Source organism: Bidens hawaiensis, unplaced genomic scaffold, assembly GCF_021521415.1.
Source record: "Bidens hawaiensis isolate Kalapana, Puna unplaced genomic scaffold, B.hawaiensis_p1.1 tig00012940_1, whole genome shotgun sequence".
NCBI lineage: Eukaryota > Viridiplantae > Streptophyta > Magnoliopsida > Asterales > Asteraceae > Bidens > Bidens hawaiensis.
This window is the reverse complement of record NW_027492078.1, coordinates 282,674-354,762: the sequence shown is the minus strand read 5'-3', so window position 1 is coordinate 354,762 and position 72,089 is coordinate 282,674. Positions and strand designations below refer to the sequence as shown.

Sequence of the window (72,089 nt, the reverse complement as noted above, 5' to 3'; positions counted from 1 at the left end):
ATTATTCGGGTATCAAGTATGTTTTTAACTTGGTTACTAATATTTCATACCATCATGGAATCCACTCCAAATGATTAAAGAGTCACAACACAAGTGGGCTAATTGACCCATGCATAATTCATCATTTCATTGAGCTTTAGGTTGAACATTAAAATGGGCTAGTAACTTGTGGGCCTTCACACAAAATCCACTTATATGAAAATGGTACTAAAGTTAAGTAGTTCATAGTTAAATCAATATACAAATAAAGTGCTTCCTTTTTAATATACATTTAACAGATTGATTTAGCGAACTAATAGTTGATTTGTTTGCTGGTGTGACTTTCGAAGTGTTGCTAGGATGCCTTTGAGTATTTTTCATGATATTACGTCTTTACTACATTTTCGGGGTAATTTGGATGAGTGATGCTTCCGTCCATAAGGGGTGTGCGAATTTGTTCCAGACCAACCAGCCAGTCCAAAATCCGACTCTTAGTCTTCGGCCTCCATTTGTCAAAAACTAGCCTGAAATAAATTAGGCCCCTCAATTCCATACCCCATACCACCTTTCTGCGAAATCTAAAATAAAAAACTAGAAACAAGGTCGAGATATGTTCAAGTATGTTGAAATATGGCAATTCGCATCCACCTAGTCGACCACCCCGGATCAAAATAGTAAACATATCTAAGTTGAAAACACAATTGCTCGATTGAAATCATGAATAACAAAAGTCGTTCTGTCGCGCCCTCATTCCCATTCCGTTTTCTATTGGTTGCTACTTTACTTTTTTTAATTGGCATCTAATTGATTTTATAGTAGGCATCAAGTTAAATCATGGGTCGTGGAACTTTTAACTTATTTAAGGTTTTATTTTTGTTTGCTATTGTATTTTGACAACAACTGTTCACTCAATTTAGATTGTTTTGTTTCTATTTGTCTTTGTTGGATTGTTAAGATAGTCTTATGTGTGTTTGGTATTTTGTTCAACTGTATTATATTCTATGCTTTGTTGGATTGCTAGATTACTTTAGCATGCTCGGCTGTTGATAATTTTTAACTATTTGAACAGAAACAGTCCCTTTCAATTTCTTGAATCATGATTTATTTCATGGCAAATTATTAAATTGCAGGTTGTGGAACTATGCATAATGTCAAGAAAAGAGGTCTATGCACAATTTATGTAATGGTTGGTGCAACAACGTCAATTTGCATCTACTAGTGCACCATAACTTATTAGGTGATGCACTTTGATAGCCTCAAACTTATGTGCCTTTAAAATAGTTATTAACGTTGTTTGGCTGTCAGTACTATCACTTACAATAGAGTCGTAATTTTGGGAGTTTGATATTCACGAAGATTTATTGTATCTTTTTTTATCCAATCCGTTATAACTTACCTTATTTGACTCGACAAGTTCTGACTTACACGTTTAAACATGATTTAGTTTTATCCCCCCATTGAAAAAAGTTTTTAATCCGAAACTAATGAGCAGCTAGAGTTACTTCTAACATATACCAATGAGTAATAACTTGGAATATTGTCTAAGCAGCATATTTAAAGATCCTCTTTTGATATCATTTACGTGTGGATCAATAAAATTCAGAAGAGGATACACTTATTTCTGTCTATTAAATACAAAATGGTTAAATTCGAAGATTATAATTATTTTATTTTTATTATTTGTAACTTATAGTACTCTATCCACTGCCTGCCTTGATGGATCCCAAGGATTTATTCATCTATTTTTGTTTTTCATTTACGATATTGTGGTCCAAATAAGTAAGAGTGTGGTCCATGAAGGAAAAGCCTATTTTTGTGGGTAAAGGAACATTGAATAGAGAGTCATGGGCTCTTGGTGACTTGGTGCCGCTTAAGTTATATCTTATCTTTATATTTTTTTTCCGGTTTAATATGTATTAAAGTTAAAAAAAAATGAAGTGAAATGAAGAAAAATATAAAACTAACTTATTCCTTGGTCTTTCATAACACGGATGGTCGGATGGAGTGTTACGGTGAGGGCATTGACAAGGCCGGCCCTAGGCTAGGGTGAATTGGGCGGTCACGCAACGCAGCCATTTTTTGAGGGTCAAATTTTTTTATATATATTTTAAAAGTTTTTTATAATATAGGTATGGATTTTAATAATCTTAAATTTGTTTGACCCAATTTATTTATTTTTATATATCCATAATCTATTTAAGTTATTGGGGTTAAACTAAGATTAATAACTAAAAAAATAACATTAGTCGTCGTTTAAAAAAATAGCTTATATATTTCATTACTCGTTAAAGCTTACAGGCCTTTTTATTTTTGCTCGGCCGAGTTACTTAAATTCTCATAGATGGCCCTGTGCATTGGCGCCCCTCACCCACCACATTGGCCAAAGTTGATTGAGTAGCATGCAATATGGGAGCTTTGCCGATGGTAATTGGCTGTTATTTGCTTGGCGAGAGGGAGAAAGAGGGTGGCGCCAAGGGGGTTTTGATTGAAGGTTGGTTGAGGTAGAGATGGATTGGTGTCCCCTACACCTCCATAACACTTACTACCCTTCATTATGACAAATAACATATATTAGACTAGTTATGTAACTATTATACCTAGATGGCATTTAAGTGTATAATTATTTTCTATATATAATACGTTTGTAACATACACACTCAACATATACTTATTAGGGATGAGCAAAACGGGTATTTGATAAAGATTCGTTGTTGTATCGAATCAATACCAAGTTTTGAGTAGCACTACCGGTATTTTAAGAATTTGCCTTCAAAACTGGTACTAGTACATTTACCAAGAATTTGAAAAAATTGGTACCGGTACCTACACATCTCTAATACTTACTCTTGATGATCTAAAATAAGACCCCATCGTCAATTTGGGACAATCAATGTATTATAAGTATTGATTGATTTATAAACTAAGGCCGTTCAGGGGAACAAAAAGCACACAAAGTAAGAGCCGTTCAAGGAAGAAAAGTAGCCATATAATAATAATAATAATAATAATAATAATAATAATAATAATAATAATAATAATAATAATAATAATAATAATAAAAGAAGATTGGAGTGTTGTAACTTTTTTTTTTTTTGGGTTTAATTATGTTTCACGGCATGTGCCGATAATTTTCTCTGTTCTCTTCTTTTTTTATATCTATAGTGCATAAACGGTTATTAAAGAAAAGAATATATGTCTAGTTACCTAAGATATTTGATAAGCCATTATCATTCACCCACAAACTTTTTCTTAAACATTCTTCCGTCTCAAAAATACCTTTACATGTTTCATATTATTACCACCTTTTACGCTTGCTTGTCATAACAAAATTATTTATTATGATAAACCATTTAGTTTTACATCGTGTAACAAATATATTAAATTCTGTTATAAATATTTTTAGATTCTATAAAGTCTTAAATTTTATTAAAATTCTTGTAAAATAATTATTTTTACAAAGTTTTCAATTAAAAGTTTACCAATATTAAACTTTATTAATCTCTTACTTTTATATAAAAAAAAAAGGAAAGAAGAATTAGAAAGGAGCCATTTGCTTGTTGATTAAACAAACTACAAATATTGTCTTTGTAAGGCCTAAGTGTTATGGTGGGCATGAAAGAGGGTGAACCCCAGCCAGGTAGGCTTAACGAGCGCGAAACACCGCCACATTCGGGGCACAAAAAGACGAGGTATAAGACGACTAGCAGGAATGAGGGCGATGTTTTTTTAGAGATTAATCGTAAATTAATAATATAAAAAATTATTTAACTCCACCGCATCTCACAATCATATTTCACATTTCATTCCACTATAAGACATTTTTTTGAATGCGAAATGAGAAATCTCACTACACATGTAGCGCGTACATGACGAACTTACATTTCACACTCTCCCATACACATAGCTTGGTGCAGGGATTATGAATTGCCCCTTTGTGAGGGCACCTGATCGTTTTTTTCACAAACATACATTGATGTTCTCTAACATAATAAATATAGGTATATTGGTTTTAAATAATCATAATATTTTCTTTTAGTCGCTATCGGTCTCAACTAACTAAATGGTTGGTGATAGTCCCACTTTTTAATATGTTTGCTTCTAATTATCTACGACTAACGTTAAGACCGGCAACGATTAAAAGATGATAGATGAGATTAAAACCAATATAACCTAAATATATCATCACAAGTTATATTTAAACTTTATTTCATATTTTATAACATATATTATATCAGTCTTAAATAATTAAAAATATGTATAATGCTTTTATCCAAATAAAATAACATACAGAATAATAAAAGTGGGCTGAGAAATAACATAATTTCAAATAAATATTCATTCCCACGTCATTTTGTCATGACTTAAATTGGTATCGTTTGAAATTTTATACAATTGTTGTAACTAATATGGTTTCTACCTTTTCTTAAATTGGCTTGGTTTGTCATAAAAATAATGCTCATATAATAATTATAGCAATTTTGAACGTAGCTGTCGTTACCTTAATTTGTTTTATCTTATACCTTTTACTATATATATATTATATACCTTTTAGTGTATATTTTACATAGGTGAGGCACAAGCTTGAGTATATTGAATTAACACGACGACTACCATTACTATGACTACGAGTACTATTACGAAATGCATCGCCATAAACCAACACCAACATTTCATAATCTATTTAATTATTAGTCGATTATACATAAACGACATTAACTTAATCATAAAGAGGAAGGTAACAAAATAATATTATCTTACTATGGTAATGATAATTAATCCTAACCATAACATTCTATCTAATATTGTTTTGTAATCGAAGAAGGAAATCGGACGCTCAAACTAGAGCGAAAACGAGTACGGTATATTTTAGGACCCCTATATTAATGTAATCAGTAAGAAACTTTGTGACAACAAAAACATTGGAAAGACATCTACAACCATAGCCGCAAAGCTATGGTGATGGTACGACTGCACAAGAGCGACAAAAAGAGATGAATAAATAAAATCTAATTCATATGCATGTACCGCATGTAAAATATTGAAGAGAATTTATTTGATTGATTGCTTTAGAATGACACAAAGGCCCTATATAAATACAATAGTTGCCTAACCAAACACCTCAAACTATGAAAACATAATATGCATACAATCAATTATGATCACGCGTGATCTCTTCTTTGCATGACATGATATCATCTGTTAATATCCCAGTCCCCAGCTAAGATGATAAGAATAAAAAAAGTTAAAAAGAAAGAGGAGAAAGAAAATCGTTATACAAAAGAACATATCATACCAAGTTTAGGTATAATGAAAAATGATTACAAAGGGAGAAAAGAAATAACAAATAATTTTTGTAACTTAGAGCATTCTTATCTCACTCCTTATTTATAAACCAAAAATTATATTAAAATTCATTATATTTTTTCTTTCTATTTCAATTAAATAATACTTTTTATAAATTTTATTATTACCTTTTCTCTTTCCTTAACTCACAACCACTTTCAAAATATATTAAAAAATTATAGAGGGTGAACAGTAACTTTTCAAATATACAGAAAAATCACTACTTTTTCTAAAATATAAAAACTCTTCACTCACAGCACCCTGGATCACTCTCTAAATTATAAAAAAACACCCCTCACATAAAATGAATGGTTGGATGAGAATGATCTTAGTAAATGAAAGATGTTATGAACTTGGTCAATTAAATAAAAAATCATTTTATTTGTACACGAGTGACCGAATATACAATCAAATGGTAAACTATTAACGTATATCCGTAAATGTTTTTAAGTTAGTCAATTTATAATTTACTCAGTAAATTCAGGAGTAAAATTCTGCGGACCAAGTCTAGGACAATGAAATAGTAACCTGGGCTAATTCGTACGATGATGTGGGACACATATAAAGTAACTCACTATAGATAGGTGGGGCCCCATGTTTAACCAGGTCTATTTTACAGGTACTGGCGGCGGACCACAACTCTACATCTAATTGTCCTACATATTCGCCACATGTCATTGGTCCCTCTCTCTGTTTAGGATTCTATTTTAGGCTGAGGGGTGTGGGGCGCAAACCTGGGCGCGAGAGCCCCTCCGCTCGCGCCTGGGGGCGCTAACCCCACACCACCGGGGCGCGAGCCGGGGCGCGAGCGCGGAAATCCAGGCAGGCGTGAGTGTGGTCGCGGGAGAAGAGAGAGAAAGAGCCGTTGGGCCCGCCCAAAAGAGCCGTTGGAGCTCCGATTTTTTTAAAAAAAAACCCTTAAAACCTATATATAATACCCCAAATTACTCCCATTTCAACCATATCAGAACACAATTTCACCTTACAAACCCTTATATAATATCCCAAACTCCTATATAATACCCAAAAATGTCTGGAAATTGGTACCCAAACCTAGATTCAGCTTATAGTTACGACGATTTATGGTCGTCACCAGACCAACCGATGTTTTATTCGGGGCCGCAAGAAACATCCGGCTTTCAACCATCCAACATACAACCGTCTCCTAACTTTGTTGTTCCAGAGACACAAGAATCACACGGTGATGCTACCGGAGCAAGAAGACGCGTCCACCGGAAAAAAAAACCTGCAACGGACGGGCCGGGACCGGCTTCGACTCCGAGGACGAAACGGAAAACCACTCCGTGGTCATCGGATGAGAAGGAAGCCTTGTGTCGGGCTTGGATAGTCATTTCTGAGGATCGGCGTTGCGGTAATTGTTTTAACGTTTTTAAAAATGATTTTTAATAAAAAAGTTAACTGGAAATCTAATTTAATTACTCATTTTGCAGCCGACTACCAAAAAAGCAAGGTTTTTTGGACGAAGGTTAGGGAGACGTTCTATACGCTCGTTGGGAGTACAGAGCGAACCGCCGATATGATTTCGGGTCGGTGGTCCGAAATCAGAAAATTTGTCGGCTTGTTTACTAATCTTTTCAACAGGAACGCCGGTCGTATGAGACCAAGTGGCAGTGATGATTTTGCGGTTTACAATTTCACTGTCGAAGAGTGGAGGCAGGAGTGTTTGCGGAGGTATGGGACGGTGAAGACGTGGGACGATTTAAAGTTGTGGGAGAGGTTGAAAAGGTGTTCCAAGTGGGTTGAGCTTGTGGCGCCGGACCATGATGCGGAAGTAGGGCCGAAACGGACTAAAACTAGTTCGTCTGGAGCGTATAGCACTTCCGCCGGGTCGGATTGCCGCGTTGGATTCGACCTAAACATTGCGGGGGAGGAAACGTCTTCACCGCCGAGGAGGCGGCCATTGGGACGGGACGCCAAGGGGAAAAAACCGGCTGAGGGGGGAGCCGTAAACATCGTCGATCTTGTTGAATCCCTCAATAAATTCAACAAAACCATGGAGGTGGTCTCTAATGACAAAAAGGAAAAAAGTCGAATGAGAGATTTGGACTTCCTTACAAGAGACTTCAGTAACCTAAATCCGGTCGATCAAATGCTGATGGAAAAGCAAAAGGAACGTATCCGAAAGAGGTTGATCGAAGAAGACCAAGCCGAAGAATAAGAATAATGTTTTTTTAGTACTTTAATTTTTATTTTATTTTTAGATATTAATGTGTTTTTTTTTTAATGTGTGTTTTTTTTAATAATTTATGAGTTTTTTTAATAATACGTTTTTTAAATATATTTATAAAAAAATAAAAAAAAAAATCCGCTGGAGCCCCTCCACACCAGGGCCAGGGGCTCCAGCGGGGGCTCCAACACCTACCTTATCCAGTTTCTCTCTCTGCCACACGTCACAATATTATTGGCTGGAGCCCCCACTCGCGCCCCCGTTAGAGCCCCCCACACCCCTCAGCCTTAGTGGTTGGATTCGTCTACAGGGTGGTCCCTTAGTAAATTTAAATTATTTTATAATAGAGAAAATTCTGAAAATAGTCCAAAATAAGATAGAGATTCTGAAAATAGTCCAAGAAATTTTCATATTCCATAAATAGTCGAAGTAATTCTATCGGCGCCGATAGGTTTGAAAAAAGTTGAAAAAATCCGATTGTTTTTAAAGATCCAATACAAAGCTGCCAAGTATCTTACTATCCACCTACGCAGATGGTTTTCCAATGAAATCCGTCTGGACCGATAATTTTGGAATGAAAATCATCTCCAAAAATCATGAAAATCCGTGTTTTATTGAAATTCATCTGAGCCGATGAATTTCAAATGAATTTCGTTTTCGAAGATAAATTTCAAAAAAACATGCATCACCATCACCACCATGATCTCAACTTTCTGGCCACCACCCCACCCACCGCCGCCATCACCACCACTCCCACTTTTCCGGCAAACATCACCTCCATTACCCGCCCGTCATCATTTCAACTTTCCGGCCACCACCCCACCCACCACCACCACCAGGTACAAAAATATGTATACATCACCTCCACTTTTCCGTGTAAATACGCCTAATTCTACACACAGTACACCTACAAAGAGTGTAGGTAAACCTCCAAATCTAGGATTTTTTAATGGAGGTAGTTCTAGGCCTCCTGTTAATGGAGGTGTTCGGACCGGGAACTTTGCTGCTTTATCTAAAGGAATTCCTGTAGCATTCAACACGTGTACAACTGTAAATACTGTTGAGATTCCTCATTATTTTCTTAGAGAAGATCCATCTTTCTGGATGGATCATAATGTTCAAGTAAGTTTCATTCTTATAACTGTATACATATTTTTGTACCTGGTGGTGGTGGGTGGGTGGGGTGGTGGCCGGAAAGTTGTAATGATGACGGGCGGGTAATGGAGGTGATATTTGCCGGAAAAGTGGGAGTGGTGGTGGTGGCGGCGGTGGGTGGGGTGGTGGCCGGAAAGTGGAGATCATGGTGGTGATGGTGGTGCATGTTTTTTTGAAAATAATCTTCGAAGACGGAATTCATTTGAAATTCATCGGCTCAGATGAATTTCAAAAAAGATTTTCATGATTTTTGGAGATGGTTTTCATGGAAGATGATTTTCATTCCAAAATTATCGATCCAGACGGATTTCATTGGAAAACCATCAGGGGTATTGGATCTTTGAAAACAATCGGATTTTTTCAACTTTTTTTAAACCTATCGGCGCCGATAGAATTACTTGGACTATTTATGGAATATGAAAATTTCTTGGACTATTTTCAGAATCTCTCTCCTATTTTGGACTATTTTCAGAATTTTATCTTTATAATATCTTAAAGTGTTTAGTTGACAAGAGAAAACATTTAAAGTTTAAATAAGAGAGAAATCATATTTTTGTACATGTGATTTGTTAGATTTTAACTATTTTCATCCGGTCAATTTTGAGTTATTAAAGTTTTATATTATAATGTTTCAGTCCAACTGATTAATGAAGTCATAGTTCTCTGTTAAACCGCATCTAGGTGAGGGGTACTTTCGTTAATTTATAATTCTTTTAAAGTTCATTTTTTTTTTCAATTTGATAGAAACTAAATTATTGTTAATTAATATTATAATGCTATAGGTTATGTTAACAGAGTAAATGAATAATAATAATTATAACTATTGTTATGTATTATGTTATAATTGTTATATAATATGTTAATATTAGAATAATTGTTAACAAACAATAAACGAGCCGAGCCTAAGTCAAGGTTGAGCTTGAAAAACTATTCACGAGCCGAACACGAGCTGTGTGACATAAAGTGATTATTGTGGCACATAAACTATAGCTCGCATAAGTCTTAAATCAATTTCGAAGCTTGACATGTCTAGTTGGATGCATATATCCAACTCTTACATATATTTTTACAACAACTTCTATATGCGTAAATATAAAGTTATAAACAATATTCACTTTTATCAATTTTTTTGTAAGATATTATTACATGTAATAACGTTATCATCCAAATTATTATCATTCAAATTTCCATATCCAACCGACAACTAATTACATTAATTTTGAGTTACAACTTTATTTTGAACTAACTCTAGTGTAACTGGTTGTTAGGAGACTCCGGAAACCTTCCACCCACCTTACCCAAGTTTGAATCCTAGAAGAGTCGTGTTCTCCTCTATCCTATCAGTGACACACACTTGTTATAATTAAACCACAGCCTATCAGGAGGTTCCCACAAAATTTTTGCTGCATGCGTGATTCGAACCCTAGTACATCCCTCTTGCCTCACACCTAACTTAGCTAACATTTGCCAACTGAGTCAAAGATCATTGACGGTTTTAAGCTACAATTAGCTTAACTTGCTAGTTACAACTTCCTGGTACACACTTTGTTACATACCATGTCAGACGTTTTTGGGATGAAAAAATATATTAGACTATTTGTGGTGGTGTATGCTTTTATGGAGAAGTTAAAAACCGTTGGATCTTTCACACGTTAGACACTTTGAAGAAACACTAACCGGACCCCGGACAGATTACTGGTAACCTGGGGGTTGGAGAGATGTTTCCCACGAGGGGTTAGACCCTTGGAAGATGGTTCTTCTGATAACCTGCAAAACAGACACCGTGAGCTCGTCACTGAGAAGGGGGGGTTCCTCCTTGTGACCACCCTCCGGCGTGAGAATCAGACTAGATTGCTCTTTAAATATAAAAGTATATTAAGAGATTGCTAGAGCAGATATCAGGTATAATATGATGATAATGTAATGTAATAATGTGTTGTGTTAATGTTCTCTCGATGATCATACCATTTGGGGTATTTATAGCCGAAGGTAGGTTTCCAAGGAGGTATGGCCGGCTGCAACAGTGTTCCTGTTCATCAACAGTAGCCTACGCACGTGCCCTGCTGGTAGTTGGTGGGTAGGCAGCGGCTGATAGTGACCAGGCCTGCTGTATACTATTCCCTTTCCACCAACTGCCGGCTACGCACGTGGTATGACAGTAGTTGGTGAGTAGGCAGCGGCTAATAGTGATACAGTACAGGAGCATGTTGCTCGCCATACTGTATCAGTGAGCTGTCGTATCTCTGATCAGATCTTTCGCCCATACCTCGTCAGGTACAGTAAAAGATCCTTCAGTATACAGACTGGCTTATTTGGGCGGGAGTATTCCCCCTCCCGCCTCTGTGCGGGATTGCTCCCGGCTTTGCTCATTCCTTCAGGTGACACTGAATGATCGAGAGCTAAGTACCTTGTGCGTGTAGCCATGCTGCGCGGGTGGCCTTCCCTCATGGCTTGTATCCGAGGCTGCGGGAACAGGCGGAGTCCTTCACCATGGGAGGCATTTCCTGCGGGAACAGCTTGCGTACTGCGCGTAAGGACGTCACGTCTCTGAGCATGGTTGGTCCTGCGGATCCAGTTGGTCCCTGCGCAGACGTCCCTGTTTAAGGTGAGTCTTGCGGGTCCAACTGGGCTCTGCTGGGACCTACCTCTTCAAGTCCCCCCAGTCCAATGTTCTTCTCATGCGTGTTTAATAAAGTGAGGTGAACTTTTGGACTTAAGCAAAGGGTTTTGAAAAGGGGTTTTGTAAGGTTTTCCAAGGGGATTCTTTCCGCGGAAGTCCTTGTCACTTGCAGAAATTCCCGAGTTTCCTGCTTGGTCTTTGGGTATGATGCGGGCCGGTCTGTAACCTCCTCGCAAGTCAGGAGCGTTGAGTCCCACTTGTGTGGTCTTTCCATGAGGTTTTGGTAGTTTTGAACATAGTGATCAATTATGTTAAAACCATCAATTCCACCCTGGAACTTCCAACAACGTAGTTCTCGACGTTCCCGCTATGCGGGGATGTTATTTCCGTTTCCGCAAGCATTGCCCAGAAGATCCTTCTTGGTTTCAATTCCCAGCGGAGCGCTAGGTATGTGAAGGGTTTTGCCTTAACACTGTACCTGTGCTCGTCTTACGGTTACTTTACTTCCAAGGTATTCCTGGCGTCAATTCCCTGCGGGTGCTAGGTATGTGAAGGGTTTTGCCTTTACACTGTACCCGCACCCGTCTTATAGTTACTTGGTTGCCGAGGAATACTTGGCTTCAATTCCCTGCGGGTGCTAGGTATGTGAAGGGTTTTGCCTTAACACTGTACCCACGGACGTCTTACGGTTACTTGTTCGCCAAGATTTTCTTGGCTTCAATTCCCTGCGGGTGCTAGGTATGTGAAGGGTTTCGCCTTAACACTGTACCCGCATCCGTCTTACGGTTACTTTTTTGCCAAGGTTTTCTTGGCTTCAATTCCCTGCGGGTGCTAGGTATGTGAAGGGTTTCCCCTTAACACTGTACCCGCACCCGGCTTATGGTTACTTGTTTGGCAAGGTACATGGCTTCAATTCCCTGCGGGTGCTAGGTATGTGAAGGGTTTTGCCTTTACACTGTACCCGCACCCGGCTTATGGTTACTTGTTTGCCAAGGTAAGGGGTATTTTCCCGCTTTTTAATATTTTCGAATTTTGAATTTTGAAATTCGAAGAGTTGGTGAAAAGATAAGAACAGTCCAAACCTCTGAAACGTCGTGCGACGGTTTCTTCTGACTGTGTCAGGACGTGCAGGAAGTTATGGTGACGTGACAGAACATGGTCATTCCAGACGCTTTTTCTGGCGCGTGGGCACGATTTTTCGGGCGCGTGGCCGCGAAATTACTGGCACGCGTCCTGTCAACAGCTGTTGCCAGCTTGCTTTTTGCCACGTGTCATAGTTTCATTGCACCTTCGATTTCTCTCTCCTCCGCATTAAATTCACCGCATTAATTGCGATTACTATATAAAGGGGGAGAGGGTTATTTGCAATTCATACTTTTCACTCTTCTCTTCATCTTTAAGGCGATTTCCGGCGAATACTCCTTTATTCAATCGAGCATTCTCTCGAAATCGTTCTCTTCTTCCTCTTCAAGATGTCTTCTCGTGATGCTGAAGCTATAGCTGACGACAGGGGTACTGCTGGCGAGTGCCAGTGTGCTCTGCCCGGCGATCAGTACCGGTATGTTGTCAGGAAGTTCATGCTCGATCATCTCGAGCCTGAGTTTCCTGAATCCCACCAGACCGTGTACGATGCCCCCAGAGGCAAGATCGGGGTTTATGCTGCATTTTTTGTCTATGGGAATCTTAGATTCCCATTGACTAAATTTGTTTACCGTGTCCTGGAGAGGCACGGTGTTCATTTGACCGAGCTGCACCCCATGGCGATCGCCAAGATTCGCCATTTTGAGTGGGTGTGCCGGATTTTGGGCATCGAGCCCCATGTGGACCGCCTGATGACCTTCTATACCTGGAGGTGCATCCAGGGGTGGTACACCCTGACGACCCGTATTAAGGGTCTGAAGATTTGCGACACCGAGCGCAGTCTTCGCGCGTGGAAGCAGGAATTCTTCTATATTTCTGCCCGCGCCATCCCCCTTGCCATGAAGTTTAAAAATGGCCAAGCGATACCGAGCCTTCACGCCCCCAATTACCAGGAGGCGGAATGGTTTTCGAAGATATCCCGGGTCCAATCTCCGGTTTACCGGTTTGCGGAGTCCGGGATGGTCATGTTAGGGATGAGCCGGGTGTGGAAGAATGCGTCTCAGGTTCCCATCCTTCTCGAATATGGTTTGAACTCTATTCCCTATGGTATGTCTTGTCTTTCTTTTTGATACGAGTTTGTCTTCTAACTGTTTCTTTTCTTTCAGAGGGAAATGATTTGGAGTCGCTTCTGTACCCGCGGGAAACCGACGGTCCCGCGCGGATGGGTACTCGTGCTCTGGACGAGGGCGAGTTGCCCATCCTGGAGCAAACGGCGGATCGGTTTGTGGAGGTCTATCCGCTGGGCCACGAGATCCTGAGCCTCCGGCGGCCAAGTAAGGCGATATTCTTTCCTCAATCCCTCAATGCTGTACCCGCTGCTGGAATTCCTGACCTGTCTTCTTCTGAGGAATCCTCAGATGTTCCTCCGTTGGTGCGGAAGAAGAGGGTTGCTGGCGGGAAAGGGAAGGAGAAGGCCTCCACAGCTGATCCGGTGATTCTATCTGACTCCGAGTCAGATAATGAAGAGGTGGCGGGGAACCCCGGTGGTAAGGAGACCACTGCTCCGGAGGCTACGACTGTTACCTCCGGAGATCCAGCGACGACGACGGTGATCGGTACCAAGAGGCCGGCTCCATCGGGTTCCTCCCCGCCCGTCCGTAAGTTCAGGGTCAAGAAAGCCCGTAAGTACAATCATAGTTTCTTTGTAGATTTATCACTATAAATTTATCTAACACTCTTTGTGCAGGCGTGGATGTTGACGCATTCCGGGGTGAAGCGCAGAGGAGTACCCTCCCGCCAATGACGGTAGGCTTGGTCAGCCTACCTGAGGCGTCGACCCAGGTAACCGCGCCTGCTTCCGCTGGTTCAGTTGCTCCCTCAGAGCAGACTGTTCCGGCTAAGATGATGTCACCGCCGGCTGTGAGTGCGATTTTTACAGCATCCTTCACAGAGCCGGCGGTTACTGCTGCTGCTTACGAGGCGGCGACCACGGCGGCGACCACAACGGCGACCACGGCGGCTGCCACCATGCCCGCGCCACCGGCACCGATGGCCGGACCATCAGGTACGCGCAGGGCTTCCCGCCGATCTTTGCCACCTTCCCGTCTGCCTGACCTGTTGGATGGATTTCCTTTAGGTTCAGGTGATGGGTTTGGCGGCTATCGGCCTGTCATTGACCCTACAGGTGCGTAGGGTTCCTTTCTTTTTCCCTTGTTTTTTATCATCTTTTCCTTACTGCCTTTGTTTCTTTTGCAGTGTCGGATTCCAATGAAGTGTATGTTCCGCGATGGAACATACGCCGAGGAACAACCCTTCGTACCCCTGTGGAGTGCGTGGACTGGGCTCGCCACGCTGCTCCTCATGGTGCGTTGGGGGAAGCAATGGCTAGCTACCAGGAGGGTAGGCTAACCAATGAGCTTCGGGTTCTCCAAGCCCGGATGCAGCCGCGCGTCGAGCTGCTTTGTCGTGAAAACGACAAGTTGAAAGCAGCTCGCGCCAAGGACATATCTGAGGCGCGTGCTCTTCGGGAGGAGAACCAACAGCTGGCGGCAGCTGCCGCCGACAAGGAGAAGGCCTTCAAGGCCCTCGAGGTTGAAGTTCAGGCGCGACTCGAGGCCCGCTCCAAGGCTGCCCAAGCTGTGAATGAACAGCTTCGGCTGGCCAGGGAGACTGCGCGAAACGCAACCGAGAGGGCTGCCAAGGCTGAAGCCGTTGCTGAGCCTTTGCGTGTGGAGAATGAGGAGCTCAAGGCCAAATTAGAGGCTCTCCAACGCGCTCATGATGCCTTGGCAATGGAAGATGCCAAGAAACTCCAGGAAATCCTGGACCAGAGGGGGGTGCTTGACCACACCGAGCGGAAGCTTAAGGGCGTCGAAGAGGCTGCCGCAAAGGAAGTTTTACTTGCCAACCTCAACAAGAGCGAAGCCGAACGCGCCCATAACGAAGCTCAAGCTGCCCTCCAATGGCTTCTTCGAGAAGCGTTGCCTCAGGTATGTTTAGTTTTATCTTCACGCTTTCCTTTTGTAAGAAAAGATTCTAATACTTGTGTTTTCTTTGTAGGTTGTGCGTCGGGTCTTTTCAGAGACCACTTACGATGATGCTATGACCGCAGCCCTCAACGCTTCTCATGAGGATGGGGAAAAGGCCGGCTTCCTGCTTGGTCTAGGGTTTGTTGAGAAAGGCGTCCCGCCTTCCAACTTCCCTTTGTTCGATGCGGATACCGAAGCCATTTATGACCAAGCATTGAACCAATACGCCGCCTTCCCGCATCCAGTAGTGGAAAAGGTGGACGAAGTAGCTGCTGCTGATGATGGGTTAGCTGTCCTCAAAGCGTTCCTCGAACCACCCCGTTCTTCTGACGGAGCGGGTCCAAGTGGAAGCGGCCCTGAAGCTTGATCCTGAAGATCCCTTCCCATTGCTAAGATAGACATAGTTTTATTCTTTTAGGCGGGTAGTTACCCGGCCATTCTTGTAATATATTCTTGAAATATTAATCTTTTTGCGTATAAGATTGTTATTTCCTTCTTTGGGTTCCTTGCTTTATAAACTTATGACTTGCATACTTAGTTTAAATTAGCAATTTTCCAAAGTGTTTAGAATAAGAACCTTTGAACGTGGTTGATGATGGGTTAAAGTTTCGCTTCCTCCTTCGTGATTGTGCGGGTAGAACCGTCACTTGCACTTGGTAGGATGGCTAAACTTTAACCTTCATCTGACCTGCGTGTAGGTTTTCCTTTTCGAAATTTCTAAGGCATTAAGATAAGTTAACCTTTGAACGTGGTTGATAATGGATTAAAGTTTTCGCTTCCTCTTTCGTGATTGTGCGGGTAGAACCGTCACTTGCACTTAGTAGGATGGCTTTAACTTTAAACCTCTATCTGACCTGCGTGTAGGTTTTCCTCACCTTTTGAGGATAAGTTAACCTTTGAACGTGGTTGATAACAGGAAGTTTTGCTTCCTCTTTCGTGATTGTGCGGGTAGAACCGTCACTTGCACTTAGTAGGATGGCTTTAACTTTAAACCTCTATCTGACCTGCGTGTAGGTTTTCCTCACCTTTTGAGGATAAGTTAACCTTTGAACGTGGTTGATAACAGGAAGTTTTGCTTCCTCTTTCGTGATTGTGCGGGTAGAACCGTCACTTGCACTTAGCAGGATGGCAAAACTTTACCCATATCTGACCTGCGTGTAGGTTTTCCTCATCCTTTGAGGATAAGTTAACCTTTGAACGTGGTTGATAACAGGAAGTTTTGCTTCCTCTTTCGTGATTGTGCGGGTAGAACCGTCACTTGCACTTAGTAGGATGGCAAAACTTTACCCATATCTGACCTGCGTGTAGGTTTTCCTTATCCTTTTTAATTTTGTTTTGAACCGTTCGACGCGCGGTTGTCGATAGGTTAGTGTTCAGTTTCCTTTCATGATTCATGCGGATAGACCGGCACTTTCATTTAATGGGATAATTGAACTCTTCCCCTTCAACTGACCTGCGTGAAGGTTTGTCAAGTTATTGGGTTCGTGCGGGTAGGACCGCCTTCCCACGCAACGACTTCACGTAATGTGAACGCCGTCACCAGTGTTGCATAGTTTAACCGTTCGACGCGCGGTTGTTAGGTAATTATTCAGTTTCCTTTAATGATTCATGCGGATAGACCGGCACTTTCATTTTTGGGTGCTGAACTTTTTCCCAAACTGACCTGCGTGAAGGTTTGTCACGTTATTGGGTTCGTGCGGGTAGGACCGCCTTCCCATGCAATGACTTCACGTAATTATGCGGTGAAAACCGGCATATTAGTGTTCAGAAAAGTATAAATGTAAAATCATCAGCTTCGATGTTCTTAAAGAGAATCATTTCCATTAGAAGTGGCTCTTGGCCTTTTCTTTACAAATTGGAATTGATTTACATGCAAACTGTGTAAATGAGCTCCCTTCCATGTTGTTGGGATGGGAGTGCCATCGAGCCGATACGCACCTGGTTCGGGATCTCGTTCTTTACGCAGCATGTAGTCTCGATATTGAAGCTGGAATTGATTCGTGATTTCCCCAGCTGGGGTTCTACACGCACCTGCCTGCTCAGCCTTTATTGCGCCACGAGGTGCGCGAGCGTCCCATCTCTGACAAATGCTTCGACCATGTCTTTTACGTCTGTGCATTCTTCAGTGTTGTGGCCTTTAGTCTTGTGAAAGTCACAGTATTTGCTCCGATCAGCATCGTGACGATGTCGGATTATTGGAGGCTTTGGCCACGGGAGCTGTTCAGTGGCGAATATCTCAGTGACGCTTTTGCTGAGTGGCGTCCATCTGGAGTTCCGGTGCGGCTGTGCATTGTCCCTTCCGCCCAATCGATGTTGCAAGCCGGATGAGGTGTCAAAGTTTACCCTTGGCTATGCATTGTCCCTTCCGCCCAATTATGTCAGACGTTTTTGGGATAAAAAAATATATTAGACTATTTGTGGTGGTGTATGCTTTTATGGAGAAGTTAAAAACCGTTGGATCTTTCACACGTTAGACACTTAATACCTAACTGTGATGGGCTTGGGTATGAACTATGAAGACATAATATAATTGCATTCTAAAAAAGTTATATTAAAAGGGACGTGCAACCACTTTTTCAAAACTAAACCAGATTTTACAACCCCATGTGTTACGCTGGTTTGTGATAGAAAAAAACAAACGGGTGAAAATCTAAAATGTAACATTCTTAAAATTTTGGATCAATAATGTCAACTTTAAAAGTTAGAGGACTAAAATGAAAATTCTGAAACTTTTTAACTTCGCGCGGCGTAAAGAAAATTAGCAAATGCTTTGCTCTACGCGAAGTAGCCACGAAGTAATCAAATCGTTGACTGACATGTGGCAACATGTCATAGGACACGTGTCATCACGTGGTGACACATGGCAGGGGCAGGTCTAGCGGTCAACTCACCAAACGTACAAGTCTACTTCGCGCTACGCGAAGGATAAGAGAAATATGAGGCGGTTAACTGGCTGTTCGCGCCACGTGAACCAGCCAAATGGGAATGCTTCGTGCTACGCGAACTAGCACTTTTCTTGCTTATAAATAGGTGACCATAGGATGAATTCTCATTTGTCCAAACATACTCCGATCACACATATAACCTTGAAATACGTGCCACGATCCCGACATTCCGACGTATTCATTGTCTTGAAGTACGTGCAAGTAGTAGAGCTTCTGTTGGTTTATTTCTTTTGATTACCCAACGATAAGTAGAAGTACTGCCAAAGTGAAACTTAAGCATTTCATATAAACAAGTCATACAAGATAGGGGTTATGTTCGATTATTTTATTATATATGGCTTATCACCTAGTTGGGGATATAGCCATGCCTTGATCATATAATAAGTGAAATATAGATTTCATAAGACGATGTTATAGATGAAATATTATTCTTTATTTCACATAAAGATCTTATAAATGTTTTATAAGAAAGAAGAAACTCGATATACACGTTTTTCATAAAGAAGAAACGTATGAAGAAACGTAGTGTATAAATCATGAATAAAGAAGGGACTAGAGATCCTTATGTTTTATAAAAGAAATGTATATCAAGGTAAATGTTACTCAAACAGACTAAAGGTCCGAAGCTAGATAGTTGATCTAGTATTTATAAAAGGTTCTCGCACTATAGGTTCGGGGTAACAAGAAGCATAAATCAGTGAGACACACTGATCAAGAACAAAGGTGAATACGTCTAAACTCTTTACAACTTTATAAATCAAGTCTTTAAATGTTTACATGGGATTACGTATATCTAAAACTTTATAAATAAAGGTAATCGCTGACCCTCAGGCTATCGTTACGTATGTCTGGATCCTTACATATGTGGGTAGATGGTGGGCACACCGCACCACACTTGTTAATGCCACCGTTACATTGGGCCGGACCTAAGTAATGTCCGAGAGGGAATTATCTTGTGTATATTGGTAGTTGCTAAGTTTTCGAACGCTGCGGTGTTCGCTGAGTGGTTTCGAGTTGAGCTGGAGTTTGTAATAGTAATTCATACTTTAAGAACTTGATTATTTTCTAAGCCACGTTGGCTGAGGCCTACGATGTCTCGAGGCAATAATTAAGTATTAAAATTATTTTGTGTCAACGTGTTCACCAATATGTGTTGCTGACATATTTCATAAATTGTTTTACAGGTAATCAAGAATAGATGTGTAACATCCTAGGAAAATTCCACATCGGCCGTGGACAAGAGAGATCCTTGGTTCATAAGTAAATGTCTCGCCTCTTTAATCACCAACGCGTTTTGGGCTTAATGGTAATGGACGAGAGAAGAGCTCCACAGTTAAGCGTGCTTAGGTGGGAGTAGTAGCAGGATGGGTGACCTCCTGGAAGTTTCCACCTATGCAACCAAAAACAAATCCGTGAGCTCTTCGTGGGCAAAGCGGACAATATTGGTGGTGCGAGGGGCCGGATGTTACAAGTGGTATCAGAGCCACTCTTGTACCGTTCGGGATGGTGGGGCAAACCTCATCAGAGATGGTGAGTCACCGAGGGTGTCGCGAGGTACATCTTAGGCGAATCCCACATTCTGGATTGGATGGTGGGGCAAACCTCATCGAGGACGATGAGTCCAAAAAGGGGGGATGTTTGTAACATCCTAGGCAAATCCCACATCGGTCGTGGACAAGAGAGATCCTTGGTTCATAAGTAAATGTCCCGCCTCTTAAATCACCAACGCGTTTTGAGCTTAATGGTAGTGGACAAGTGGAGAGCTCCACAGTTAAGCGTGCTCAGGTGGGTGTAGTAGCAGGATGGGTGACCTCCTGGAAAGTCTCCACCTGGGCAACCAAAAACAAATCCGTGAGCTTTTCGTGGGCAAAGCGGACAATATTGGTGGTGCGAGGGGCCGGATGTTACAAGATGATTGGAGATGATGACTAGCCATTAATCGATCTGAAGGCTCAGATGGAGTTTTGATAATAAAATAATGTAAATTATGATTTTTGTAATTCAAACACGTTTTGTACCAACCACCGGGTGTTTAATCCCCGTCTTTTGAAATATAATAATATTTTAAATCAAGTTTCCACTTTGCAACTTTAAACTCTAATATATTTACAAAACAGGTATCAACTATTGCTCATACTCCTAGGCCCTAGATTGGGGTGTGACATAAGAATGTTATGTTGCTCATAATACAAATGAACCCCAAAATCAGTAATCAAAAAGTCATAATAATGCTTGAAAAAACTCGAAATTTGAATTAAACTGCTCAAAGGTTCAGTGCTCTACCATGGCTGCGACATAGGTTACCATGCCAAATAGCGGGGATGCCATATTAGCATAGACTGAAGATTTAAACCACAAACAGATGACAACATAAAGCTATACCCATCGCTGCTACTGACGGTTAGAAATAGCACAGCCAAATGCATTGATGCATCAACCATTAATTATAAAACAACGCTACACCACGATAACATCAGCCTAATAGCCATCACCACGGCTCTTGCATACCATCGTTTGTCACCGGCACCATCTCACCAACATGATGTTTATCGAGGCGACATCTAGGGTTTCTATCTACCACAACGACGAATCGAGAGGGACGAAAGTTAGGCGAGGCCGCATCTGATGTTTTGATCAACGATTGCAACCAACATGGACAGTGACTTATGGTGATGAGTGGCGGTTGGGAGGTTGCTAGGATTGCATATTGCATCTATGGTTTTGATCTACGCCGGCCACCAACGTGGACGATGAGGTTATGCGAGTTAGTGGTAGCTTGTGATCGCGGGAGGTGAGTGGTGGCTACCAAAAGTGTAGTTGACGGTGGCTATTGATGACTTGCAGAGTTGACTAGTGGCTACCTGAAATGCAGTTGAATAAATATGATAGGTGGTGTAAGGGCTGAGTGAACAGGAGTAGTGGTGCAAATGGGTTTCAAAAAATCGAATTTCAAAAGCAACGGGTTTCGTAAAAGTTTGTCAAATATAACGGGTTTTGTAAAGTCATTTGAGCTGTGGATTTGGAACACGTGGAAGATTTTGATTGGCTCTAGGGGGTGCAAATGAGCCGAGCTACTCGCGAGCTACTCGAGATCGGCTCGTTAAAAAGCTCGATCAAGCCGAGCTTAATCGAGCTCGAGCCTAAAAATAAGCTCGTTTAATAAACGAGCCTGAGCCCGAGCTTCACTTATCGAGCTCGAGTCGGCTCGCGAACCTAATTGAGCCTGCCATTTATATAATTTTTTAAAATATATATTATATAATTATTAATTAATATATATAAAATGAAAAAATAAATAAAAATAACTAAATAATATATATTATTTTATACATAAAGTTATAATAGAAAAAAATATATAAAAATAATTATAATTATTAAAAAATAGTTGATATATAGTAAACGAGCTGAGTCCGAGCCGAGCTCAAGCTTGAAAATCTACTCATGAGCCGAGCTCGAGCTTTGAAAATAGAGCTCGAAACGAGCCGAGCTCGAGCTCTGTGTAAGCAAAACGAGCCGAGCTCGACTCGGCTCGTTTGCACCCGGCGTAGACGGATTTGGTCAAAACTTGTCTCTACCGACAGGTTTTGGTGGAACTTTTATGAAATCTTGAAAAATGAGGGTTATTTAAGGATTCTCTCTCATCTTTTGGGCCATTTTAAAAATATTTCCTCAGTACAATGTTATTATGAAAACTGACCTGACAAATATTTAGTAATTATATGGTTAAATGAACCGACCCAATATATATAACTGAATGATTGTGTTTAATCGTAAAACTCAAATTATTAAAGCAAAATGTAAAATAACAATTTAACTATTAGTTAAAAAAATTTTAAGTGTAAACTTTTAGACTAATTACATTATTATGGGCCATTTTATTCAAAGCCAAACATAAGAATTGATCTAGTTTACGGGTTAATCGAAGTTGGCGTGAGTTTGAAGGGTATGATTTGAGAAGAAGATTCGTGTGAAAATAGTGTAATGTATTTTTTTTTTGTTTTTGTTGGACAACTAGCTGTTAGACTACACGTTGTGTTACTCGTTGGACAACGACATGTTCGACCCCACTATCCATCACATAATTCAAAACTGGAGGTACCGTGTGGGTGGGCGGTGTTTCCACGAAAATCGACTCGCCACATCCTCCATATCGCCTTTATCATTATACAATCCCACGGCCTGAGAGTTTCATCACTATTTAAGGGTTTGTATATGTTAGAGATGGCAATTGTTAGGTTTGGGACTAGTCTAGATAATATCAACTCCATCCTCTATTAGAAAAGATTGTCCTACACTCGGTCCAAATCCGCCAAGTATTTATTAGACAATTACATGCCGGGTACCTGCACATCCATGGGTTTCAGAACACGCCTATAAGTTTATTGAAATATTCGTTGGGTATACTGTCACCCTTAAATAGAAAACAATCATGCATGCCGAGCATATAATCGTGTATGCATCCATACACAAACCCTTAAATAGACCTCAATGTTTTTTCCTCAACACTAAGTGTTTTTTTTATTCTTAGAACAAGGAAGACGGGAGAAATGTTTTTAATTTTTTTATTTTTTTTGTTGTTTTTTTTTAATATTTTGAGTTATGATTTTTTAATAAATTTTTATGGTGTTTTTTTGTACCTACAAATCCTCCATATCCCTTTTATTTTTTCCCCCTTTATAATATATCTTGACCCAGCAAACGAAATTATCAATTATATATATGAAATATGTTAAACAAATGATGGTATTCGTAATTTTAATTAAACATAAGAATAACACAGTATAATTTACTGTGTCTGTTTCTTTTAAATAAACACAGATCGATCAACTCAAGAAAAATGACTATGACTAAAGCATTTGAATAAGGTGGCTTATTTATTTATTTTTTAGTTTTTTGAACGGCAACAAGGAGACTTAGATACCCAAAGTTTAGAAATAAAATGAGTTAAAAAAATGATAATAATTAAAAACATATGTTAAAATGCTAAAATAAAATATATGATTATACTATATATTAAATAAAACATACTGCTATATTGTTTCCTATAATATATATTATAACTAGATTTTATCCCCCGTATTACGGGGGTTGTTTTACATTATTCGTTTTTAATATTTATATATGTATATTTGGATTTTAATTTTATTTATTGTAAGAATAGTTAATAATTAATATACATGAGGTTTGATGATGAAATGGTTTCACAAATAAATGATATGTTATAATCCAATATTTGATGAGATTATTTTTTTTAATATAATGAAATATTATAACTCGTTTAAGAGCTATTTAGGTTTGGTGAGACCTTTACCCGTGAATTCGTTTAAAAGCTATTTGAATTTTGTGACCCATGACACGCTTATGTTTTTATTACCATAAATTGTTTATTAATTATAAATAATATCTTTTTCTTTTTAAATTAAATATTAAATTTTAGTATATCCCTATTTTATAAGATTTTCATATCAAATAATTGGTAAGATTAATTTTTAATTTAATGAGATATTATAACCCGTTTAAGAGCTATCTGGTTTTGGTAAGACCCATACCTATGAATTTGGGTTAAATCAATGAGAGACCTTCATTTAAAAATCAAGAAATCTAATAGCTTCTATAAAAAAGGAGAGCGGCCACATCGCGACACATAGGATTTTAGGGTTTTCGTTTATATATATTATAGATTTTGCACCTTAGTCATTGAATTTTAAATTGTTTCAATTTAGTCCCCCAAGTTTTAAATTGTTTTCGTTTTGATCCATGGCATTTCTTTTTGCTAAACTTTGTTTGCTTTTCACTTTAGCATCATAAAGTTTTCATGGTTTTAGTATGTACTTTAACATGTGTTTTTCTTTCTATATAGTTTTTTATTATTACTTATACATTTAAGTTATTGATTCTTTGGTAATATTTAGCATACGATATTTTAAAAATTTTAGTATGTCGTTACGATATGCTCATATTTTTATATGTCATGCCGTTAAAACGAAATTGTATTCGCAACAAGTTATGTAAGTTCTGATGAAAATGGAGTTTTTTTCGCAATAGAATATTTTTTTGTATTGTAACCACATACCGAGTGTCGGTACCACATCAATGCCGTAATGAGCCGAATCAATACCAACCAAGTTCTTTTGATAGTTAGATAAACTTTTATTTTGTTGTGCCGAAGTGATATTCGTTACAATGTGTTTGTGTATTCGCGTTTTAATATGCGGGTCCGTTGTCGAGTTCCCTGCACAAAACGCGTCGGAAACACCCTAGTTTACTTTATTGAAAGATGACAAGTTTAAAGAAACCTAGAATAAAAAGTTGCTTCGCAAGGGCGGTGCCAAACATAAGTTAATATTTAAATTTTATAAATCAACCCGTTGTATTCTTCATTTTTTTTTAATTTGGTCAACAAGTATATACTTATTGTTCTTATGAATGTGAATACAAATTGTTAACAAATATACATTCTTGTTTAAGAAATCCCTCGAGGGAGGTCGTAAACTGATTACGAGGTATCATTATACCTTACCAAACATAAAAAAACGACTATAAAAGTTGGTCTAGGCATAAAATATAATAAGTAAAAAGCTTTGGATTGACAGATTCACGGCACACAAAATCGTAACAACCCTGTAAAGAATAATCTTACTAGATGTGGAAACGGCTAATGAAATGACTAGCGAGGAATCCAAGAATAAACAATGCATACAACTTTTCCTCAGGAAAAGCCAAGTCAACTTATTACGCAAAGAAAGCTGTTGAGTTTGAGTGGTTTTATTATGAAAACCGGTTTCGATAATAATTGGTAAATTAATTAATCCGGTTAATTAATATAAAAACGCAGTGGAACAAATGCAAGTAATCAACCCCAGAACAAAACCTGACATGATCCGGTTACAAGCAATACGAGCACAGTAAATATAATAAACAATTTTATTATACTATCTACTGATGAGAAAAATCATACTATGGTTAATGAATAACCGGTTGAGACACTGAGGTATAACAAGCTTCGCTATGTGATTATACGAACGAGACCCGCTGGTGGCGGTGCACGGAGGCAACGGACATCGGCGGTGGCGGTGTGGAGAAGCGGCGGCTATGGTAGAGCGAGGAAGAGAGGGAGAACTTTTGTAACATCCTAAAATTTATAATGTTGAATAAAGAAAGTTATGTTAGTGATTTTCGCGTTTTAATTATTAATATCGAGTAGGAGCGGGTCATGGACTTGGATTAATTGAGATAGGATAAATGAGAATGGGATTTCAGGGATATAAATACCCCCAAAATCCCAAAATATCTCATTTCTCACCAAACTCCACACACTCCACACACTCCTCAAAACACACATACTAACCGATCAAGATTCGAAGCCGAAACCCGAGATTTTGTTGATAGATCTGAGTTGGTAAGGTAAGAACAATCCAACAAAGCTATTATTACTGTAAATGGTTAGGATTGGATGGGTTAACCGGACCCGAAACCCAAACTGCCCAAATCGGACCCCTAAAACGTCGATTTTAGGCCGATTTGATGGTTGGGATTTGTAGGCGCCGATCATACGATTCCGTGGGTACCAAAATCGAGTTATTTGGCTAAGAAACGAAGGAGTTATGGGCAAACAGATCTGCAGCGCGATAACTTCGCCTGCAAGATTAAGTTCGCCTGATGAACTTCGCCTTCAAGCGTAACTTCGCCTTCAAGCGTAACTTCGCCTAAGGATAACTTCGCCTGAAGCCAAGTTCGCCTAAGGATAACTTCGCCTGAAGCCAAGTTCGCCTAAGGTTTAACTTCGCCTGAAGCCAAGTTCGCCTAAGGATAACTTCGCCTGAAGCCAAGTTCGCCTAAGGATAACTTCGCCTGAAGCCAAGTTCGCCTAAGGATAACTTCGCCTGAAGCCAAGTTCGCCTAAGGTTTAACTTCGCCTGAAATCAAGTTCGCCCGAGGTTTAACTTCGCCTGAAGTGAAGTTCGTTCAGAAAATAAATTAAAAACCTAATGAAAAATGTGTTAAGGCAGTTATCGAAAATAAAATTTTTCCAAGCTGACCTGGCAGCTTAACCCCAGCCAGGGGCTCTGCCCCTTGGACCCCGCTAGGGGCTGCCGCCCCTAGAACCCCGCTGCCAGGGGCGCTGCCCCCGGACCCCCGTTCGTTGTGGGTCATATATAGATAGAAATACAAAACGAGAAGTAGTAGTTAATTGATATGTGTAAATATTATACAGTTAGCCGAGCCCAGTTAAAGAAAGGAATTACGATCAACGGCGAGCGTAACAGGATCCAGGTGAGTTTCTAGCCCCATTCCTTGTTATGTTTTCGGGGCTGTGTGCATACTTGATGTGTTGTTAATACATTTATCCTAAGTGATAAGTGTATGCCATATGTGATATATGTGATATGTATGAATGATTGCTTGATGGTACGTGAACGATCTTCGGATATTGCACGTACTGTCAGGTTGTAACGTTATAAATATGGCAAGTATGATATGTATGAATGATTGCTTGATGGTACGTGAGCGATCTTCGGATATTGCACGTACTGTCAGGTTGTAACGTTATAAATATGGTAAGTATGATATGTATGAATGATTGCTTGATGGTACGTGAACGATCTTCGGATATTGCACGTACTGTCAGGTTGTAACGTTATAAATATGGCAAGTATGATATGTATGTTTATGTGTATGAACGTAATAAAGTTAATAAAAGAAGGAAATGACGGTTGTATGGTTGTATGGTTACGAAAAGGGTACCGAGCCCTAATAATACTCGAGGTATGATGTATGGTTGTATGGTAACGAAGAGGGAATCGAACCCTACTAATATTCGAAAACAAGGGACCAGACCCTAATAATATCTGTGATGTTAGGGACCAGACCCTCATAATATCTGTGATGTTAGGGACCAGACCCTTATAATATCTGTGATGTTAGGGACCAGACCCTTATAATATCTGTGATGTTAGGGACCAGACCCTTATAATACCTGTGAGGTTATAGGGCGAAAGGCTCTTTAAAACGTATGATTATGAATGTAAAGAAAGTATGTAAGTAAGAAAGAAAGTATGTAAGTAAGAATGAAGGCATGAGTACTTATGTGTGTATGAAAGAAAGTTATGAGGTTAAGTACGCATGTATATAATAAGGTATTGTATGGTATTGTATTATTAACTAGAACTCACTCAGCGTAGCTGACTTTTAGTATGCACGCAGGTGAGTAGGTTGAGACAGCTGGCTTGAGTGGAGGACACATGGCAGAAGACTAAAGCCTGGCATCTGAAGATCTGATATGTTTATTAAGTTATGTTTTGATTTTGAAAGACAAGAGGAATGTTTTAAGACATGATTATGAATCGATATGTAATGTTTTATGAAAGTTTTATATTCCGCGTAAAGTTTTTAATTAACTCTGATATTTAGAACTGTGTTTATGAGTAAATCCAACACGAAAGTAGGGTTACCGGTAACGGGGCCTTACAACTTTGGTGGCTAGGGTTAATTGCATCATCTACTAGGGTTTCATTAACTAGATAATAATATACTAGTTAGTTTAACCGGGCCCCCAAGTCCATTAAAGCCCATCTCATCCTAGCCCAGTTAGTGTTAATTTATCAAATAAAATAACATTATAACTTCGTTAATAAATGTCAATACCGGTTAACTAGTTTAAGAGGTTTTATGCTCGTTATCCAAGGAGTAACTCTCACGGGTCATAACTCGGTCGCCCGCGTTGACTTAACCGAACCGGTCCACAAATTCCAACAGCCTCCCACTTGGACGGGTCTAATTAGATTCCTTAACACTGGCAGCCAACGATGTTCTAGCTACACATGGCTGCCCCCAACAAGTTATGACACTTTAAAGTTATTAACCAAAACATCTTGGAATACACCATTGCAAGATAATGAGCTTCTGGTAATAGTTGTCATCTATCCTTTCCATATAAGACATCAATTGAGCAATGAGACATGGATCAAATTCAATCTCACATGACGTTCAATTATTATTGTTCTCGATGTAGCATCGACGTGGTCCAATCAAATATACAGTAAGTTTGGGTTCCAATCAAACACTTTAAGTTTAAACACTCAGAAGACATGGTGGCTAGCATGAGGCCTCACGTAAACTTACTGTGTGTTTGATTAGACCACTTTGATGCTATTTCGAGAACAATAATAATTGAACATCATGTGAGATTGAATTTGATCCATGTCTCATTGTTTAATTGATATCTTATGCGGAAATGATAGATGACAACGAGTACCATAAGCTCATTATCTTGTAATAGTGTATTCCAAGATATTTTGGTTAATGACTTTAAAGTGTCATGACTTGTTTGGGGCAGCCATGTGTAGCTAGAGCACCGCTGGCTGTCAGCGTAAGGAACCTAATCAGACCCGTCCAAGTGGGAGACTGTTGGAATTTGTGGACCTGTTCGGTTAAATCAACGTGGGCGACCGAGTTATGACCCGTGAGAGTTACTCCTTGGGTTACGAGCATAAAACCGCTTAAACTAGTTAACCGGTATTGACATTTATTAACGAGGTTATACTGTTCTTTTATTTGATAAATGAACATGGATTGGGCTAATAGGATGAGATGGGCTTTAATAGACTTGGGGGCCTGATTAAACCAACTAGTATATTATTATCTAGTTAATGAAACTCTAGTAGATGATGTGATTAACACTGGCCACCAAAGTTCTCCCTCTCTTCTCTCCCTCCACCACCGCTGCGCTGTTGTTCGCTGCCTCCGTGCACCGCCACTAGCGGGTCTCGTTCGTATAGTCAACCAGCGAAGCTTGTTATACCTCGGTGTCTCAACTGGTTATTCATTAACCGTGGTATGATTTTTCACATCGGTAGATAGTATAATAAAATTGTTTATTATATTTACTGTGCTCGTTTTGTTTGTAACTGAATTCTGTCAGGTTTTGTTTTGGTGTTGATTACTTGTATTTGTTCTGCTGTGTTTTTATATTAATTAACCGGATTATTTAATTTACTAATTATTATCAAAACCGGTTTTCATAATAAAGTTTGACTGATCATCACTTAAACCCAACAGAAGCTTCTGTGTCGTGAGCCACATCATGAAATCCGTTGTCGTCTCACTGTCCTTTTGATATTGTAGATTTTGATGCTTCTTCTGTTGCACAATAATCCATCTTCAAAGTTAACTATTACTCCATATGTGAGCCTGTTGAACCATAATCGAGTTGCTCATGAAATAGTTTGAATGAACTTGTGACGACATAGGGGGCCAAAATGAAATGAGTTTTTGCTTTCCCAAATATTGTCTTTATGATTAAGCCAATTAAAACAATATCGAGGAAAATCAAATAAAAGATTATACAGTTCTTTGTATTCAAATATTCATCTTTTTATTTGATTTGAATTGTATAGGGCTCTAAGCTATACGGACACATGGATCATCGTTCCACCATTGCAGCAGTTGCAGAAGATCACCTCTTGATCATCTAGGTCTATGATGCCTTCATATATCCCAGTGGTTGGCAACATTTTGAGAATGAGCAGAAACTTGATATTCGGATTGAGTCCTATAAATATGTAGCAAAAAGTATTCTTGAAACGACGTTGACTCGTGAAAGCAAGATTAGGACAACTAAAGCGAGAAAATGAATTACGAGAAAGCAACAAAGCGAGAAAATGTGTCGTATGTAGGATGCTCTTCAACGGCTCAACTGTCCAATATTGGAGGGGATTAAATAGTCAAATATTCCACACATTGTAACTAATGTTATACATATGATGGCTCGCTTATACAAATGACTCTAAGTAATCACAACATAGTCGCCCGCCAAAATGCAAGATCTTGTTAGTGTTGAGATCTTCCTCGACTTCTATGGCAATAAATGCTAGGAAGGTTGCGCTTGGAGATTGACTTTGGTTCGGTTGTTCATGTTTAATTTTAAATGTGCATTAAACACACTGGTGTTGATTTATGGCTTGAATTTGATGATTTTGGTGGTGGTCAACCAGTGGTGGTACAAGATAAACCGATAGTTCTTGGACCTATTTGATGCAAACGGTTCACCACGACAGGTAAATAATCTCTTAACAAAATACTATGTTTTCTAAACCCTGGTTGGTCTAAGAGTCAATTACTAAGGTATGACATCTAATGAAATAAAAGCCGTTACGTTTCAAAACCCAAAAGGGTTGCTAAGACTGTCTCGACATCTAACCATGCGAAAAAAAAGCATCTTAAAACATGCGAAAAATGTTACAATATCTGTCAAACCTTAAAACAATGTTGGATCATCTCCTCATATCAATCCAAATAGCACACTTTATCTGAAACACGAACAAGTAGAAAGATTTTTAGTTTGCAAAATCAATAGAGTTATAAATTATATTTGAACCAAAAATAAAAAAACTGTCAGTTTACCTTGTGTTGAGCTGGTGCAACACAAACGAAAGTCGTGTATATAATTCGTCTGTAAACCCATCATCCATGAACCAACAGATGTATCTTCATGAGCATAAGTCTTCAGAGATGCACTATATGAAAAGCATAAGTTATTCACAAATGTTTATAGTAACAAACTTTAATTATGTGTATGTGAAAGTTTTGAATCATCACTAACCTGTTAATGTTAATGTACTGAGCAATGTTTCTTGTTAATATAAAAAGTGAGCCCATTGCATGCTGAAAGTACCTGACCAAGTATATATAGATATATCATATGTGTATGTACGTATGTGAGCTCGTTTTGCCCTCATTTAACAAATGTTCATATGGTTTAATAACAAAAGAGAATATAACTCATGATTTCTCATCACCGAACTTCCACCATTCGGGTTCATACCACTGCTTTCCCCTAAAAAGTGATGCACATTTAAACAGTTAAAACTGCGGTTATTAGTAAAAAATATAAAACTGCGGTTAACGTCATAGGTGTGCATGAGTCAGTTTTGCGTTAAACCCGAACCAAAAACCCAAAATTTGGTTTTCGGTTTTTAAAAGTATTGCAACTCGGGATTGAAATTTTTGGCCAAAAGTAAAATGGCCCAAAACAATGAATTTTTGACCAGAAACTTTGTGCCTAACTTTCTTTGTTAATTAATTGATTGTTAAACATTTAGTACTAAAGTTTGTTGCCTACACCATTTCTTAGTTTTCGATAAATTACTTTGCATTCAAATAAAAAAATTATAATCCATAAGTTCAATAACTAGAGTCGGTTTTTGACAATTTGGTTCAATTCGTTTTTTCGGTTTTCTATACATGACCAAAAGCAAACGGTAAGCTTGGTTTTGGAAAAAAAACATACTACCAAACCGTCGGTTTTGGGTTGGGTTCGATTATTTCGGTTTCATGCACACGTTACTGCATATATTTACACAACTAAATAAATGTACTTGCACTTCAGAAACTACTTCTCCTGATTTCATGCATCCAATATAAAGACTATTTTGACCACGAAAGCTTTCAAGAAACTGAACCAACTCCTCTAAAAGATAAACAGCAAAACAAAAAAAAAATCACTACATGCAATCTACAACACGAATATAAGGCACAACAAATGTACATATCAGAACGGAATCTAGACTTACCAAGATCAAGTTGAACATCTATATCAACTTTGACATAAAATTCGGCATCCCAGTTTTGAACAGCTTTACTGAAAAAGAACTTTGCTTTCTTTGATGATTCGTCATCAGTCTCCTCATGATCATCCTAACAATAATATTATTATTAACATTCCATGCTACTACACTGGTGGTACAATAACAAGTTAAGTAGGTCTATAAACGAACCAAACGTTTAGTTAACAATTCAGCGAGAAGTTCTATTTAATTAGTTAACAAACATGAACAAAAACCTTTGATCATTTAGTTAAACGAACGCACATGAACATATCTCGTTCATTCATTATGTTCATGAACGTTCATTAATATATTCATTTTTTTTGACCCATTGCTACTTAGTCTAGTTTTGATAACCTTTAGGCTGAACATATTGTTCTTCATATTACTTTTAACTGGTTTTAGCTCAGTTATGCTCGTTCACCTATGTTTATTTATGTCCGTGAACCATAATTTCATCATCATCATCATCATCATCATCGTACTCAGTATATCCCACCAATAGCAATGCTATGGTAGGGTCTGAGGAGGGTAAGATGTAGACAGCCTTACCTCTATCCCATAGGGATAGAGAGGCTGCTTCCGGTGAGACCCCCGCCGTGAACCATAATTTATATACTATTAATGGACGAACATAAACGAACACGAACAAGTAGCCCCGCTCGTTTAGCTCTTCATGCTTGATCATTTGTTTGGTTCGTTTACGAATTACAAACCTAAACTTTAACTTACAAGAATCAAGAAATCATTTGTCTTTTGGTTTTCCTCATCAATGCTGTGGTCCAAGCTATCGCCACGATTAGGACTGAAAATTTTCAAAAAACTTAATATTGACAACAAATATTATTTTCGAAAGTTCAAGTGAATAAAAATTAAAAAGATTTAAAAAAAAACCTTCGGCCAATGACAAAACGTATGATTATTCCTCTTTCTGCAAGCTTCTTTAAATTATCAACTGTCAAACTCAAGTGTGTTGGAAAACTTTTAAAAGGCTGGAATTTTTATTTATAAATTATAAAAAGTGTATTGCGAACCAACCGTTATTCAACCAAGCTGCTCTGAAAGCTTTTCTTTGTCGATTCCCGAATCCAGTATATATGCCAATTACAGCAAGAAGCTTTCTGCTAGAAGATGAATCACTAAGGGCCAACTGGTTCATGAGAAAACCTTGACTTTTTGCTAGTGTGAATTCCATCTCAGCTTCCACAATTCTTCTTTCTAAATCCCTTAAAATGGACCATTTGTGTTAATAATATAGTTAACACAACAAATTAATTCTAGAAAATAAATAAGGAAGCTCAAGTATTACTTGCATCCTAGAACCATTAGCTTTTCTTCAACAGTAAGAGCCTTTGGTCTCTGCCATAAAAAACAAACAAAATAAAAAAAAATTAAAAAAATGAATATCATATACTGGCCAAATATGTTGATAATAAAACAAGGGTGGACATAAGCTTACCTGGGCAGGATTCTTCGTAAGAAGATTAGACAATAATGTTCTATTCTCGGCATCTTGCCACAACCTGGTACAATCAAACATATATAAGTGTCTGAGTCCTACAAGTCTATGACTACATTTATTTTACCGGTATAATGACATCAGATTATTGCGGTATAATATCCTGGAAATCCAACTCTTAAGTTAATAAGGAGTCTTAACTAATCAAATTTGCGACATTTTGGTCATGTATCACATGAGCTTAAGTCATTATTAAGGAATAAAAGCCTTACGCGACCAAAGATTCGCGTATCTCATAACTACATGTGTGAAATTCTTCTGGCAGAACCATTATAACGCACTCATAAAAAATGACTACTTTCATGATTTTCTTTCTTGGTTCACTAGGACCACCTTTCAGCGTGAGAATCTTTGATTTATGTGATGAAATATTAAAACTAGGGATGCTCACAGTTCAGTTTGAATGGGGCAATGGGCTAAGTAACGACAAACCAAACCGGCCTGTTTGACATTTTAACAATCATCGGTTTCTGTTAGTTTTTCCAAAATCGTTCGTTTGTATTATAATTTTTAATATATATTCCAAAATAAATAAATTATGTTAAACGGCCAATTCGACTACGTAGGAAGATACATTCAACAAACCCTAAAACCGCAAGAAACCTAAATCACACACACACATATGTAATTCATAAGTAGCTTGATCAGTTCACTCCAATATTTTTAGATAAATAAATTAAAAGTTTGCGACTACAACGAAACAAAAGGCAAGCGGGCAACAAGCTGTGCCGCTACCCCCTTTTGAATTGCAAAAAGAGACGTAAAATGAATAGAAAAGTAAAGTAAGCGGAGTGGATGGATACCTGCCGGCGATGTAAAGCCATGCAAGACAAGAGAAGAAAACCAAGTGGATTGAAGGTGTAGTAGTAGAAGTTGTTTTTAATGATGATCGCCAACGTTGTTGTTTAGATAATATCATCGACGTTGGCAAGCCCTCCTTGTAAAACGGAGGAGGGCTGTTATCCATCAAATCCTTGATTGATTAATTCAACGATTTAAAATGATGGCGAAAACTGGTTTGTTTAGTCGATCTCACAGACGATGGAATTTGTGTAACAACAGCCTGATGATGATGACGAAGAAGAAAAACAGCACTCGATATCAGTTTTGGGCTGAATTTCAAAACGCTCTTTTATGTAATTAACAATATATTAAATCCTCCAAGTATTATTTTTCTCTTCCTTTGGTTTTCATTAACAAAGATGGCTAAAGGTGTTTACTATTTTACCTTTTTTAAGGATAGACGTGTATCTCTTTAAAATAATAATAATAATAATAATAATAATAATAATATTCTTATGGATTAAATAATAATATAAAGTTGAAATGTTTTTATTTTTGTTATTATTATGTGGCATTTAAAATTTTTCTGTTTTTGTCTTCTATCTGTTAAAGCATACAACATAGCACAAAATAATGAAGAAGCTGAAATAATTTAGAAAGAGAGTGACGACTAGCCGTTGAAAGTATGTGTTGTTTATCTAAAATTGAAATATCAAGTATAATAAATTTTGAATCTCTCAAATACAAAGTCGTAGTCTGATTCCATATATGCGGTTGGGCGTTTATAGTTAAGATTTAGGGCGTGTTTGTTTGAAAGATGAAATGGTATTGTGGTGATATTATAAATTGTATTCAATAGAGTAGTAAATATTGAAGTTAATTTTAGTACTTTTATTTATTGTATGTAGATTGTAGTGATATATTTAATTTAACTTCTTTCTATTTAAAATATATCACTACACACAATCAATAAAAAAATATCATTATATATCTGGTTTAAAAGATTATATTCACTACACACATTTAAAGTTTCATGATTTTTCTTTTTTCAGATAAATAAATACCAAAGACTAAACTATTTTTGCAAAGACTAGTTTTATATGTAAATCTAAGAACGTGACAAACTCCATTTTATATAATTTTAAAAATATTGGTATTATTAAATGAGTTTAGTCTTTTTCCTAATCAAGTTGATCATTTCTTTAAGGCACTATAGACCCGGTCAATATTAAAATTAGTTATGATGTTGAAAATTGAAGTACTACATTAAGTATGAAATTGATAGAAATAAATTATAGAAAAAATACAACTTTTTACTACATGTTATTTACGTAAAATAAAAAAGAAAAGAAAAGGTCATGATCCGATCACCATCAAATCAAAAGTTGGGCTGTTCAAAGGGTAAGTCTCTACCTAATATCCTATCCGAACCCTTTACCCTTTAGGAAGAAATGTGGACCCGAGACCCCACCTTCTAAACAATAAAAAGGTCGGGTATAAATAAGGGTTTTAAAGGTTCAACCCTTTACCCTTTAAATCAGTAATCGCAGCTCATTTTCTGTATTTACTATTTGCATATCTCATATTGACTTTAATATATGAATCCTAGAACAATTATACTTTCATTTAATAACACAGTAAACTCTAACTTCGAAAGTTTATCAACCATTTGAATTGATGAAAATAATATTCACACTCACAAATTACATAAATTACATGTAGAGAACAATTCAGAGATTTTCACACACACATATATATGTTTTCAATCAGTAGTATGGTCTTTTATTTTTATTTTTCTTAGTAGTTAGAAAATTTATGATGAATCAAATATAAAATACAAACATCTCCTGCATTTCAGATTAATCGCGAATCAGATGTATATTTATCTGGAAACTAGTAAACGGGTCAAGGGTTTGAAAAAGGGTCAGACCCTTGAAACCCTTTACGGTGAAATTTAAATACCCTTTACCCGACCCATATTATATATTGGGGTCTAATTAAGGGTTTTACGAGTCAAATAAAAGGGTTTCAAGGGTATAACCCTTATCTTGCTCACCCCTGACCAAAAGTATATCAAACATTTTATAGGATGCGAATAGATTCATCCATTTTTTATGCCCCCAACGATTCTAGAACATCAGTTTTATGGAACAGAAGAAAATATAGCTGTAAAGACTACTTGTTCTCTTTGCTTTGACACTAGAATCTGAAAAAAAAAATGTTATATGCAAAAAAAAAATGCAAAAGAATTCACGTGTCTAAAAAGTAAAAACACTCAAAAAGGGTGTGAACATTAGTTTCTTTCTTTGTGTCACTAATAAATAATAATTATTAAAATAACCACCACTTGCTTTTTTGTTTTTACATTAGTATTTCACAATAATATTATTTTATTTCAATAAACTATTACTTTTATTGCAATATAAATAAAATAAGCAAACTTTATTTTAATATATATCTTATGTATTTTATTTATATAATTTTCAATAAAATAAGTTAAACCTAGTCGTACTCGATCTCGGCTCGTTAACACACCCATAATTATAACTACAACACTATACTGTATTCTCGGGTTTAAAATACAAAGAAAAGAAACGATAAGATTGGATGTGGGAAGAAAAAAAAAGAAATTATATATTTATAAGACATTCTCCAGTTAAAATAAAATAATAGAAAAAAAAGTGTTAATTGCATTCTTGAGTTAGATAGGAAGAAAAAGATAAGAAAAATATTGTAACTTTACAATCATGTCCTCATTATTGAGTTAAATAGGAAGAAAAAGATAGGGTAAACTAGTAATATTGTACATGACTATAAACTTTCATTCCGAATCAAACCATATTTGATAGGAAAGTTTTGAAGGAAAAAAACCCTAACTTTTCTTTCCATTCTCTTTCTTTTCTTTTAATGAAAAAACTCAAGAATAAAAAAAGAAAAATTTTCTTATCTTTTTTTTCAAACCATTAAATAAAAAACTCGAGAATAAGTGTAATTGTTTTCAATTTTGAAGTTAGCACTTTTGCGGCAGTTGGTACCAAAGAAGTAGGGCATCGTTGACGCATTGGCAAGTCGACCTTATATAATATATAATTATATTTTTTTATATTACTTAAACGAGTTATACATGTTAATCCATACATAGTTTAGTGTAATTAAAAAAATTAATCATGTTAACCCAAAACCATATCCTTTGATGTTAATTAGAATAGAAATGACATAAAACGCTTTCCCATATTTTCAAGTTTCAACGAATTTGGGCATCAAGAACACCACAAGTCCACCACCATAAATCCAATAATCAGGCCTATTGGGCTTCTCACAATAAAAGGCTCCTTTATCTGCAAACCAAGGTAAATAAATTGCATAAAAACTTAATGCATAAATTACTAAGGTGACCAAACTGACCTCATAATATTGTTCCTCTCTTAAAAGGCTCCGGCAGGAGCTCGTTTAGACTACGGGTGCAAACAAGCTGAGCCAAGCCCGAGCTTAGCTTGTTTTGATTTATGAGAGCTCGGGCTCGAGCTCCGTTTGTTTCGAGCCCCCTTTCCTAAAGCTCAAGCTTGGCTCGTGAGTTGTTTTTTCAAGCTTGGGCTCGTCTCATTTATTATTTATTATTTAATTTATATACATTTTTTTATTATTTTTGTTTATTTTTGGAAAACTTTTAACAAGCCTAAGCACGGCTTGAGCTAATGTAGCACCTTAAAGGCTTAAACGAGGAAAAACTTAAAAAATAAAAGCCCAAAAGAGGAAAAACTTAAAAAATGCAAAAGGCTTGTTAAGGCTCGACGAGCCTAAAATAGCTTTCTATACAATGCCCGGGCTCGGTAACTAAACGAGCTTTATTTTAGGCTCGGGCTCAGCTCAAGCTCGAAATAGCTCGGCTCGTTTTGAACTTTTTATAAATCTGAGCTCAAGTAGCTCGCGAGCACCTCGGCTCGTTTGCACCCCTAGTTTAGACCTTTTATGTTTTCGGTCAGTGCTGCCTGAAGTCCTGAACCTTACCAGGGTTTTGGGCACTCACATTTACACGCACCTGGTTACAATGAGCAAAAAACTGAATCATCAGGGGTAAACAGGTCAAGTTTTAATGCAGGAACAAGGGAGAATAACTGACCGGTGAAAAGCAATAACCGATTACATCAAAATCAACAAGGCGAGTTCAGCTGGTACATTGTGACTTGAGTGTATTATTAAGGAAATGTACTTATTATAACTTTGAATTATAACTAAATATCTACTTTGAATTATAACTTTTTAATTAATCATGAAACTTGCAATGCAAGAAATTACAGACCAGGGATTTTAATTCGACCTTTGATAGTATAACCACTTCTACTCCTGTAAATCAACACAAAATTAACCGAGAGTGTCAAAATAGTTTAAACAAAGTCTAACAAGTAGTTTAGACCTCTATATGGTGTGGTTTAATTTACAATTATAGGTCTATTTCAAGGAATATTAGTTATGGCCGAAATCAAGGTTTGATGTATGGCTATGTGATTAAGGAATTGTTTGATAGGAAGATCCAGCAGCTGTGTATTGCATCGTTTAACATTATTTCTTTAACGTTTAATTTATAAAAGTTAGCGTTATCGATATTTTTTGTTAACTATTTAATCCAATTAACAATCGTCTTTGGTGTGACTCCATCATTGTAGTTCTCATTTTGCTTGACTCATTACTCAAAAGGTGCGGCTACGATTTTGGAGGTTTTTGCCCTACCACAAAGGTGTGATTCGAATGTATTTGAGATAAGTGGATCATGAACCGTCTAGATAGTGTCTAACAATGACACCTAGGAAAGAGCACAGACAAAATGGCAGGACAAGGAAAAACACCGACAAATGGAAGACAAAATTAACGTGTATTCATAGAAATCCCTGAATTTATCGTAGTCTCAAAGAACTCCTAGCGTCGATCATGTTTTCTAATAAAATACGAATCAAATTTTTAATATTTTCCAAAATTTTGTAAAACAAATTGAAATTTTATAAACATTATACAAACCAGGCCCATGGTGTAAAGTGGCTGGTTAGAAGAATATCTATCCTATAAAGGAATTGTTCCTAACCATTTTGAGAAATTTGCTCCTTGTTTCACTTGTTTAACTTAAAATCTCTAAAAATATTTTTATTTTTAATAGTCAATATGGTTATTAAGTAGCGGTCACATATGTTATTCATTTTATACTCGCACTCTCGTGAAAGGAAAACCACCAATTTACGCTTCGATAAACAGAGATGCACTGGCTCTAGCATAAATAGTTATCAAAGTCCCAAGTTTTAAGTTCGGGTAACTAGTCGTTCGGTTAATGACATTGTGTGCATCAAAGTTCCAAGTTTTAAGTCTCCGTAACTAGTCATTCAACTAACAAGATCGTCATCATAAGTTTGGGTGGCGGGTGGTATTACTTCTCAAGTTAATAATAACTATCGGAACAAGCTGGAATGTCTAGCAACTTATTTCTACAAGTGACAGGATGCCTAACCCAATGCAAAAAACTCCCAGATGCGCGGAGTACGTATCTTTACCCTGCATTCCTGTAAATGGTTGTTTCCACGACTTGGACTCCTTACTTCCAGGTTACGTGACAACAACCTTATCGTTGCTCTAAAGAATAAGACAAAACAATCTCAAGAAATAAATAAATAAACCAATACAATCAAAAGTGACTGGAGAATAAGTTTATTCCTTGGTATATTAAACTAAATCAATACAAACCAGTATAAAAAAATAATCAATTTCTCATAACAAAAGAATAAATATATAAATCTATGATTGCTTGAGCATAAGAAATCAACTCATTCCAATAAATGATTGAGAAACTGAGAATCACGACTCAAACTCGTTTTGGTTCCGGTCCTCAACCTAAACAACCGGGAAGTGCGGGCCCACCGCAAACAAACGCCACAACAAGATATATAATCATCAGTATAAGACATGCGAATCCAATCCTGCAATTTAAACAAAAAAAATCAGTATGAGAATCTCAAAGTGAAAGCCCATTTTAAAGCGGGCCCATTTAAAGGCAACCCGTTATGGTTAGAATCCGTTTTGATCAAAACCAAAGTGATATATCCTTTTTAAAAACTACCCAGTTGAACCCTAGCCCACCCGACCCATTACCCGAACCGACCCGTCTATTTTGTGAGGCTTGGTTTAGAGAAAGTACATGAGTTTGACATTTTGCCACCACATTGTATTCCTGAATCTGCGCGACTGCTTTTTGAACCGAAACGTGTTATTTTGCATACTGGCGGTTTTATCCACAAGCGACTCTAACCGATCACCCCTCTCAAGAACTTTGTCAATATTTTGTATCATCACATTGCGTACCTGTTTATATATCATAACACCACAGTTAACAACAACAGTCTGCAACTTATTATTATGTGCATCAACAATTGTAACCATTTGACTCAAAACTTTAAACTCACCTGACTCATTTCACCTTTTAAACGGTTCATTCTATCCGCATTCGGATCATTTGAATAATACTCCATCTGTTGGCTCAGAACCCTTGAAAACTCATCGTTCATGCCATAAGCCTGCGCTGTTAGAACTGCTCGGCCATAAGTTTTAACAAATCTTTGATGAATGTCTTCAAGAAACGCAAAAGGAATTCGTCCTGTAAAGCATACAACAGCACCAATATTATACATATATTGTGCCAACCATCAAAGCTGGTAATTCAAATAAATAAGGTGCTATGAAAAGTTAACTTTAAGCCTTATCTCTTGCATAGCCACATTTAGATCGATATCAGGTTTATAATTCCATAAATGCCAACTCAACTTATACAGAAATGATCTTTCACATTGGGTTTAGATCAAATTCAAATGAGTTATGACTTTTATCGTGAGAAGTGCAATTATTATTGCATTATAACTTTTGAACTAGAGTAATTATTATTACACTGTATTATTTTTTATAACATAATTATTCTAGTTCAAAACTGTAATTACTCTAGTTATATGTATATTTAGTAAGTTAATTTTATTTGTACCAGATCCCACCCTTTTCACCTTTGGGGCTTCACAAGTGTTCTACTGGAAGAATATTATTCTGTCGATATGCTAGTTAATTTGTAAAAAAATCAACAAAAAACATGTAAATGATATAATCGACATAGCAGTACGTACGTATAATATAATTGATAAAGGCTCCTGCTGACCAGACACCATGTGTCAACTATACGACTCGTGTATATGTTCAGTCAGACATCATTGATTGTTAAATATACGAGTCGTATGGATGCATTTGAGTTGTATAGACCTATACGAGTTATATAGTTCATCCACGAAGAACTATACTAGGTGTACAAGACCTATACAAGACACATTGTTCTTCAATGATGAACCATATGCATCCATCCCGTACTATAAGATCTGTCAGGGTCTATACGGATCATATATGCAACATGAAACACGCTAGCAGATAACAAAACTCAAAACACCTATAATATAATAACAGACAATGAGGTAACCCTCTAACAACCCTCTAACAAATAAACGAATATTCAAAGCAAATAAACGTAAGAGAATATTAATAGAAGCGATTTAGGCTTACTTCCGGCAAGGTCATCAGCCATGCAAAGAATATTAAGGCCATCAGTACGCTTAACGTGAAAGATATACCGATCCTGCGAGTACGACACGTTCATGTCATTCGTTCTGGGGATTTTGTCGAGAATCTGTCTGGCGATGGTGCTGGCGTTGGTGGACGTACCGCTGAATTCCGCTAATATGACCGAGCCTCTGGCCACGAGTGTGTACAGAATCGTCATCTCTCGATTTCAAGGTGTAACCTGAGGATATGGGGATGATTTGATTGTGTGAATTAATGGTGATGAGATTAGGGTTTGTTTGGGTGTAGATTGAGATTAAGGTACGTGCAGGTGTACGTATTAATTGTAGTGTGACTGAGATCGATTCAGGGAGTAGTTAGTTAATATATCTGGACCCGCCAAATATAGTAACTACTAACGTCTAACCATATAAACAATAATATAATGGTTTAAGGTTAGGCGTTTTTGGCTTCAAGAAACAACAAGAGGAAGAGAAACTAATTACTATTATTTCTTAAAACAAAGACTACAATAGCAATTTATAGGAAAACAAACTAATAGTTACTTGTCTTACAAGCAAAGTCGCCATCTCCTTCGTCTTTATTTGTTGAAAGACGGTATATAATATTAACAAACCGCTAACTAGCAAAAAAAAAAACTAACTAGTTGCAAGCTTACGTTTTACGTATTATGGGGTGCGCTAACGTACAATAATTGCTTAACGTACATTAGGTACGCGAAATACATTTAAGCCAAATTCCTACCTTAAAACGTTCAAATGTTAAACCTTTAAACGTTCTGGTTTAAAAGTTAAACGTTCAAGCAAAAAACTTAAGCGTTCAGGCTTAAATCTTAATGCATTCATGGTTAAAACATAATTCAAAACTTAAAATTGATCAATTGATGATTAACTGAATCGATTTCAAAGATTAATCGATCAATTGGCTTCGATTTCAATTTCAATTTCAATTCTTATAAAAAAGCTAAACAAACCTATGAACAAAAGGGAGCGACGTTTTTCGTTTTTCCGGCGAGTTCGTTGTCGACGGCGATGATGGTGACGAAGAGTGTTGATGGCGCCGGCGAACGGTGGAGGTGGAGATGGATTGAGCGAATATCGTCTTTCCAGTGACGGTTCACATAGAGGAGATCGTTGGGCAGAGGAGAGGTGATTTAGGGTTTCTTAAAATCAAGGATAAAGGAAGTCGCGTACCTATTGTACGATAAGGGATTAATGTATCTGATCCTTTATATACATATTACAGTGAGACATAAGATTATAAATCTAGTACATCAAATTTGCATAATTTCTCCCAATTAACCCTAATTTCTTTAATCTTGACACCACTCACAGAAAAGTTAGAACTTTTACTTCCGCCACCACTTTACTTAAATTCGTATTAATCCATTGAAAATCATGTTGTTTCTTATTTCCATGTGCACCAAATCGTGACCCGAAAGATTGCCTGAATTATCTTTCTTTGGCCACGAATCAAGTGATCTTGATACTCCATGACATCGGATATTGAGAAAAGCATAGAAATGCGGAAGTTTACACCATCTTGTAATGCCTTGCTAAACAATGTCCGTCAATGAGAATGTAACTATCATATGTTCAACGGTTCCTTGATGTTTCGAGCATAAAGGGCCAAATATCGAACCAATTTGGATGTTCCTTCTTCATAAGAGCGGGTCGAGTAGCAATCCTTTCCAATAAAGTTTTCCAGAAAAAGAAGTTTACCTTTTTGGGTATCAATTGGTCAACTTGTAAAAGATATGTGTTATTTACCTCGCATTCATTTTCCGGTAGCTTGCGAGCTAAACTAGCCGTAAATATAACATATAGATCTGCACACCAAAGCCACAACGCAGTCTGTTTTTAAGTGGGACCGAGCCGTGCCAAACATCCAGCCAAAAGCATATATTTTCCTATCGTTTCCCAATACACCTTTAATGTAGTTTTGCAGAACCAGGTTATATTCCAAGAAGTTTGTTATTGCAATTTGCCCAAGTACCCGGTATTATGTTTTTCTTTAGAACCGGCTACCACGATCTCGGAGTCCAATGTACTACCTTTATTACCCCCCCCCCCCCCCCCAATTAAACCATTGTCTTCTATCCTTAAACGCCACCACCATTTTGAGATTAAATTGTTCACTATATCTTTTTTGAACCCATTTCTGGTCCACCAGTGTCCTTCAATGCTATGGCTTTCTCCCATGCCCCCCAATTTATCGTCTTCTAACTTCCAAGTCACCTCCCACAAAAAATTAGCTTTTTAGTTTCTCCAAGTCATTTAAAACTTCAATCGAGGCTTTATATATGGAGAAGTACTACAACGACAAACTACTTAAAACCGACTTTATTAGACTTTCCAATTGGAAAGCTTAATTATCTTCGAACGTATAAGTAACCGATCCCAAATCGCTATCAAGTTTATGTTAGATCCAATAGGTAGTCCTAAATATTTGAAGGAAAAAAACACCTTTTTGGCATTGAAGTAACTCGGAGAGCTTGTTACACCCCGATCTTAGGCGGATTATATGTCGAGGCAATATGTTGATTGATCATAAGCTCGTAACACTATTTAAGTGACAATAATATATTGATTCAATTTCAAATAACATAACATCGAAACAAACATGTCAAATTTATTTTAAAAATCCTAAAGGTAAAACTAATTTATGGTGGTTGGGTAAAAGTTAGTTATTGTTATATATTAATTAGTCATATTTAGGTAAATAAATGAATGAACATTGGTACTTCAAGTATTGTTATGTGTTTTCAGGACATTGGACGTTATGGAGCTTAAACGAGCTAATTCAGAGCCATCCAGATGAAGATTAAGCAAGTCTCGAGATGATGGAAGCATGGGGAAACATATTTGGATGGTTAAGAGGATTCGGGAAAGGATTGGATGAGAAACTTGAAGCTGAAGTGAAAACTGAACGAGATGGGTTACCATGAAAGTGTCTTTTAGTAAAACGGGCATATCTCGGCCTAGAAAATGAGTTACGGAATCCATAATATATGAATTTCATGTTTCTCAACAAGACGAATCTGAATACAAAGTCAGTTGCATCTTCGCGATACGAGTAGATGCTGGACATGCAACTTCGCGATACGCGAAGATGCTTAAAGTCGGCAAAAATTAGGGTTTGCCTTATATAAACCCATTAACCCCACCATTCGGCAGAGAATGACTTCCAGAGGTAAAAGAGGAGTTCTAGGGCGATTTTCTATCATTCCAAGGCTTCTGATTAGTTCCAGGTTTGCATGTTCATCAAAGATAAGTATTTTGCATAATATTTTTCAAGGATTTCGTGTTCGTTCTAGGCTAGGATTTTTTGTTATTCCTCTTGAGACCAGATTTGCTATGCTTAATGTTATGAACTTGATGTGAGTTATTGCTTTTATCTTGTTCAATTGATTGCTTGGTTGTTTAAACAATTTATATTTGCGATTATTGATTAGTGCATCACTTGTTTGGTTTTGTTCATCAACACTTAGGGTTACGCTTTTGTGTGATTGAACTAATAATCATCGGTTAATGTTACTTAATTAGTTGTCATAAAACATAAATTGGCGATTGTGTAGATCGAGTTCAATTGTGTCAACAATTCGGTTAGGGTATCGTTTGCCATCATAATCAAACTACTAGGTCTAGTAATTACTGCGCAATCAAGACAAGTAAATCTAGGATTAAGTTGACTAGCACATTACCTGAACCTAGAATGAATGCTTTCATTAATATTGTTTACAAATCGTTTCAAAGTAACCGTTCAGTTTAATTAATCTTTTCTAAAAATTGCTTGACATCGTCTGTCCGCTTTAGTTTAATAATTAATTTAGTAATATTAAATTAGCACTTTCCTTGAGTTCATGTGGAGACGATCTTACTTACCCGTACTTATTATAGGTATTTAAGTCTTAAAATTAATTGTTTGAGTAGACCGCGACAGCCTACGTCAGTTTACTTTTTCCTTGCGAACGTCGATCAACTTGTCGCACGTTTAAAATAATAATATTTTGTCAACAAACATGTTGGTGATAATTCATAAGATTGAACATATATCTATGTAACAACCAAATTTTCAAATAAATAATAAAATGGATTTTTATTATATTAAGGGGTTTAATTATTTAATCAAGTAGATAATTAAAGTGAGCATAGATTAAAGAATAGGCTTAAGGAGAAATGGCGAACTTAAAGGTTCACGGGCTAGGAGTATAAATATAAACCCTAAACTCTTATCCTAAACACCATTTTACACCATTCTTTTCACACACTTGAGTTCAAGATTTGAAAGGTTTCGTTTTAGTCGGTTCCGTGATCCGACTTCATGATTGGATGATATATCTTGTTAAGGCTAAAAGAAAACGTGAAAGCCGCGTCACCAAACAAGTTTCTCATTTTCGGATCTAAGCTCGATAAAAGTATATTTTGTTAAAAACTTTAATTTTAGTGTTCGGTTTAATATGAAAGTTGGTAGGATGATAGATAGATCGGGTCATGATTAATGATAAAGTAACGAACTTGATAATAAAAGGGTTAGTTGGGTCGGTTCGTGTTAAACGAGTAAAGCTCAGTTCATAAAAAGGATGAGTAAATGAAGTCGGTTTTATAAGAAATTTATTATGCCACTAGATGGGGATTGAACACTTGTTAAAGTCACAAACTTTATAATAACGAGCTATTTGGACTAGTTCGTGTTAAGCGAGTAAGGTTCGGTGCATAAAAAGAATGAGAATGCTTATTTGCAAATGAGAATGCTCTTTGTAAATGGGAATGGTCATTGCATATGGGAATGCTCTTTGCAAATGAAACACTCTTTGCAAATGGGAATGCTCTTTACAAATGGTAATGGTCTTTGCAAATAAGAATGGTATTTACAAATGGGAATGGTCTTTGCAAATACGAATGATCTTTGCAAATATGAATGGTTTTTGCAAATGGGAATTGTCTTTGTAAATGGGAATGGTTTGCAAATGGGAATGGTCTTTGCAAATGATAATGGTCTTTTTAAATGAGAATGGTCTTTTCAAATGGGAATACTCTTTGCAAATAAACCTTGGGAATACTCATTGCTAGATATAAAACCGTTATAGACACCTTTGTTAAGTTAGTAAGTGTTAGTAAGATTAGTTAACACTGCATTCTTGAGTTTTTCATTTAAGGGTTTGGAAAAGAAAAGATAACAAAACTTTGTTTGTTTCATTCTTGAGTTTTTTTATTAAAAGAAAAGAAAGAGAATGGAAAGAAAAGTTAGGCCTTTTTTCCTTCAAAACTTTCCTGCCAAATATGGCCGGATTGTGAAGGAAAAGTTTATTTATTAATAATTTACCCATCTTTCCTTCATATTTAACTTAAGAATGAGGCATAATTGTAAAGTTACATTTTTTTTTCTTATCTTTTCCTTCCTATCTAACTCAAGAATGTAATTAACACTTTTTTTTCTTTTCTTTTATTATAACTTGAGAACGTCTTGTAAGTATATAATTTCTTTTCTTTTCTTCTCTTATCCAATCTTATCATTTCTTTTCCTTGTATTTTAAACCCGAGAATGCAGTATAAGTTAATAGGGTTTGAACCCGTTGGCTTAGTTAACTTAATTAAGTATAATTAAGTTGTAGAATTATAAATTAACAACTAATTGTTTAACAGTTATGCATGGTCAGTCAAGGAATGGAATTACTATTAATTATGAACGCAACAAGATTTCAGGTGAGTTTCAAGAACCCCTTTTTTATATTTTACATATGTTTTGGTGTGCATGCGTAAGTTAAACTAGTAAAGGTTTAATGAAAGTGTATAGTCTGTTAGTTGTCCCACTCGTGGGAAGATAAAGTAACCCTATATGGGTTAGAGCTAAAGTAACCATGCATGGGTTAAAAGATAAAGTGGCAATGCCTTCGTGGCGTGTGTCGAAGATTGCAATCATTGATAATTTTGCTAAAGTTACTTGACCGTCCGACAATTATGTTTTATGCATTATTGTTATATGGTGTATGTTGTGTCTTAGCACGAAAGTAATATTATTATGTGTTTATGTAATAACTGTTTATTGGTTAAAGCTAGAACTCATTCAACATATAGCTGACGTTCTGTATGTACAACAGGTTAGAAGATCGACATGATGGAATACTCTGGTTATCCGTGTTTGAAAACTGGCATCCATTAGTTTATGTCTGGTGAACCCTGGTAATCCGTTCAACTAATTTTCACCCAATTCAATCCCTCTTGGCTCGTTTTGAAAATTTCCTATGTATCTAGACCTATTAGTTTATTACAATTCCTAGTACATTCAAATCTTTCACCAATTAGGTCAACTATATAATAAATTTCGTAATTCTTGGCTAAAAACTAGCCTTTTGACTAGCTCGGTCAATTAATTTGAATTCACCTAGTTATTAGCAATATTTTGCCTATAATTCCATGCTCTACTCCTACAAAGTACAAACTATTTAATAAATTTTAGGTATATTAGTTTTTAATGATCCCAACTATTAACTTTTGGTCACTGCTGATCCCAATTAATGAATTGTTTACTGATGGTCCCAACTTTTAAAGTATTTGTTACTAATGGTCCGCGACTAACAGAATCCTAACGCCGTTAGTTTCATGTCGTTGGGAAACGTTTTTGGTCGGAAAACACCACCTGAACACTACAACCACCGCCAATTGGCTCACCGCTAACCAACTACCACCATTTGAGCACCATCAACCGATTCCGACGATGGTTCTAAGGTTTCCGGCGACCTCAGTAATTGGGGCTTTTACTCGAAAAAGGTTCCTAAAGGTCCGATACGAAGTTACCAAGACAGTTGGGATGAAAATGTTGAGTTTTCGGGAAAAAAATTGAGTTTTCCAGCCAAACACGTTTTTCCGGCGACCTGAAACTAACGATTTTAGGATTCTGTTAGTCGCGGACCATTAGGAACAAATATTTTAAAAGTTGGGACCATTAGTAGCCAATTCATTAGTTGGGACCAGCAGTGACCAAAAGGCAATAGTCAGGATCATTAGAAACCAATATACCTAAATTTTATAATTCTCATATAAAATTTTCACGCTGCAAATTAAAAACTGGTAACACACAGTACAAACTAAAATCCGAAAAACTACATACTAACAAAATCACTCCATAAATTTGTTGATCCTTGATTATTATAACCTCTTACCACTTTCATTGATGGACCACACTACTTGCAAAAAACTGTCGTGATAGTAAAGAGTGGGAAATTATGAACTTTGAAAATGGTTTCTTTAAGGAAATTTTACCGAATATATGATTTACCATGTATGGTTTTGTTTACGGAGAGGTACACCAAAAACCACAAAATTCATCCGTCTTTGTTTTGTGATGTGATTTAGCATGCACAGAAGGGAAAACCACAAATAAAGATAACAATTCCAAAACCATTTTTGCCATGTTTTAATTTTGTGAATGTCAATTACAACATTTTAGTTATACCATCAAATAGACAAAAAGAGTATAAAAAGACAAGGTTTGGCCGGAGGACGGAGGTAAGCAATGGTAGTTATAGGCATAGAATGAAAATGACCAGTCAATACTATTTTCTAGGGGGTGTTTTTTTTAATAAAGCTTATAGCTTTTTTGGCTTTTTTTGTACAAACTAAGCTTAACTTGGTATTTGGTTTAGCTTTTTAAGCTTATGTTTATAGGCTTATATAAGCTAATTTAAAAAAGCTTATTTGAAGATGGTTTTTTAGCTTATTTGAATAAGCTTATTTGTGTAAGGGTGTAATTTACTCATTTGCTCTCAAATGGTGATGGATTAATAATTTTAAAGCAACTTATTACTATAACAAACTAAAAAATGATGAATTTAACAACTTATTATCAACTTTTAGAATATAGGCTAATCCAAACACTTAAAAAGAGCTTATCAAATAATAAAAAAATAAGCTATAAGCTTCTTAAAAATATAAGCATGAGCTAAAAAATAAAAGCTAGGACAAACACCCTACTAGTGTGGTTCATGTTGGGTTGCTTTTTTTAAGTAAAAGAACATAGTTATTTATAAAGAAACTTATCGACGGATATTACGTCGGTAGCTGGGTCAACAAAGACAAGCTCTAAAAAGTTTGAGTGGGCTCTGATGTGAGAAAAAAATATATGAAAATTAATTAAATTGCTATTCCCAAGTTAGGTTTTAAAAGGGATTTACCAAACTAAACTCTCGTTATCACAAGTGTACCGATCGTGAAATAGTAAAGTATCGGCAAGTCCATATTATCGAACTGTGGGCGCCTAAACGAACAAATGGTACCGAACCTCTATCAGGAACTAATAACATGCTTTGACTGTGATTTTTATGAGAGAATAAAACTATATTAATTAATTAATCTTATTTGTAATCTAGGTGAGAACTAAGACAAAAACTTGCACACTATGATGTTACTAATAAATAAATACTACTATATGTCATTTGTCAATTTCTTAGCAATTCTCATCATTTTTAACCCATTTTCAAAAAAAATGGTATCTCTTTCGGTTCAACCCGTCCCAATAATATTAACCTGATCCATTTTTATTATTCTTTCTTTCTTGAGTTATCAAACCCTAATTCACGCTATAGTTCCAACAGCCGTTCCTCTCTTCCATAGCCACCTGTGACATTCGTCAATTTTCGTTTCGTGTTCGTATTGTAAACCCGACCCGTTGGGTCGTTTCGATGTATTAAATATATTTTAATAAAGTGATTCCCGACATTTAATGTTCATTATTCGTTGTTCGTTGTTTATAAATTTCCGAACCTTAACGTTAATCGAGCCGCGCACCAGAACATCATGGCTAACATTAACCCTCCTCCTCCCCCACCTTCAGCTCCCGTTGTAACCTACAAGAACTTTACTGATGCCAAACCTACCAAGTTTAATGGAACTCAAGGTGCCACTGCCCTACTTCAGTGGTACGAAAAGATGGAAAGCGTGTTTTACCAAATTGAATGTCCTGATGATAAGCGAACCCGATTCGCTACAAGTATGTTTGAGGAAGGTGCACTTACATGGTGGGTCAAGGAAAAGTCGACCCGTGGTGTTGAAGCTGCCTTGGCCTTGCCATGGAATGAATTGAAGGATTTTATGACCCAAGAGTTTTGTCCTCCAAACGAGCTCATGAACTTGGAGGCTGAGTTTTGAAACCTCAAACAAGAGGGCGGTGAGCACTTGGCTTACACCACCCGTTTCAACGAGTTGAGCGTGCTAGTGCCGCATCTTGTTACCCCTACCTCGCGTGCCATCGAGAAATACATTAGGGGACTACCAAGGCAAATCCAAGATAGTGTCTTTAGTAGTTCGCCTAAGGAACTTGGCGATGCGATTAAACTAGCCGCAACCCTAACCAACAACCATGTCAAAGTCGGGACTTTGACATTAAAATCATCCAAGAAACCGATCGAAAGACCCGCTGCTGAACCCAAATAACCCAAACTCGAATCATCCAAACCCGCATACTCCTCCCACAACCGCAACAAGAAGCGCAAAACTACGTGCTAACCCAACAACCCGCACCTTCAACCCAAGCCAACCCCGTACCACCTCTCAAGAAACCTTATGGCGGACCTCACCCGTTTTGTAGCACCTGCCAACGTCACCATCCCGCCTATGCCTCTTGCCGACAATGCACCCGTTGCAACCGTTACGGGCATCTTAGCCCCACTTGTCGTGAAACCACCATAGCGGCTCCCTTGAGGGCTGCTCAACCAAATCCCCGACCCGTGCCATATGCCCAACCCGTTAACCAAATGCGGGCTTGCTATAATTATGGTGAACTTGGCCACTTCGTAGTGCGTGTCCACGACTCACAAACGTGAACACACTTCGGCTGGCTCCTGCTCCGCAATTCCAGCTCCAAGCTTACCAAGCCTACCAAGCGATTCAGCCACAAGTTCCTCAATTGATGGCTAATCAAACTCCACCACTGCTAGCTATTCAAGCACCTGCACCTCATGAGGCTCAAGCCGCTGTTCAAGCTCCTCAAGATAACCGTGGGCGTGCTTTCATGATGAATGCGCACCAAGCGCAACAAAACGGCGATGTGGTGAACGGTACGTTTCTTGTAGACGACCACTTTGCTACCATTTTATTTGATACCGGTGCCGATATGAGTTTTGTGTCTTTTGAATTTGAGTCCTTGCTTGCTAAGCCCCGATCTAGACTTAAGAGCTCATACACTGTTGAAGTAGCGAATGGTAAATCCTTGACGATCGACTCTGTTATTCGAAGTTGCAGGATGAATCTTAATGGCCACACGTTCTCAATCGACCTCATCCCAATGCAATTGGGAAATTTCGACATCATAGTAGGCATGGATTGGTTGTCCTCTCACCGTGCCGAAATTGTTTGCTTCGAGAAGATAATTCGTATTCCGATTGCCGATGGTCAAACCCTTCGTGTTATTGGTGAAAAGCCTTCTCCTTCGAGTCTTAACCTCATAACGTGTTTTCAAACCCAAACATACTTACGCAAGAAGTATGTAGCATTCGTGGCTCACGTTGTTGAAAAGAAGGAGAAAAATATTGAAGACATTCCGGTTGTTCGCGAGTATCCCGAAGTGTTTCCCGATGACGTTTCTGGTCTTCCTCTAGTTCGAGAAGTCGAGTTCCGCATCGATCTTGTGCCTAGTGCAACTCCGATTGTGAAGGCTCCTTACCGTCTTACACCCTCCGAGATTCAAGAATTGTCTACCCAACTCCAAGAACTTTCGGAAAAAGGGTTCATTCGCCCTAGTTCGTCTCCACGGGGCGCACCCGTTTTGTTCGTCAAGAAGAAAGATGGTTCCTTCCGTATGTGTATCGACTACCGCGAGCTCAACAAGCTTACGGTCAAGAATCGTTACCCCTTGCCTCGCATCGACGATCTCTTCGATCAACTTCAAGGAGCTTCTTGCTTCTCCAAGATTTGATCTTCGTTCGGGTTATCATCAACTACGCGTGCATGAAGATGATGTACCCAATACCGCCTTTCGGACTCGATACGGACATTACGAGGCATGTATGGTTGACAGGGCATGCATGGTTGTATGGTTAAACGAGACAAAGGGATCAGACCCTAATAATATCTGAGATTGTGATAGAAGGGACCAGACCCTAATAATATTTGAGAAAGTAGGGATCAAACCCTAATAATATCTGAGATTAAAGGGACCAGACCCTATTAATATCTGGGATAGAAGGGATCAAACCCTTGCAAATATCTGAGATTGAGGGACCATACCCAAATAATATCCGAGATAGTAGAAGTAGCATAGTTTACAGTATACCTTAGGAAAGTAGTAAAGAAGATGTGTAAATATGTACGTATGAACGTAAAGTGTATATGAATGAGTTATAGCAAGTAAAGTACGAAATACGTATCTTCGGACGCGTATAAGTATGGACATGAATGTATTGTATGTTAATTGATTAACTAGAACTCACTCAGCGTAGCTGACTTTTAGTATGCACGCAGGTGAGTAGGATGAGACAGGTGGCTTGAGAGAGACACATGGCTGATAAAGGAAGACTGGCATTGAAGGAAAGAAGAGACACGTGTTATTTATATTTTATGTTTAAGACTTATGTTCTTTCTGTTTAAGACAAGTACTTATGTTATATAAGAATGATTGACGTTTATGTTCCGCGAAATGTTTTAATTAACTCTAATTTTACGAATTATGTGAATGAGTAAATCCAACCAGCGAGAAAGTATGGCACCCGGGTCGGGGGGCCTTACAAGTTGCGTAGTTGAACAAACCACAGGTACCAAAATGACACTTAACTCTTCTTTTTTATTCTTGTAATATCCTGAACTAATCTTGGATCTTGAGTGAAATATGAAAGAAGAAGAAGAGAGGTTTGTGCGTGTACAGGAGGTGTGTATGTATGTCTAATGTTGAAGATGGTGAAATGAGAATGTTTAGGGTTTTAAGAAGGTTTATGGGTTTAAATACTTTAGGCTCATGAACTTTAGACCCGTAATCATTCTCAAGTCCATACAACAATTCTAATAGAAACTGAATATGAAATTGAATTAGGAAGTATAAGAATGATGAAAACAACGTGTAAGCTATATTGTATTGAAGAAGATAGGATCTACAATGGACAACTAACCACCGAAGTGGTCCCGGGCTATGCCCCTCTCATGCTAATGCAACGAGCCTAACAAAATTTCTATTATCTCTTCCCCTTTTCTCAATGACTATTGATCCTTACTGATATAGAAATTACACTTACCCCTTCACACAATAACAAATGACTATTAAGTATTAAGTATCTATCTACCTATACTAATAAAAGAAAATAATTTAGACACATGGCATTCTGAGGTTAATCCTCACTATCAAATTCCCGCCTAAATTACTTCTCTTCTATTGATGGAAAAGAAAAAATATCTTGGTTCTAAATATAGTATTGATTATAAATTTAACATACCGTATTAATTGGTCAATCTCCATTAATTAAAATATTAATGCTATAAATTATATTGTTAACATACTTAATATAAAAAAATATTAATATATATAATAATTGCATGTCATAAAGATATTTTCTTTAAATTAAAATGTATATAAAAAACTGTGTTTAAAGAGTACACAAACATTTAATTTTTGTGACATCTTCTTATTGAAGAAAACTATAATAATTTTGTTTACTTTTTACAAATATCCAATGTTTAATTAGTCTTAAAAATCATAGACAAATTTTTCATTTTTTATATTTAGAATAAGAATACTGTGACAGTTGAACAACAGTGTGTTTATAAGGACATCATAAAAGCTGTTAAAAAAGGAAAATTTGGTGTATTTTTTGGTTTATGATTTAGGGTTTAGGATATGGGGTAAAAATCATTTTTGAGAAAGGCTTTAACTACATTATTCAGATCTAAAAACCTCATTGTTTTAAATATTGCTTCCAATGGTATTGCTTCAATATTGTATACTGATGTTAGAACAACCCATTTTCAATTTAAAATTCAAATGCATTTGATGATATAAAGCGACTATATTTGTAATATATTTTTTGTATTAATTATCATTTATTTTATTTATATTAAAATATTCATTTTAATACATTAACTTAGACCTTGTAATCTACGGATTTCTAAAGCTAGTTAAGTAATAAACTATAAAATATGTAGGTCTACCACTCTGCCCCAAAATTAAAAAATAAAGGTGGATGAATATAATTTATTAATTTCTGATATGATTTAAAAAGCAAAGCGAATAATAATAATAAAAAATAATAGTAGCTCCTGATCCTGGTTGTTGTTGTTCTGAGCCCTATTTGTTGATCAAATTATACTTGACGACGACTGCTTCCGATTGCCGATCATCATCAGGTAATCTAATCTAATCTAATCCTGTCGATCTCTCTGTCTGTGTATATTGATTTGTTGATCAACTGAAGCATTGTCATTATTGTATACGTTTTCCCCGATCTAGCGACTTGACTGACTGACTGACTGACTGACTCTTTCATGTATACGCCGCAACGCAAGGTTAGGCTAGGTCAGGTCAGGTCTGCTGCTTCCCTTCTGCCTGCCTTCTGCCTTCTGAGTTCGCCACCGCCGTCCGCGCGCCGCTCGTGGCTCGTACACGGTCCACCGCAAGGTAATTGTTTATTTGCTCTACCTTTGTGTTGTTAAACATAGTTCAAGGATGAAAGATTATAAAATTAGGGTTTGTAATTGTGAATTGGGGATTTGAGGAAATTAGTCGATTAAGCTTGTAATTGGTATTGTATGGTGAAATTTTACTCTCACTTGCCCTATTGAATATTCTTAATTAGGTAAATCATTATGGATATTTTAGGTCTAGTTTTTTTTTAATGGCAAGAACAATCGTTTTGAATGAATGAAAAAAAATTAGATATATAAATGCCATATTGTTTGATCCGACCCAAACCGAACCACCGACACGGCCCGAACCACCGACACGAACCGAATCGCGGACCCTAAAATTTTTGGGTCCGTGACTTCGGTCACCGCCATGGCGAAGCCCAAGCTTTGCCACTGGCTGCGCCGAGGCTATTTCGGTTCGGTACCAAATCAGTTCTATTTTGGTTCGATTGATAACCATTTTTCATCTGCATCTCTACGAGCAGGTCAATTTAGGTGATGCTTCATCTTAGAGTACACTATATTATTGTATATTTGTTAAAACATACATGAGTTGACAAAACTACAAACGGGTCAATGCAGTTGGTTTTTGGGCTCTGTTTCAGTGTTTTGTTTGGTTTAGTATTAATAAATTGGTATCTGTTTTGTTTGGTTTTGAATTAATAAATTGCCCATTCAAAAAGATATACATGCTCTGTTAATTGACTGCTCACGTTTAAAAAGTTGCATATGGGTTCCAAAGATAAATATGGACATCAGCTTGCTTTGATTAATTTGCAAGACATTTAATTGTTATGTTCAATTAAATTTAAGGTTTTGCATGTTAGAACATGGAGACTAGTTTGAGACTACAAAGGTTGGAGAGTGTAACCACAATTAGAGAAACTGGTAATGGAGAATGGAAATTAATGTATTTTTATTTTAATTTTACCTAAGGGTATAATGGTAAAATTATAACTTTCTTTTCTTTTCCATCCAACTAGGGAACGCATAAAATGTTTACTTTCCTTTCCTTTTCATTAAACTAGGGAACACGAAATAATAACACTTATCTTTAAATGAAACTCGGGAACAGGGTGTTAGTTTAGAGAAGGAGGGAAGTTGTTGCAATGGATGATGCCATGGAAACTGGCAGTTTGCCTCTTTACCAAGACCGACCCAGGACCACCTTCCCTGACATGCGCACCAAACCTACCATGCCTCTGGTATTATTCATACATGCATAATCATCATCATCTGTATTATATTATACTATAAATAATAATAATAATCATAATTCATAAACCTGCTGCTGCTGCAGATGTTCCGATTTCTCATGAAAATGAATGTGCGCCTTCTTTTTGTGCTTCTCTTTTTGGGCTTTGGAGCTATTTTTTATGTTGGTGCTAGCACCTCACCCATCGTTGTCTGTGTCTTCTCAATTTGCATCATCAGCTTCCTCCTATCTATATATCTCGCTAATTGGGTACTTGCCAAGGATGAAGGACCTCCTGAGATGCTTCAGGTACTCAACACTCTATATGCTCAATTAATATATTTAACATGGATGGATGTTTGTTTAGTCTACTAACTTAAAACTCAAAGCCTTTTGCTGATATTCACTTTTGTATGTTAGATATCAGATGCAATACGCGATGGAGCTGAGGGTTTCTTTAAGACCCAGTATGGATCTATCTCTAAGATGGCATTCTTGCTAGCATTGGTGATCTTTGGCATATATATGTTTCGTAGTACAACTCCTCAACAAGAATCATCAGGCTTAGGGAGGTGATGAGAATGTCAATGCTGATTCTCCTTTATCATGCGTGTTTTGTATCTTTAGTGTTGAAGTTGTTGACCAGGGCAATGCTGATGCAGGTTAACTTCTGCATCTATCACTGTCTTCTCTTTTCTTTTAGGAGCTGTATGTTCTGGTATGGCTGGCTATGTTGGCATGTGGGTCTCTGTGCGTGCTAATGTCCGTGTTTCAAGTGCAGCAAGACGGTCTGCAAGAGAGGCTCTGCAGGTTCTCTTGTTCCATTTCTGCATAATCTTTTTCAGGTAGGTATTCCACTGACACTTTTTTTGCTCAGATAGCTGTTCGTGCTGGTGGTTTCTCAGCCTTGGTGGTTGTTGGCATGGCTGTAATTGGTGTTGCCATCCTTTATGCGACATTCTATGTTTGGTTGGGAGTGGACTCGCCAGGCTCAATGAAGGTTACTGACTGTGAGTGTCAACTTCTTCTAATGGATTATAACATTAGTTGATGCACCTGTGCATTTATTATGGAGTCCGTGTCTCAAAGTATTCATTGACTGTTTGGAAATTTTAACTCCTCATGTAGATGACATGGCATCCCATTGCTAATGTTGCACAAATAGGTCTGTTTCTAAAATAGGTGTGTGAAGTGTTAAGTTTTAGAAAGGACATTTTCCTTGGCTTAGGGTCAGCTTTTGCACCCCAAGGCTCTCAAATAAAAAAAAAAGAGTTATTTACACAAAAAGTCAATGTGGTTTGGGCCTAGTCACGGGCCTAAGTTCTTCAAAGAGTTGCATGTTTGAGTTATTTGGTTTTTATTTTGTGCAAGTTTGGGTTCCAGCCCTAACTTCCATTAAAGTTTGTGTTAAGTTTGGGAAAAATGACAGTAATATTCTTTTGAGAGACTACTTGTGTAATCACATAACTCAAATATGCAACTTTTTTAAACCTATACCCCAAAGGTGTGACAAGGGCCAAACCACAGGCACCATTTGTGATTCTATAAAAATAACTATAAATACTAACGATTTTGGCTTTGCTGTGTCTGGTGTCAAGTTTTGCAAGGTGATATATATATATATATAATATGTGTGTGCGTGTGTGTGTGCATATATATATTTTGGTGAGGTGGATTTGGCAGAATCTTGCTGTCAAAAAGTAGCCATGTTAAACTTTGCTGCAGTCACTGGTTTTTTTGTATAATTATCAGTTCTTACTAGGAAATCTGTTATTCTTGTCATCTGATCTAAAACAAAAATACATTAACATTTGTAACAATGTGTCCTCAGTGCCTCTTCTTCTTGTGGGATATGGTTTTGGAGCTTCATTCGTAGCCCTTTTTGCTCAGTTGGGTGGTGGAATATACACGAAAGCTGCTGATGTTGGTGCTGATCTTGTTGGAAAAGTAGAGCAGGGAATACCCGAAGATGATCCTCGAAACCCTGCTGTCATTGCTGATCTGGTATACATTTCTTACTTAGTTTTTTGCTTATTGAATAGAAATACATGTGAATGAAATACCAAACAGCTTGAGCTTCAGTTTGCCATATCGGTTCTGGTGCAAATTATAATATGGAATCACAAAAATAAGATGGAGTGTTAAAATAAACAAAAAGAAAGAGGCCACCAACACAAACCACTTGACTGCCTCCCACTCCCTTTCTCTGCATGTTTATATTTCCACAGTGACTGTAAGGTTTTTTCAATGATTTGTGACTAGTAAAGTATTGCTTAAGTTGCCCTAGAAAGTTATTGAGGAAGGAGACTTCTAGTTTACAGTGTATCTGCTAGTTTGCCAGCTTAGATTTTCCTTTATTGTGGTGTTCTTTGTTTTATTTATTACCACTTCTTTTGATAGTAAGGGGAGGTTTGGCAGTTTCTTTAGGGAGCTCCAAGCGCATCCTGGTATGAATCTAAGTTGACCTCACGGTTTGTCTTGAATCAACAAATCTGCGAACGGTGTCTTTTATGCAAGTATTTTCTGAATTCAATTGCTTGGATCTTAACTGCAGCAATGCGTACCCACTTTCGGTTTCTCATATATTTGATTATCATTATTTGTGTCTGACTTATTAGTCTAGCTTGTGAAAATGCATATTATTTTTCTTATCATGATGATTATTTTGATCTAATTGATTTATGTTTCTTTTGTCATACAAGGTTGGAGATAATGTTGGTGATTGTGCAGCTAGAGGAGCTGATCTATTTGAGAGCATAGCTGCAGAGATAATCAGTGCTATGATACTTGGTGGAACCATGGCTCAGCGCTGCAAAATTGAAGGTAAATCATCTGGTTCTCTACAATTGGAGTTGATTCCTAAGTCTCTGAAATTATGCGTTTATAATCAGTTAAAGAGTGTTGTTCATGGTATCTTCTAGACTTGCTCTTTGTCAGCAGCATATGTTTCTTCAACTCTGTGCAGTTGTTTGTTAGTTAACTAGATTAGTGTTCTACCTCTATCTCTATGATATTGGAAAACATTTTCATATGAGGCAAATTGAGAGTTGAGACACGCTAACTTTTCTGATCTGCTACTGCTGATAACTTTTCAATGTTATAGCTCATGACAGGGAGCTAAAGTTAGTTGCTTAATTTGTAGTTAGATAATGAATAACTTTAGTATTGTGGTTCTATATTGCAACATATGCATGTTTTTCTTACATTATGTTATGTGATCAGTCAATCATCTGTCTATGAACATGCAGATCCATCCGGTTTCATCTTGTTTCCTCTAGTCATCCATTCATTTGATCTCATAATATCGTCAGTGGGAATATTTTCAATACGTGGCACACGTGATCCTGGAGTGATTGGTGTTATGGAGGATCCTATGACGATACTTCAGAAAGGATATTCTGTTACAATAATTTTAGCGGTTGTTACTTTTGGTTTGGTAAGTGACTTGAAGCATGCTGCTGTTTTCTGTTGTTTGCTACAGCTTATAAAATTGTTTGTTGCGTATACATGTAGTCTACACGGTGGATGCTGTACACAGAACAAGCTCCTTCTGCTTGGTTGAATTTTGCCCTGTGTGGTTTGGTAGGAATCATGACAGCTTACATTTTCGTATGGATTACTCAGTATTATACTGACTATAAACACGAGCCTGTACGCAAGTTAGCTCTTTCAAGCTCAACAGGCCATGGGACTAACATAATTGCGGGCATTAGCTTGGGTCTAGAGTCTACCGCTCTTCCTGTCCTTGTGATAAGCGTGTCTATTGTTTTGGCTTTCTGGTTGGGGCAAACCTCGGGGTTAGTTGATGATGCCGGGAATCCGACAGGTGGGCTGTTTGGGACGGCAGTTGCAACAATGGGCATGCTTAGTACTGCGGCCTATGTTCTCACTATGGATATGTTTGGCCCAATAGCTGATAATGCTGGTGGAATTGTTGAGATGAGTCAGCAGCCTGAAAGCGTTCGGGAGATCACTGATGTTTTGGATGCAGCTGGTAACACAACGAAAGCAACCACAAAAGGGTTTGCCATTGGATCTGCTGCACTTGCATCTTTTCTTTTATTCAGTGCGTATATGGATGAAGTAGCATCATTTGCTCACACCTCATTTACACAGGTAGGTAATTTCTGATTGGCTTCTTGTGGTGTGGATCAAGTGCTTAATCATCATTTGCAGGTTGACATTGCCATTCCAGAAGTATTTGTTGGTGGATTGTTGGGGTCCATGCTTATATTTCTTTTCAGTGCGTGGGCCTGTGCTGCAGTTGGCCGCACCGCCCAAGAGGTTGTTAACGAAGTAAGAAGACAGTTTATTGAGAGGCCAGGCATCATGGTACGTCAAACAGATTTTTTTTTTTTAACGCAGCCAGATATTACTTTATTCTTTTATGAGATTCTCCTATGTTTATGTTTATAGGACTTCAAAGACAAACCAGATTATGGGAGATGTGTCGCAATTGTCGCCTCTGCTTCTCTGAGGGAGATGATAAAGCCTGGAGCCTTGGCCATTGTATCACCTATATTTGTTGGTATAGCAAATCACACTATTTAAATGACAAGATATATATATATATATATGTATATAGTGTTGTTCATGTTGAACATTTTTTGTTGTTTGTTTTCCAAACAGGCATTCTGTTTCGGATTCTGGGTTACTACATAGGGCATCCTTTACTTGGGGCTAAAGTGGTGGCCGCCATGTTGATGTTTGCTACGGTTTCTGGTATTCTGATGGCTCTTTTCCTCAACACTGCTGGTGGTGCCTGGGATAATGCTAAGAAATATATCGAGACGGGGGCTCTTGGAGGCAAAGGAAGTGACAGCCACAAAGCAGCAGTTACTGGTGATACGTAAGTCTCCATCCATAAAATATCTTTATCTTTTTTCCATTTCTAACCCTTGTTATTATTACAACAGTGTAGGTGACCCCTTCAAAGACACAGCTGGGCCTTCCCTGCATGTTCTTATCAAGATGCTTGCAACGATAACGTTGGTGATGGCGCCAGTCTTTCTGTGATCAACACAGGGGGTAGTAATGAGAGCTTTTTTTTTTTTTTTTTTTTTTAACTTGCTGTACTTGAAGCAAAATGCATGTGAAAGATGGCTCTTATTTTTCATTTCCTTTTTGTTTACATCTTCTTCTTACCTTGGTTTGTCTGTATATGATGGATGATATTAGCTGTGATTTGAAATATGATTAACCCACGGAATAAGTTGAATTTTTGATTTAAATAATTGTAGAGTTGGATAAGAGTGTGAAATGCGGATAATGAAGCAGTCTTCCATTTTTATGTTATGGTTATTCACTACTAGCAGGGGCAGATTTAATACGGGTTCACGGGAACCCATTGATTTTCAAATTTTATGTTAAAAGCATATATATAAAAAGTATTAGTGAGCCTGTAAGATTTTTAGAATTGAACCTATATCAAAAAATTTAAAATGGTGTGGTTGTAAACTCCTTTTAAGCATTTCCAGTCTTTTGAATTTTGAAAGGTCTTAAGTTAAAGTCTATCAAAAGTTCATTTTGATAACATATTTTTTTCTTTTTGATAAACAATCAATGCCCTGTCAGTTTGAGTTTTATTTGAAATGTCTCAAGTTCAAATCTTTCTAAATCTCATCTTGGTAACTTTTTTTTTTCTTTTTGGTAAACCATTGGGCTTTTAATAGCTAGAAAAAAGAGCGTTTTCGCTTCTGATTATTTCCAGACCTATTCACACATCATGCATCTACAACACATTTATTTTATTGTATTTTTCTTTTTTCATTTTTAATGACGTTGCATGTTGTTTAAATTAACATATTGTATAATTATGGTATCGTATTATATAATATTTTCCGACAAGACCCGACCGGCTTAAAAAATTTAACGCTTGGTCGTGTGAAATTTGAATACCAAAAAAGGTGTATCCATGGGGAAAAAAATTGTGGATCCGCCACATTGGGTTCACAAGCAGACTGTGTTGTGGTAAATTGAATTGAAATAAAAAGAAAGCACACACAAACACCCCAAGACCAGGAAGGAAGAAATAAAACCTAATCCCCTTCCTTTACAATGGTAACTGCAACGCCAACGGTGGTGTGTAGCAGCAGCAGCTGCCGGCTGTCTTGGTTTAAGAAGCGCAGACCACAACCGGTGAAGAGTAGTAGTAGTAGTAGTAGTGCTTCACTTCCACCTCGACGCTTGATTTTACTTCGTCACGCTAAGACTTGTTGGGAGGATTATCGATCCCTCAAAGGTATTAATTAATTAATTAATTAATTATATAGCCCTAGCCTTAGATCTACTCTACTTTTACTTACTTGGCATATATAGACCATGATCGTCCTTTGAGTAAAGATGGACAAGCTGATGTGATACAACTTACTTACAACCTCCAACACCTCGGTTGGATTCCGCAACTTATATTATCGAGTGACGCCACACAAACAAGGCAGACTCTTCAAATCATGCAGCAGCAGCTGCGCGCCTTCTTGGAAGCTGAGGTACACTTTCTCTCAAGCTTTTACTCTGTTGCGGCAATGGATGGCCAGACTGCTCATCACCTCCAACGAGCTATCTGTAAATATGCTACAGACGACATGCTTACAGTTATGTGAGTCACTTATTTGCTGCTATTCTTTCTATGGATCTAACTTAACTTGGTCTCTAAAATGAATCAACCCTGCCTGCCTATAGATATTGTACCCAGTGACAGACAATCTTTGCTACAAATGATTGTATGGCCAGCAGCGGCTGAACGAACATATTCAAGTTACCTCTTTTTCTTGACTTGCCTGTTTGTTATTCCCTCTCTCATACTGCCTTAAGTACATAGCAAGGAACTAGAAGATTCACTTTAACTTCTTCTTTTTATATCTTCTCCTTGGATGATTAACTCAAAAATACCTTCAAAGGTAAGCTTACCAGTTCCAGATACAACTATGACTGATCCTGACCAACTCTCAGACAAAGAGGATGATGACATTCGCAATGCTTGAATCTCATCATCAAATTTAATGTTAGCATCAAACGAGATTAAATGGAGTTCAATTCATTTAACAGACGCACCTTTTTTCATCTTTGGAATTAAATTTGGTGGCTTCTAGGAATGCAGTTGGTGGCAACACAAACGCACACAATAGCAAAATAAAGAGACATGATAATTTAACGTTGTTCAGTCTAACCTGACCTACATATACGAGCTGCAGCTAGAGGGTATTTATTTATTAGGTGATGATGAATTACAAGTGCCTAGACATCTATATATAATACCAACCACCAGGAATTAGGGTTACCTAGCCAAGAAATCCATGTACCCTGCTAGGGTCGGATGTGTTATGCAATGGAGCTTGTGTATTATGGATGTGAAATTAAAGGGTGGATGAAATTAAAGCTTCTTGCTTCTCCAAGATTGATCTTCGTTCGGGTTATCATCAACTACGCGTGCATGAAGATGATGTACCCAAGACCGCCTTTCAAACTCGATACGGACATTACGAGTTTAGGGTTATGCCCTTTGGGTTAACCAATGCACCCGCGGTATTCATGGACCTCATGAACCCCGTGTGCAAGCCATACTTAGACAAATTCGTGATTGTCTTTATTGATGATATCCTCATATATTCTAAGTCCAAAACCGAGCATACAAAGCACCTTCATTCCATCCTTGATCTCTTGAGGAAGGAACAACTTTACGCGAAGTTCTCAAAGTGTGAATTCTGGTTGAGCGAAATTCCGTTCTTGGGGCACATAGTAAACGAAAAGGGAATTCACGTTGACCCCGCCAAGGTTGAAGCCATCAAGAATTGGAAGACTCCAACCTCTCCTACCGAAGTTCGTTCGTTTCTTGGTCTCACGGATTATTATCGTCGCTTCATCCTCAATTTTTCCAAGATCTCTTTGCCCCTAACCGCTTTGACTCACAAAGATAAGCCTTTCGTGTGGGGGCCAAAGCAAGATGAAGCATTCCAAACTCTCAAACATATGCTTTGCGATGCGCCGATCCTTGCTCTCCCCGAGGGCAACGAGGACTTTGTTGTCCATTGCGATGCTTCTAATCAAGGCCTCGGTTGTGTCCTTATGCAACGAGGTAAAGTCATCGCCTACGCTTCACGGCAACTCAAAGTTCATGAAAGGAATTACACGACGCATGATCTCGAGCTCGGTGCTGTGGTTTTTGCGTTAAAAATTTGGAGACATGACCTTTATGGCACAAAATGTGTGGTATTCACCGACCACAAGAGTCTTCAACACATTTTTGACCAAAAGGATTTAAACATGCGGCAACGTCGATAGGCCGAATTACTTAGTGATTACAACTGCGAAATTCGCTACCACCCCGGTAAAGCAAATGTTGTAGCCGATGCCCTTAGCCGAAAAACTCATGTGAAATCTATCTTGCTTCATAGTGTGACCGTCCAAACCGATCTCCAACTCCAAGTCTTTGAAGCTCAACATGTCTCGGTCACCGAGGGTAATATGCACGACGAAATGTCTTGTGGCGCTGAGCTTCAACTTGAAACTAAACGCGATGGTTTGTTGTATTACCTTAATCGTTTGTGGGTTCCCAATCGTGACGATCTTCGTACTTTCATCATGGAGGAAGCTCATAAGTTGCGATATTCTATTTATCCCGGTGCGGATAAGATGTATTTCAACTTACGGTCCACATTTTGGTGGCCCGGTATGAAGAAAGACATTGCATTGTACGTCGCAAGGTGCCTTACTTGCGATAAAGTTAAGGCCGAGCATCAGCGACCATCTGGTTTACTCGTGCAACCGCACATCCCGATTTGGAAATGGGAAGATGTGACCATGGATTTCGTGTTTAAACTTCCAACCACTCGAAACCGCCATGATGGAATTTGGGTTATTGTTGACCGTTTGACTAAGTCCGCGCACTTAATTCCGATCAATGAAAAATTCTCGGTTGATCAACTCGCTCAAATCTATGTTCAACGTATCGTGTGCCGTCATGGTGTACCCTTGCGTATTATTTCCGATCGTGATAGTCGTTTTACTTCTCACTTTTGGTCATCTCTGCAAACCGCGTTGGGAACTCATTTGGACCTTAGCACCGCCTATCATCCTCAAACCGATGGGCAATCCGAGTGTCACACCCCGACCAATGAAGGCGGAAACGTTGAGGCGCGACATGATTGCTCATTGCACAATGACACTATAAAGTTACAATATTTAAACAACTTATTTAAATCCATATCATCATAAATAACACAACAATTGTTCATACAAAATGCCAAATAGATAGATAAACAAATAACTTGTTCTTTTATTTTCTAATATCCTAAAGCCAAGATAATAAGTTTCTTCAAGTAATCCAATCAAGCTAACATCAAACCTGTAACATTGCATATAATAAAGTTTGTCAACACGAAGGTTGGTGAGCAATTTTCATAGTTTTGGACAATAAGTATATAATATGAAATCCACAACTAGTATATGAAAACAATAAATAATAGCAACAATTTAGATAATAAAACCGTCAATAAGAATACATTGACGAACCGTCAATAAGAATACATTAACGACAATAATGAAATCGTCAATAAGAATACATTGACGACACCTTTCTATATGGGGATACCATATATACTTGGAATTAACGTATGGTCATACTTTGATGAGGCTACCCGCCTTAGCATTCAAGAGGCTACCCGCCTTAGCATTCAAGAATTTGCACATAATCATGTAAAGCATATAACACCAAATCGAGCATTTATTTAAGTAAACATATACAATACGTGTTGTGGTTTAAGACTCAAGTATAAATCATTTGAATTTGAATAAGTATGCAATGCCACCCCCAAAACGAAAGATGGAAAACGGGGGATGAAAAAGTACTCACATTAACAAGTAACTTGAAAGATGGTGTCGTGAATAATCGTAGAGATCAGTTTAACGAGCAAGACCTATATTAAACGGGTCTTGTGTTAGTAGGTAGTCTTGGAAGGGTTTAAAATAAAATACATGACAAATAAAGTAAATAAATAAAGTTTAGGATTTGAAATGTAAATATTTGAGGAATTAAAGAAACGAGTTTTGTAAAATAAGTTTACTCGAAACCGGGTCTCGGTATTCTATTCATTAGTTTTTTTTTCTTTTTTTACTCAACCTATGTTAAGTAATAATGTGGGTTAAAATGCGATATTGCAAAATAGTTTGGTTATAGACCCAAGAAAGCACAAACTACAAATAGGTCCTTCAAGTCTCCATTTTGGTAGTTTTAGTCCCTGGAGTTCGTTCTGAGCGTTTTCGGGGAATTTTAAGAACCGGAAAGGGTGTTTTTTTTATCCAACAACTATAAAACAAATATTTAACATACAATTCATCATTTTGATAATATCGAAAGATTCGGGATACAAAATGGGTCGAGTTTACATTAAGAATACAAGTATAAAATAACCTGAAATTGACAAATGTCACACCGAGCGGACGATTCAAACGCTTGAGGATATGCTTAGGTCTTGTGTTTTGGATTTTGGTGGAAACTGGGATTCTCATCTTCATTTGATTGAGTTCTCCTACAATAACAGTTTTCATACGAGCATCGGTATGGCTCCATTCGAAGCACTCTATGGTCGTAAGTGTCGTTCTCCGATTTGTTGGAACGAGATTGGTGAGACCCAAATCACCGGTCCCGAACTTGTCCAAGAGACAACCGATCGAATTGCGTAAATTCGACAAAATCTGTTAGCTGCTCGTAGTCGTCAAAAGAGCTACGCGGATAATCGTCGACAACCTCTCGAGTTTAATGTTGGTGATCGTGTTCTTCTCAAGGTATCTCCTTGGAAGGGTATTGTTTGTTTCGGTAAGAAAGGCAAACTATCTCCTCGATATGTTGGACCCTTCAAAATTCTCAATCGTGTTGGAAGCGTGGCCTACACTCTTGAACTTCCGCAAGAACTCGCGAATATTCATCCGACGTTCCATGTGTCGAACCTTAAGAAATGCTTAGCCGAGGAAAATCTCCACATACCACTTGACGAAGTGCGCATCGATGAATCTATGCACTTTGTTGAGAAGCCGGTGGAAATTATGGACCGCATGAACAAAGAGACCAAACGTAGCCGTATACCTTTGGTAAAGGTTCGTTGGGAATCTAAACGAGGCGCTGAATTTACTTGGGAGCGGGAAGACCAAATGCGAACTAAGTATCCCCATTTGTTTGATACGGATTCTTTAACCTAATTTCGGGACGAAAATTTCAAAAGTAGGGAATGCTGTGACATTCGTCAATTTTCGTTTCGTGTTCGTATTGTAAACCCGACCCGTTGGGTCATTTCGATGTATTAAATATATTTTAATAAAGTGATTCCCGACATTTAATGTTCATTATTCGTTGTTTATAAATTTCCGAACCTTAACGTTAATTGAGCCGCGCGAGTAAAACGCGTAAATAATCCAAAACCGAAAACTTTATAATTTAATTATAAAGTCTGGGTTAAAAATGTAAACTTCAAATACTTATTTAAAACTTAAAAGAACTTAAATTATCTTTTAAATGGTTATTGAAACTTGAGGGACCAGAAATGAAAATAATTCAAATTATATTATTAATATACCCAACCCTAGCCGCCCCCCTTCCTTGTTCGTTTTTCCGGCGGGGCCTCCGGCTACCGGAATCCGGTGCTGGAGGTGGCCGCCACCCCTTTAAAACACATTTTTTTTCCAAATTAAATATATAAAAACGATTTGCCGTCAACACTAAACAATAACCAACTATTTAATTGCGTTTAATATCCGTAAATCACCCCGTAATCATTGCCGGAAAATCCGGGTAATCGAATCAAGGCATTTAACGCTTAGACGCTCCTTCCCTTAGTATAAATAGGTGCCTAGACCTCTAACCAACTCGCTCACACTTCTCAATCCCCCCTCTAATACACCGATTTGTCTGTAATTGGGAGCTCTCTTTCTGTTTTTCCAGCAAACTTAATCTCGGCCAAACCAAAACGTATTAAGGTATTTGTTATATGCATTTGATTAGTTTTGATCCAATAAACAAAAACCCTATACTAATTTAAACACACATGAAACAGAAACTGAGATTGAATTATTAGGGTTTATGTTCTTCATGTGAAGAAGATGAACCTGAAGTATTATATATGTATAATGATTCTTAACTCTTAAACAAATATCCTTCTAGTTCAACTGGTTAAAACTGTTACGTTGTGTCCAACAGACCCGGGTTCGAAACCCGGGTCAAGCGTGTTTGTTTGTTTGTTTTTTTTTACTGCTACTATTATTATTATTATTATTATTAATACCATATAACCATAAAACTTATAATATATATATACAATATTAATCAAGTATTAAACAGATGTTCCACCCAGACCAGTTGGTTAACACTCAGAACTCGTAGCATTGAGACCCGGGTTCGAAACCCACCCGGGTCAGACACTTTATTTTTATAAACCAGTTTTATTAATTTAATAATTTTTATCATTTAAAAACCATAAATAAATCATAAAAGTCTTTTTAAATAAAATAAAAATTATGTAAATTTAATATAAAATATAACTCACCATTTCAAACTTAAAAACCAAGTTTCTCGTTTTCATAAGCCACTATTAAAAATCGTTTAATAAACGTAAAGTAAACTTTAAATTCCTAAAAAAAAATCGTTTTGTCAAGACAATAATCATATTTTCAACTTGTAATCAATGGTTCAAGCTTTTCGGAAGTATAAACTCCATATTCTCGCCGTTAAGCTAATTATATTTTATTAACAAACAATTACCGTTAAACATAAATAATATAATAATCAAATGGCCGTAGAATTGGTAATAAATTATATTAAAATAATAACTATCTTCTAAAACTATTATGCAATTAATCAACTTTAAAATCCCGTTAGAATAGCCGTTAAAAGTCGTGTTTATTCTTATTTATAGTTCGTACGGATTGACCGCTTCAGTTTCCTTTGACGCCTTCAAGTTATTCTTATTCCTTTTTCACTTCAATTACTAAGGTGAGTTTTTCACCACCCCTTTTTAATGTTTTAATATTTTTGGGTAGCATATGTATCCTTATAAAAATTCAAGTATTATTTCTTCTATTACCAAAACTACAATTCGTATATGGACTTGTGTGTTACTTGTATTACTTGCACGAATATTACTTGCACGATTGGGAAGCCTCATTAAGTATGATCATACGCCCCCCTTTGCACTCCGGTCCATTTGTATCGAGTGAAAAAGGGCCTCATTATCCAAGTACGTTGGTTGTTACCAATTGGAAATGACCCTACTTGCGCGATTATCCAAGTACGTTGGTTGTACCAACTGGAAAGGACTTGCTCGTTTATCACATGTCTATGAATTGTATGGTTTTTATGTACGTATTTAAATTGTGGAAACTCACCAGCTATATTTATAGCTGACCATATTTTATACATATGTTACAGGTACCGTGATTAGAGGTTGAAGTATTGAAGACACTTAGATTACTTAGGGTATTTCAATAAAAGAACTATTGTTATGGTTATGTTTTGGTTTGAACTTGTATTGTTACTTTCGAACTTGTGTTACTTGGCTTATTAAATGAATTAATGTTATTATGGTCACTTAATAGTGCCACGTGTGTTTGAGCAATCTGTACGTCACACTCGGGCGTTTCCGCTTAAGCCGGGGTGTTACACCACCTACCATCACCATCGTCGTTCCTCTCTTCCTCTCTTCCATCTTCGTCTATGTTGAGTATTGAATCCATGTATTTTCTTCGCTGACATCGCTACATACGGTACCGCCGTCTCCTACCTTCATCGCCTCCGTCATCGCCACCGCCGTCTACCGTCATCGCCACCGCCGTCGCCTACATGTAAATTGATTAACCTACTGTTTTTATAATGTTTTTCGTCTATGTTGAGTGATGACCCTCTATTTTTTTTTTTTGTTTCAGTCTTTCCGTTTTGCTTTTGCGTTGATACTAATGGGGTTGGTGTTCGCGATGATGTCACTTGTAATGCTATCAAGGAAAAACTTGTAAGTTGTACATACTAGTAAAATACTAGATTTTGAGTTTTGACTTGAAACTAATTGTTGTAGCAAATCGACTGTAATATGCTAAATTTTTGTGGTTTTTGAATAGGAACTGATGTAATATGCTAAAGTTTTTAAGTTTAATTGGATCTTAAAAGGATATATCACATAAAAGAGATCATACTTGTGATTTAGAATTTAGATCATGATTTTGTGTTATTTTATTGAAAGATTAATATTGTAGGAAAACATCTAGATGTATTCAATTCTACATCTTATAGGAATCAAGCAAAAGTTGTGTTTAATAATTTTTTTATACAATTTACAGGAGACGATGATTATTACACAGGTGGATCACTATGCTTAAATGATTCGACCCGTTTTCTATCCATTTACGGGTCACCTTGCAAACGTCAAAAGAATCAGTGATTCATACTCTCTTTTTCTTGAAGAAGAAAAGAAACCATCAATTGAAGTCCTTCCAGATGCGCTTCTTTATGAAATCTTAAGGCGTTTGCCCGGTGGTCAGGCGTGAAGTGCATCTGCGTTTGTCTCTAACCGTTGGCTCACGATCCTGAGTAATGTTAGGACCTCGGAGATTGTTCATGAACCGTCTAATGACGTTGAGATGGTTCAAGAAAACGATGGGTTCCTTACTAGATGTTTGGAAGGAAATAAAGCAACTGATCGCGGACTTCAATCGGTTGCTGTTGGTACTTCTGCTCGTGGTGGTTTGGGCAAGCTGTCGGTCAGGGGAAGTAACAAGGTTACCAAGATAGGGTTCACAGCGATCGCACATGGCTGCCCTTCACTAAGGGTTCTATCTTTATGGAACGTCCCTTCAATCGGAGGCGAATCTTTAATCGAGATCTTGAAAGAATGCCACCGGGACCCAGAAGTTATTATGGGTAAGTGTCGTCTACCCTATTATCTTGTAGCGTCAACAAGTAATTACAGTTTTGTTATTTGAGTTTCGTGTTTTGTACAAACAGTACCTAAACAAGCATGCCACTTATATAATTATTAATATATATATATATATATATTTAATTAGCTAAAAAATTAATTAATATATATAATGTTATGAAAAAATAAGTAAATAATAAAATTGTGTTATATATAAAATTATAATTAGAAAAATATAAATAATTAATTCTAAATATATATAATTTAGAAAATTTTATAGAAAGATATAATCAATTCAAATACATTTTTCAACTAATTTAGAAACTTTTATAAAAAGATAAAATCAATTCAAATATATTTTCCAACTACTATTAAATTATCACCTAAGTTAACGGAATTAGTATTTAAATTTCAAATATTCCTAATCTACTAATTGTAAATGTACTATATATATAAGATATAACACAACACTTTACTCTCTAACAAACACTCTAATCAACCGAGAACCACTATGGTCAACAGGTTAGTAGTTATTTTATCTTTTTGTTAGCATTATTA

General features: G+C 37.3%; 3 protein-coding genes across 3 annotated transcripts; 1 reads left to right on the top strand and 2 right to left on the bottom strand.

Moving 5' to 3' along the window:
* Window positions 1-30,508: 30,508 nt before the first annotated feature.
* Window positions 30,509-34,429, bottom strand: LOC143542597 (hydroxyproline O-galactosyltransferase HPGT3-like). Its single transcript, XM_077035151.1, has 12 exons — window positions 34,266-34,429; window positions 33,403-33,466; window positions 33,253-33,302; window positions 32,982-33,169; window positions 32,838-32,898; window positions 32,676-32,748; window positions 31,911-32,034; window positions 31,720-31,807; window positions 31,124-31,174; window positions 30,941-31,012; window positions 30,742-30,854; window positions 30,509-30,647 (listed from the first exon to the last, which is right to left on the bottom strand). The coding sequence occupies exons 1-12, from the start codon at window positions 34,427-34,429 to the stop codon at window positions 30,625-30,627; spliced, it is 1,071 nt and encodes a 356-aa protein (XP_076891266.1). The 3' UTR covers window positions 30,509-30,624.
* Window positions 34,430-40,097: 5,668 nt separating this feature from the next.
* Window positions 40,098-42,037, bottom strand: LOC143542596 (vesicle-associated membrane protein 711-like). Its single transcript, XM_077035150.1, has 4 exons — window positions 41,821-42,037; window positions 40,689-40,879; window positions 40,424-40,587; window positions 40,098-40,205 (listed from the first exon to the last, which is right to left on the bottom strand). Exons 1-4 carry the CDS (start codon window positions 42,035-42,037, stop codon window positions 40,115-40,117), a joined length of 663 nt encoding a protein of 220 aa, XP_076891265.1. The 3' UTR covers window positions 40,098-40,114.
* A 14,703-nt stretch (window positions 42,038-56,740) lies between these two features.
* On the top strand, window positions 56,741-61,684 carry LOC143542624 (pyrophosphate-energized membrane proton pump 3-like). The gene is made up of 12 exons (XM_077035175.1): window positions 56,741-56,946; window positions 57,058-57,209; window positions 57,300-57,447; window positions 57,515-57,647; window positions 58,469-58,641; window positions 59,340-59,460; window positions 59,886-60,073; window positions 60,151-60,753; window positions 60,814-60,969; window positions 61,054-61,165; window positions 61,267-61,486; window positions 61,554-61,684. Exons 1-12 carry the CDS (start codon window positions 56,743-56,745, stop codon window positions 61,651-61,653), a joined length of 2,310 nt encoding a protein of 769 aa, XP_076891290.1. The 5' UTR covers window positions 56,741-56,742; the 3' UTR covers window positions 61,654-61,684.
* The last annotated feature ends 10,405 nt before the right edge of the window (window positions 61,685-72,089 follow it).

Coding starts and splice junctions, on each gene's coding strand:
- LOC143542597 (XM_077035151.1), bottom strand. CDS start 34,429: ATGGATAACAGCCCTCCTCCGTTTTACAAGGAGGGCTTGCCAACGTCG. Junction 33,303..33,402: donor TTACGAAGAATCCTGCCCAG/GTAAGCTTATGT, acceptor TTTTTATGGCAG/AGACCAAAGGCTCTTACTGT. Junction 33,170..33,252: donor CTAATGGTTCTAGGATGCAA/GTAATACTTGAG, acceptor GTCCATTTTAAG/GGATTTAGAAAGAAGAATTG.
- LOC143542596 (XM_077035150.1), bottom strand. CDS start 42,037: ATGACGATTCTGTACACACTCGTGGCCAGAGGCTCGGTCATATTAGCG. Junction 40,880..41,820: donor GGCTGATGACCTTGCCGGAA/GTAAGCCTAAAT, acceptor TATGCTTTACAG/GACGAATTCCTTTTGCGTTT. Junction 40,588..40,688: donor TAAAAGGTGAAATGAGTCAG/GTGAGTTTAAAG, acceptor ATATATAAACAG/GTACGCAATGTGATGATACA.
- LOC143542624 (XM_077035175.1), top strand. CDS start 56,743: ATGTTCCGATTTCTCATGAAAATGAATGTGCGCCTTCTTTTTGTGCTT. Junction 56,947..57,057: donor GACCTCCTGAGATGCTTCAG/GTACTCAACACT, acceptor TTTGTATGTTAG/ATATCAGATGCAATACGCGA. Junction 61,487..61,553: donor GCAGCAGTTACTGGTGATAC/GTAAGTCTCCAT, acceptor TTATTACAACAG/TGTAGGTGACCCCTTCAAAG.